We start from the raw sequence: 72089 nt of genomic DNA, 5'->3' as shown, positions 1-72089 counted from the left end.
TTTAATCCTTGCAAAAATGCAGTTGTATCAACTAGAGATTAACCCAGATGGCAGCCCTGAGGTTCAGAGATACTAAGAACCTGCCCCATTTTGTGCAATAGAGCAGACAAAATTAAATTGTCAGTCTCTGATGCCCATCCAATAAACTTCTTCACTCTGTTTCCCTACACTTCAGAAAGCTTCACACAGAACTCCAGAGGTCTTAACCAAAAGTACAGCTAAGATCATCTTTTAACTGATTTCAGTTTCCTAGCTAAGAATGGAAACTAACACCCTGACTTTACATTTCCTTTAGAGATTGAGAAGCGCTAAAGTACAAGAGTGAAACAGGCAGTAGACGTGGGCAAGAGAGAGATCTGTCCTAAATTATAACCTGCTGATCCTTCTATGATCTCCACCTTGATCTCAGCTATGGCTTCCTATAGTCGATGCAGCAAGAGTCACCCATTACTGTCTGCTGAGGTCTACTGGGAACCCCCAAAGGAAGACAACAATGAACATGGGGTCTTTGCCTAGAGTTACCTCCAGGTGAAGTGACCTCCAGGTAAGTGAAATGACAGGTTGGGTGGGCAGGAGAGAATACTGGCTAAGTGTCCTGTGTCTGGAGTCTGAATGCCTGGATTCAAACAGGAATTCACTTCCATTTTACCCCATGACCTAATGCAAGTTATATTTAAATGCTATGTTCCATTATTCATCTGTAAAATGATGATAATGTGCATTCCTCTTTCTTGGGGAGTCATTATGCAGATGAAATCAAACAAGCTACCTAGAACAATTAGCTGAGAGCCTGGCACTTACGAAGTCGTCGAGGAAGGTTCATGATATCATGCTTACTGTCTTCATCCTCACTCCATGATTTTGGAGTACTTAAGGGACTGTTTCTTGCTAACATCGGGGTAATGCCTATGCCAGCTAGAACCAGTGTGGGAGGAAAGCAGAATTCCGAATAAGTGTTCTTGGACCACACCCACCAGAACCAAGAACATAAACTTCATAGAGCTCGGAGCTGAAACTTTGCATATTCGTGCCCCACCAGCTGTCTATCCCAACTGTCCTGCTTGTCCTGGCAATGAGGAAACAATGCTCCCACAGTCCCTCCTCCATCCACTGTCTCCCATGGTACTCACTGGGCTGGGCTGCGATTCAGCTGGTGCATGACCAAGCAGGGTCAATCTGCTGCCCCTCTCCTATCTAGTGAGCAATAATGGCTGAGGGTCTGTCCTGAGGAACGGCAGAAAGACAGACTTAGGGTGTGGCTTCCTGTTGGAGATTATTACTCGAGGAGGAGGAGACACAGGTGTGAAGCCCACTACACATGAGCTGGCAACCTGAAGGGCTGGAGACACAGGCTGATCATTTACAGTTGTGTGGCTTTGAGAGCTTAAATGCACAGAGCTCATAATTAGCCAAATTGGTCCATGAACTCCATTCCCTGAAGACTTCCCAATCTTGGGGGAACAATGGGAGGAGAAAAGCCAGTGTCCCTGGTCCATCTTAATTACTTCTGAGCCCTACCCCCTCCTAGGGGTAAGTCCACTTGGCCTCCTCCATCCTGTAAAGATTAGATTTATTATTTCCAGTTAAAAATTCAATTGCAATTTTCATTTACTGAAATGGCATTAATGATGACACAATATCAGAAATATTGGTATTTTTACTCTTAACATTTCCCATGATATAACCTGAAAATATTTCCATATTTGAACACTTTTATGTCTGCAAGGAAAGCTTCATACTTTTCTCAATACAAGTCCTTCTCATTCCTTGTCTTTATTCTTTAGTAACTTTTTGTTGCTAATTTGAATGACTTCATTGGTTTCATTTATTGCTAACTGAATTATATTGGCATATTAGAAAACAATTAAATTCTATATTTCCATTATCTAGCACTCTTCTTTACTCTGAGTGTTTCTAGTTGTTTTTCTTCAGTAGAATTATATTATCTGAAATCATTCATCATTGCATTTTTTTCCCTTGTTTTGTTTCTGTCCAAATGCACAGGCTATCTCTTCTCAAAATATAATATTATAGTGATAGAATGGACTTGTGTCATTGCTCACTATGATGAAAATGATTCTAGGGTTCTACCATTAAACCTGATACTTGCTGTTGGTTAGTATACATATTGTGTTCTTTATATTCCTGTTCTAAAGATTTCTAATCTGGAATAGGTTATAACTTCCCAAATGCCATATTAACATCTCTAGAAATTTGTATGTTTTTTCCTTTGGTCTATTAAGATGATAACCACAACTTCCACTTATAGATGTTTTCATATGTGCCGAACACTGTCCCAAGCACTTTACATTTATTTAGTTTCCTCATCACAGTAACCCCATAAAGTATTAGATATTTACAATTAAATAATACAATTATTATCACAATAATATCAAGAAAGGGTCAGCAAAATTTTCCTGTAAAGAGTCAGACAGTAAATATGTTAGGCTTTGTAGGCCATATGGTGTTTGTTATAACTACTCAACTCTGTCATTATAGCACAAAAGTAGCCATAGACAACATATACACAAATGAGTGAGGCTGTGTTTCAATAAAACTTTATTTATGAAAATAGGTAGCACCTGGATTTGGTCCACAGATCACAGTTTGGAATAAACTCAGAAGTTAGGTGACGTGCTCAGGATCACAGCTTGAACTTGTCCAGGATCATAAAGATAGCAATATCAAGTTAGTTTTGAATTCCTGGAATTCTTATTTTAAATGGAAATATATAGAAGTTATGAAAATGGCTACCACTTTTGATGTGCACTTATATGACTGATAGAATTTATCACATATATCTAATGTTCATAAGGAACTTGGAAATATGAATTGCCAGATAAAATACAGGATGCCTAGGGACGGCTAGTGGCATAGCGGTTAAGTCTGCACACTTTGCTTAGGCAGCCTGGTGTATGCAGGTTCGGATCCCAGAAGCAGACAGCACCGCTCATCAAGCCACAGTGTAGCAGCATCCCAAATAAAATAGAGGGGGATTGGCACAGATGTTAGCTCAGCAACAATCTTCCTCAAGCAAAAAGAGGAAGATTGGCAACAGATGTTAACTCAGGGCCAATCTTCCTTACACACACACACACACACACAATACAGGATGCCCATTTAAAACTGAATTTCAGATAAACAATGAAGAATTATTTAGTATAAGTGTGTCCCAAATATACACATTGTTTGTCCGAAACTCCAATTTAACTAGGCATCTTTTTTGTTCCCCCTGCTAAATCTGGCAGCCCTACTTTGAAGATAAGTGCAAATAGCCCCAATTTTCTGTTAGGAATCTGAGGCTCAGAAAAGAGAAGAGATATTTGCACACTCATGTTCATTGCAGCATTTTCACATAAGCCAAGAGGTGGAAGCAACCTAAATATCCATCAACAGAGGAATGGATAAAGAAAATGTGGCGTATATACGCAATCAAGTATTATTCAACCATAAAAAAGAAGGAAATTTTGTCATATGCTACCAACATGGATAAACCTTGAGGATATTATGCTGAGTGAAATAAGCCAGTCACAAAAAGACAAATGCTGCATGATTCCACTTATATGAGGCATCTAAAGCAGTCAAACTCATAGAAACAGAAAGTAGAATGATGGTTGCCAGAGGCTGAGGGGAGGTGGAAATGGGAGTTGTTCATGCGTGTAGAGTTTCAGTCATGCAGGACGGGAGGGTTCTGGGGATTTGTGGCACACACAACAGTGTGCATATGATTGACATTAGTGTCCTGTATGCTTGGAAATTTCGAGGAGGGTGAATTTTATGTTATGTAATGGTTTTTTGCCACAATAAAAAAAATTAACAAGGGTAGAAAGACAACAAAAATGAGAGGTTTACTGCAGGAAGATATTCATCTTGAAATTGGAAGCAATTAATCCATAAAAATAAAATTTGCAATTAATTTTTAAAGCATAAATTTTGTATAAAGAAAATAGGCAATTTGTGAGTGTGTGGCACATGGTAAATGTTTAACAAATGTTAACTATTACAAATTACTATTCAAGTGTACTCTGAGTTAGAAAATGTAGCCAAAGAATTTCAGCATTTGCTGCTGTGCAACAGATAAAATACTATTTCTACAAATTACTCTTTTGCGTAATTACATGTGGTTTTTGGTGTGAATTCTGAAGCTGGGCAGATTTAGATACTTATTAGCTGTGTGACCTTGGGCAAGATCCAGTTTCTCTGCCGCGTTTTCCCCATCTATAAAATGTGGATCATGACAGCATCTATCTCAAAGTTTTTTTGTGAAGAGTAAATGCATTACAGCTATAAAGTGCTTCAAATAGTGCCTGACACAGACTAATAGCTCAATAAACTTTAGCTATTTCAATTGAAGCACACAATTAATATTTACACAATGCTAACAACGTGCCATAAGTTTTCACTCAGATACAGCAATCTTGGTCTCTCATACTTTATTGATTGCATTCTCGCATTCCATTGTAACCACACTCCTTCCATAATATAGGGAGTCCATACGATGTGGATGGTTTAAAAGACATCTGGTCCCTGCCTAAAAGATGCCAAGTGAGGCTTACACCAGAATGCTGTTCTCACCCCCAGCTGACCCTAGTAGTTCCCTGTCCAACCGCACCCCAGCCTGCCTGCCCTAACTGGTTCCTCAGAATTCTTTGGTCTCTGGAAGCAGTATAGTGTAGTCATAGAAAGCATGGGTTCTGGATTCAGGCATAGTCCAACTATATACTAACTATGTAACCCTGAGCAGTTTGAGCTCATTTATACTTCCATTTCACCATGCATGTTATGTTCATCGTATCTGCCTCATACGGTTTTTGTGATAAGTTATTATATAGAAGTTAATACTTAACATAGTAAATGACAGAGTAAAACTCACAAATGTTAAATATTATTTTCTTTTACCTCTTCTCCCCTCATAAAACCAAGTGAGCCCCTTCTCTTCAAAGCCCTCTCTGAAACAAATCTAGGCCTTCTAAACACTTCCACAGTCCAAAAACGTGGGACAGTGAAGGAAGTGTTTCTGATCCCACAGAAGGGATGTGGTCCCTCCCCAGCCACACCAGTAGCACTTCCTATACTCATCTCTCATAGTACTGAATGGCTTCGACTTAATTTATGGCCAGTGTTGATAATATATCTGCCATGGACTAAAAACAAAAACTTTCTTGTTCCTTGTCTATTTTTAACACCTATTTTTTATATATTAGCCTTAAAATATATTTTATAATTGAAGAAGGTAAGAGGAAAGCAACTAATTTAGAAGCTTCTCTCTGGATAATCTGGCTTCACAGAGGAAGTGCAGACATTAGAAGTTTTATCATATTTCACAAGACTTAACTAGTGTATATGATGAATTGCAAAACAGATCTGATCACAACATTGTGCCCTATGTATTCTAGTAGCAGAAAGTACAGGTAAATGTATTCATTCAACAAATGTTTGACTCATTATGAAGTGTCAGTCACTTAAAAGGAAGGAATCCAAAACAAGTCATAACTTTGACTTTTAGTTACTGAGAAGATCAGGGTGTCATTTATAAGGGTGGAAGAGGTTTGATAAAGTAGCTTGCTAGAGAGGAGTTCTATCTTATTAGAGTTCTATGTTATTTTTTTTTAAAGATAGACACCTGAGCTAACAGCTGTTACCAATCCTCTCCCTCTCCCCCTTCCCCCTCCCCCCCCCCCTTCTCCTTCTTCTTATTCTTGCCTCTGGTTGTGCTATGTTGGACCCTGCCTCAATGAGCAGTGCCATGACCGCACCCGGATCCGAACCCGAGAAACCCTGGGCCTCCAAAGTGGAGTGCGAACTTAACCACTCGGCCTCGGGGCTGACCCCAACGGCATGTTATCTTTAAGATGCCTATTAGACATCCAAATGTATGTTTGGAGTTCAGAGGAGAGGTCTGAACCAGAGATTTAAATGTGAGACTCGATAGCCTACATGTGTGTACAAATTAGCTATTACTACAATATGCTGCACAACAAATGACTACAAAAATCCCAGAGGCAAAACATCAAGTTTTTGTTGAGCTCACAAATCTATGGGTTGGCTGATCTGCACTGGGCTCAACTGGGCTATTAGGCTGCTCTTAGATGCTGTGGTAATGCCACAGGTGCTAAAGCTAGCAAGCCCAGCTGTACCAGCGTGTTTTAAGCCTCTAGTCACATTTTGCTAGCTAACTTTCCATTGGCCAAAACAAGTCACATGACAAAGGACATGACTACACAAAGAATGAAGAAATGGGGCCATTAATCTTCTACAATGTGGTAGTGAAAGCCACGTTACTTAGACCATGAGAGGAAACCACTAAAGGAGCAAGAGAAAGGATTAACGGAGGGGTCACATTTGAGCATTCAAAAATTGGAGGCTAACATATAGATCCTTTAATCACTAGACACCTAGTACTCTTGCTGTCCCCTGGGTGATGAAAATTAAGACATTCCATCAAATTATGGCTCAGCGTTTCCTTGGAAACACTCAGATAGCGAACCTCAGTAGAGATGGAAGCTGCCATGGAAAGGTAGATTAGCTGTACACCAGGCTTTCTCAACCTGAGCTCTACCGACATTTTGGGCCAGTTAGTTCTTGGTTATGGGGGCTATCCTGTGCATTGCAGCATTCCTAGTCTCTACCCACTAGATGCCAGCAGCCCCAGCCCCACCAGTTGTGACATCCAAAAATGTCTCCAGACATTGCCAAATGTCACCTGGAGAGTTAAACTGCCCCTGGTTGAAAACCACTGCTGTGCACACTGGCCTAATAAATTAGAGTCCTTTATCTTGTCCAGAGGCAGCCTACATGTATCACAAGCCTCTCACCTCTGCATTCAGTCTCTCAAATTGGATTCCAGGTATGGAATTACAGGAGCTTTGAGAACCTTCACAAAATATAGTCACAATTATGTGTGCCTGCGTTATGCATTATGGACCTTCTGGTCCATATGCCTCATCAGAGTCTCAAAGTATTAGCGACTCAGAACCACTGCTATCAAGTTTTACTCAATCTAATACATCCAAAGTTTTGAGGAACAGATAATTTATCTGAAGGTTTGGGCAGTGTCACAGGTGGCCTTTGGTTCTTAAAGTTTTGTATGCATAATTTCCACAAAATATTCCAATGTCACAACTCTTGGAGCACACCAGGGACATCCCGCCTCGAGCCGTTTGCCCCTGCTGCTTGCTCTACCTGTACCTGTATTCCACAATATCTACCTGGTTCCCTTTCTCACATCCATCAGGATTTAGTTCAAATCTCCATTTCTCAATTTCTGAATCACTCAATTTAAAATTGTAGCCTCTCAAGTCTTCTCTACTCCCCTCCCTAGTATACTTTTCCTTAAAGCTTTTGTTTTACCTATTGACTACTGCTTTCACTAGAATGTAAATTCCACGTGGGCAGTGATTTTTCTTTGATTTGTTCCCTCCTGTATCCTCAGCACTTAGTAGAGCACCTGGATGTAGAAGGCACTTCATTGGTGTTTTCCTTTCTGCTTGACACTCATATTTCTATCTAAGAATTGGTGTCTTTCTTCAATGACAGAAAATTCTTGGACATTACTCTTGAAATAATGTTTCTATGCCATCTCATCCTTATTTCTTCTGGGAAGCCATTAGACACGCTCTATTGCACCTCTTGATCTATCCTACAGGTCTCATAACTGCTCTATCATGCTTTATATCTTTGTATATCTGTCTTCAAATTAATAATTTCCTCTTCAATCTCATAACTCTGGAGTTTAAAAAGAAAAAAAAACTTTCATTTTTTTATTTCAATAACCATTTTTAATTTTCAAAGTTCCTAATGTATTCTGTTTATATCCTCCTATTCTTGCCTCTAGATTTTTTTGTTGTTTTTAAAATGAGTTGGAATCACAAATATGCTGCCTGTCCATAATGGAATCTAAGTAGAAATCAATAACAGAAAAACAGGACAATGTCCAAACATTCTAAATAATTCATGAGTCAAGAAGGAAGTCTGAAAGGAAATTTTTAAAATACATCGAATTAAGTGAAAATAAAATTGTAACATATCAAAATATGTGGGATGCAACCTAGCACTAAATGTTCTCATTAGAAAAGGAGATCTCAAATCAATATTCCAAGTTCCTGTCTTAAAAAAACTAGAAAAGGAAAAGCAAAAATCCCAAAGCTAGCAGAAAGAAGGAAATAACAAATATAAGAACAGAAATCTATAAAATTGAAAATAGGAAAATAGAGAAACTCAATGGAAGAGAAACCTGGCTCTTTGAAAAACTCAACAATAAATCAATTAATAAAGCCCTACCAAGACTGACAAAGATAAGAAGACAGAAAATACCAATATCAGGAATGAAACAAGTGGTAGATATCAGTACAGATCTTGCAGTCATTAAATGGTTAATAAGAGAATACCAGGAATAACATTACACTCATAAATTTGACTACTTAAAAAAAAGAATGGACCGGGGCCGGCCCCGTGGCCAAGTGGTTAAGTTCGAGCCCTCCACTGTGGCGGCCCAGGGTTTCGCTGGTTCGGATCCTGGGCACAGACATGGCACCGCTCGTCAGGCCACGTTGAGGTGGCGTCCCATATGCCACAACTAGAGAGGCCTGCGGCTAAGATATACAACTATATACCAGGGGGGATGTGGGGAGATAAAGCAGAAAAAAAAAAAAAAAGAATGGACCAATTACTCAAAAACCACAAACTACCAAAACTCAACAATGACGAAACAGATAATCTGAATAGTCCTGTAACCATTAAAGACATTGAATTAGTAATTTTAAAACTTCCCCAAAGGAAATCTCCAGCCCTAGATGGTTTCACTGAAAAATTTTACCAAATATATAAAAAAGAATTAGCACCGGTTTTACATAATCTCTTCCAGACAACAGGAGGGAACACTTTCCAACTCACTTTGCAAAGGCAGTATTACCCTAATTTCAAAACCAGCCAAAGACAGTACAAAAAAGAAAATTACAGACCAGTATCTCTCATGAACTTAGACACAAAAATCCTCAACAAAATATTAGTAAATTGAATCCAGTGATGTATAAAAGGAATTACACAACTGGAGATGTATTCCAGACATGCAAGGCTGGTTCATTATTTGAAAACCAATGTAATCCTCCACATGAACAGGCTATGATCTATCAATTGATGCAGAAAAAGCATCTGACAAAATCCCAAACTTAGTCATGACTTTTATAAATCTCAGCAAACTAGGAAGAGGGGAACTTAATTTGATGAAGAGCATTTCCAAAGAACCTACTGCTCACATCTTAGCAATAAAAAAGAACACAGCTACATGCAACAGTTTGGATGGATCTTAAGGATATTATGCTGAGTGGAAAAAAAAAATCTCTCAGAAGGTTACATACTGTATGATTCTACTTATATAACATTCTTGAAATAAAACTACAGAGATGGAGAACAGATAGTGATTTTCAGGGCTAATGATGGAGAGGTTTGAGGGTGAATACAAAGATGCAGCCTAAGAGAGTTCTCTTCTGGTGATGCAACAGTTCTGTATCTTGATTGTGGTAGCGATTCCATTAATCTACATGTGCTAAAACTGCAAAGAAAAACACACACATTTAAAATTGGTGAAATCTGAATAAGCTCTGTAGATTCCCAATGGGGGAAACTGGGTGGATACATGGGACTTTCTTGTACATATTTTTTCACAGCCTAGACTGAATCTATTATTTCATAATAAAGAGTTTAAACACAGCCTTCCCCCGGCAAAATGAAGGACCAGAAAGCTTAAATGACTTTTTTTTGGGGGGGGGGAGGGGGAAGATTAGCCCTGAGCTAACATCTGCTGTCAATCTTCCTCTTTTTGCTGAGGAAGACTGGCCCTGAGCTAACATCCATGCCCATCTTCCTCTACTTTATATGTGGAATGCCTACCACAGCACGGCTTGCCAAGCGGTGCCATGTCCACACCCAAGATCTGAACCGGTGAACCCCGGGCCACTGAAGCAGAATGTGCGAACTTAACCGCTGTGCCACCAGGCTGGCCCCTAAATGACTTTTCTAAGATCACAGAGGTAATGAGTTGAAAAGTGAAGACTAGAAATCGGGTCTCGATTCCCAATCCAGTTTTCTTTCCATTCTACCAAGGAAACCACATGACCTGAAGATAACAGGCACGTAAAAGGGGTTTTTCTGCACATATCTCAAAGGCATTGCTACTTATAATTAAGAGTAGAAAGTTCTGGGGCCGGCCCCATGACCAAGTGGTCAAGTTCGCATGCTCCGCTGCAGGCAGCCCGGTGTTTCGTTGGTTCGAATCCTGGGCATGGACATGGCACTGCTCATCAAGCCACGATGAGGTGGCATCCCACATGCCACAACTAGAAGGACCCACAACTAAAATATACAACTATGTACCGGGGGCTTTGGGAAGAAAAAGGAAAAAAAGTAAAAAAAAAAAAAAAAAGTAGAAAGTTCTGATTGGATGGGTTCATAAGCAGACTGGACATAGTAGAAGACAGGCACTGATACAAGTGTCTATCTCAAATAGCCAGAAAAAGAAGAGGACATTAAACCTAAATATAATAAAAGGGGATAAGACTAGAAATTAAAGAATGAGAAAGCAGAATAAAATAAATTGAAAGCTGGTTCTTCAAAAAAATTAATGTATCTAAATTCCTACCATGATGAAGAAAAAGAGAACACATAAATTACCAATATCAGGAACGAAAAAGTGGATATAATTACAGCTTTCAGACATTAATAAGAAATTAGAGGATATTATGAACAACTTTATGCCAACAAATTCCAAATTATGGAATGGACAGATACAATTTAGCAAAACTAACACAAGAACAACTAGAAAATTTGAAGACTTTTTTAAATCTATTTATATGTTTGGTATAATTCACCAGTGAAACTATGTTGCAAAAGCATTGTGTGAAGAAAACCCAAAGACAGATGCACTGGTGAATTATTCCAAACATATAAGGAATAGATAGTTCAAACTTTATATAGTCTTTCAGAACAATTTCCAACTCCTTTTATGAGGCAGCATAAACCTGACAGAAGACTTAGACGAGCATATTAAAATAAAAGAAATTACAAGACAAACCTCTCATTAACACAGACACAGAAATAACTTTATTATTTTTATTTTTTTAGTAAGATTCCTCCTAAGCTAATATCTGTTGCCAATCCTCTTTTTTTTCCTTAAGGAAGATTAGGCCTGAGCTAACATCCAGGCCAATCTTTCTCTACTTTTTGTATGTGGGATGCCTCCATAACAACACTGACAAGCAGACTAGGTCTGCACCTGGGAGCTGAAGCCACAAACCCAGGCCACTGAAGCAGAGCACATGGAACTTGAACCACTAGGCCATGGGGCCAGGCCCAGAAATAATCTTTCTAAAGTAGCATATTGAATCTACCAAATTAAAAAGCTAATAAGCTAATACATACTATGTCAGGTGTGGTTTATTCCAGGAATAGATATTGTTTCACCATTTAAAAATCAAGGAATATAGTAACTCACCATATTAACAGACTAAAGGATTTTTTTAAGAACCTGATACACGCAGAAAAGGCACTGCATAAAATTCAGTATCCATTCAGGATTTTAAAAAATCTTGGCAATCTGGGACTAAAATGGAATTCCTTTCATTTGATAAAGCTTATCTATAACAAACTTACAGCTATTATTATACTTAACGGTGAAATATGGAACACTTTCCCGTAAGACAGGAACAAGGCAAAAATGTTCATTTTCATCATTTCTATTCATCAATGTAAAGCAATGAGGCAAGAAAAATAAAAGATTAAGTTTAGAAATCAAGTAAGACTTTCTTTTATTGGTATTGACAGGATTGTATACACAGAAAATCCAAAATTATCTGTAAACTATTTGAATAAATAATTGGATTTAAAAACATCACTGGATAAAAGATCAATGCATAAAATCAATTGCAATTCTATGTGCTAGCCCAAAAAATTGAAAAAGTAAATATTTATAAAGCAAAATATACCACATATCTAGAAATAAACTAAACAAAGGTATTCAAGACCTCTACAATTAAAACTACAAAACACTGTTAAGAGAAATTAAAGATGACCTAGGTAAATGGACATATTACATTATGTTCATCAATTGAAAGACTCAATATTGTAAAGATGTTAAATTTTATTCAGGTTACTTTATGAAGTTAATTAAATTCCAAGCATAGTCCCAGAAGATTTATCTGTGAAAACTGATACGGAGATTTTAAAATTAATATAGAAACAAATGGGGAATGGAAAAGGCAAGACAATTTTGAAGAAGGAAACAGAAGGCTCTTGTTACCAGATTTCCAAAAACACTAGACAGCAACATAAACACTGAGAAGCCATCTTTAGCGATCCAAAGACATGTTAACAGATGACATCTAACCTTTCTGAAAGGACCTATAAAACTACTTAGTCCTGGCTGAGTTCCCAGACTTCACAGTTCCCTCCCAATGCTAAGCCCAGCATAAGCACAATGTGCTAGTTCACAGTACTACTACTTCTATTTCTAGATCTCCTCTGCACACTGCTGCCTCCTCCCCACCTCTCCATATACATGACAACTGTCAGAACTCTTATGATTCAGTTGGTGCAGACTCTACTGTGGTTTCCAGATGAGCATGGGAGCCAGTCCTAAACAAGTCAGCGGATTACATTCTTCTGGCCAGAGTGATTGGATAATGGTTGGCAAGTGAGCCAATCAAATTCAATTCTAACAATCATATTGGAATTGTTCAAAAAGGCAGTCACTCTCTTCTCCCTGAGACCTCAACCTGGAAAGAAAGCAGCCTGGATCTTCTGGGGCCACTATAAAGAGAGTTAGCCTGCCACCAAGAATAACTAATACAAGAACATGCACAACCAAGACATGGAGACAGAACTCATCCAGAAAACATCTTTTTAGCCAGAGGATCTAAACATGCTTGAAACTAGTCATACCTAAGAAGTTTTCAGAAATCAAACCAACAAATTCCCTTTATAGCTTACAAAAATGAAAAGATAAGCCAGAGATTGAGAAAAGTTATCTGCAGTATATGTATATATAATATACGTATTATAATTTATGTATATATAATATATAACACACAGTTTATACATACATATGTGTATGTAATTAGATATAGAGAAACACATACATACAATAAAAGACAAGTAACCAGAAGGAAACCCTTCAAATGAAAAAGGAACCAAAAATGGGTAAAATGCTTAACAGGTGCCCTCATTAAAGATATCCAAACAGCCAATAAGCACATAAAGAAGTATTCACCATTACATACCAGGCAAATGCAAATCAAACCCAAAAACATTACCCCATCCTCTGCCAAATTAAAAAGTGGTGGCCAGGTGTGTGGAACAATTAGGACTTTCACGTATTGCTTTTAGGATTATAGGTGGAACCAAACTTTCTGAAAAATCAGAATACCTACCAAAATAAATATAAGGTCTACCCTATGATTCAGTAATCTCATTCCTACATACAAAGCATACACCAAGAGTAATAAGTGTCTAAGTCTGTCAAAAGACACTAAAAGGCAAACTAAACTTAATGTTGAGAAAAGCCAAACACTTAACTGTACATATTGTATTTTAATATTTATATGAATATAGTGAACAACCAAACCTAATAAATTATTATAATAAATTATAATAAAAGCCAAAATTGTGGTTGCCTCTGTGGAACAATTATTGAGAAGGCAGATGAATGAAGTTTGCGGAGTTGTGGAAATGTTCTATGCTTATCAGGGTGTACGCATATGTGAAATTTCATCAAGCTGCACATTTACGATTAGCACACTGCATGCATATTAGTGTATGCATGCCTTAATAAAACAGTAAAAGGTGTTTAAAGGGAAGCGGTAAACTATATTTTTAGAAGTAAAGGGAAAACATAATGGAAGGAAAAAGTGTAGCTAGATGCACCTGAAGCAGGGCAAACCAAATAGCTTTCATCTTCTTGAATTAAAAAAGTAATAAAATCTTCCCTCTTTGAAGGTATCAAATATAAATCTTCCTGCACTGAAATGAGATGACACCCTGTCTGATGCTTACCTCAATTATACTTAATTTTCCTCATTCTCCACAGCTCTTCTCCCTGCCTTTTTGAGTTCAAAGTGGGCTTGTATAGATGCGTATTTCCCTATGAGCAAAGTGACATGATGGGATTGGACTACATAGATGACACCAGTACTTGCTCCAAACTGAGGCCAACTCTTGAGTCAGTTGATGTGCCAAAAGGACTGTAATATCAGCAAAATGACAATGCTAGAACTTGCCAGATAATCCAAGAAGTTGTGTATGCCCATGATGGACTAATTTAGAGATGTCAATGGAGCCGTTGCCTCTGAGGTAACTAAAGCCAAGCACTTATGTCCTGTTGTATTGATCAGTGGGGTCCAATAATGAGGAAAATGAGCTGGAAACTGGAGCCCACCAGGCCCCCTATGCATCTGTCTCCCTGTCTCATGGCCCCACTCAACAACTTCTTCCCTCTGCCTTCCAATTGTCTAATCTGGAACTGGATAAGGAAGTGATTCTGGGAAATGTAGTCCCAGCCATGCCCAAATTAACACAAGTTAAGCCAGCCCAACCAACTTCACTTCTAGCATTCTTGTCACAAGGTCTTTTTTTAAAACTCAAAGATTGGGTCCAATTCCCAGCCACAAGCAAGGACAAATAACAAAATACAAAAACAGCTTATCAGATGAGACTCTTCTTTCAAGACCTTTGCACTATTAACCTCTGCTGAAATTACTTATTAGACAGGAAAAGCTTTCAATAGTAAAAGCTGATAACCTCAAAAACTTTAAGTTCTCTTACTAATAAGAAGGGGAAAAAATACTGGGTAGGCAATTTTCAGTAACTGCCATACTAGATGAAAAAGTAATTACAAATACCAAAGTGTCACATCATAATCACCGGACACAATAAGAATCAATTAGAAGCTAAATTTAAAAAGGACCACTCTTGCCTACATATGAAAAAATATATTTCAAATGCCCCATGGGTCCAAAAGACTTTGTAATGGAAATAACATTTACATCTGAACCAAAATAAAGGCACTCTATAATAAAACATATGTGGCTGGAGCTGAAAAGGTATTAGAGGGAAATTTATCACCTTAAATATTCATATCAGAAAATAAAAACTGAAAATCAATGAGCCAGCAGTCCACTTTAAGGATGAGGCACTGGTCTTTGCTTCTAGTATGAATTTTCTTACACACAGTAAGAGATGTTCACGAAGGCATCACCACATGGTTTACATACACAGGGTTCCTCTCAGTTGTAAGTTCTCCAAAGTCTTCAAGAAGATGAACGACAATTTCCTACTCTCTTACATTCATAGGGTGTCTCCACAGTGTGAGATCTCACATGTTACCTAAGGTTTGAAAAAGTTTTGCAGACATTCCCATATTCCTTACATGTTTTCTCTAGAGTGAGTTTTCAGATGTCTTCGAAAGTAGGCAGGACAAACAAAGGCTTTCCCACATTCCTTACATTCATACGGTTTCTCTCCAGTGTGGCTTCTGACATGTCTTCGAAAGGATGAGGGACAACTGAAGGCTTTCCCACATTCCAGACATTCAAAGGGTTTCTCTCCGGTGTGCATTCTTGCATGTACAGTAAGGTATGAAGAATGGCGAAAGGCTTTCCCACATTCCTTACATTCATAGGGTTTCTCCCCAGTGTGTGTTCTCATATGGATCCTAAGGGCTGAAGGATAAATAAAGGCTTTCCCACATTTCTTACATTCATAAGGTTTCTCTCCAGTGTGAGTTCTTATATGTACTGTAAGGTGGGAGGAACTAATAAACGCTTTCCCACATTCCTTACATTCATAAGGCTTCTCTCCACTGTGAGTTCTCAAGTGTTCAGTGAGGGATGAGGAACGACTAAAGGCCTTCCCACATTCCTTACATTCATATTGTATCTTTCCAGTGTGATCTTTCACATGTGCTCTAAAGGATGAAGGACAACTAAATGCTTTTCCACATTCCTTACACTCATAGGGTTTCTCTCTACTTTGATTTTTCACATGCGTATTAAGGGAAGTAGGGAGATAAAAGGCTTTTCCACACTCCAGACATTCGTAGGGTTTCTCTCCAGTGTGTTTTCTCATATGGATACTTAATGAGGAGGGACAGTTGTAGGCTTTCCCACATTCCTTACATTTGTAGGGTTTCTCTCCTGTATGTGTTCGGACATGTACAGTGAGTTTTGAGGACTCGCTGAAGGCCTTCCCACACTCTTTACATTCATAAGGCTTCTCTCCAGTATGAATTCTTATATGTATTATAAGATGAGAAGAAGAACTAAAGGCCTTCCCACACTCCTTACATTCATATGGCTTATCTCCACTATGAATTCTTTTGTGTTTGGAGAGTGAGGAGGAACAACTAAAGGCCTTCCCACATTCCTTACATTCATAAGGCTTATCTCCACTATGAATTCTTTTGTGTTCTGTGAGGGACGAAGAACAGCTAAAGGTTTTCCCACATTCTTTACATTCATAATTTGTCTTTCCGGTGTGAATCTTCATATGTGCCCGATAGAATGAAGAACAACTGAAGGCTTTGGTACATTCTTTACATTCATAGGGTTTCTCTTCAGTGGGAGTTTTCACATGTTTCTTAAAACAAGCGAGAAAATGGAAAGCTTTCCCACATTCCTTACATTGATAGGGTTTGCTTCCAGTGTGAGACCTGATGTGATTCTTAAGGGATGAATGATCTGTGAAGGCCTTTTTACACTCATGGCATTCATAGGATTTTACTTCAGTTCTCTTGAGTATATTAAGATTTGGAATTTGGCTGAAGGTTTGTCCACACTGATTTTCTTCATTGCATTCATAAATGTTCTCGACCACATGACTTCTTTTAAAAATAAAAGGCACATTATTAGTAATATACTTTTACCAGTTTTAGTAACTATATATGTTTTCTGCCCTGTCAAGTTGTAAACTGAAAGTTCTCATAGAGGGCTCTACAAAAGCCAATATTATCACTGAGTTTTTGACTTAGATGATTTTTCTGATAATTGCTTACAACTGAATTAAGTGTCAAACATTGAAGATATTAGTCTCATTTGTGGGAAAAAATACCTTGTGAAAATTCTTTATGAAATCACAATTTCTGACCAAGTTTTAAATACGTTTTTTAAATTTCATGACATTTTATGATTCTCTCCTGAGACACTACTTTCTCTTGTATGAGTGGCACTCACCTCAAATGTCTCTCATGATTTTTGTTCAGATAATCAATACCATGGTATTCCCAGTTTTTGTGCAAAATGGATGACCAGGAATCATTCCTTTTGAATCTTACTGTTTTCTGTTCCTTGGATGTTTTTTCTCCATAAATATTTTGTGGAGTGACTGATTCATTAGTTTTAAGTTGGGTCTCAAAACCTAAAACAAAAAAGGAAATACACTTATAAACAAAGGATTTTTGGCAGTTTGGCTATTTAAGGACTTTGGTAATGAGCACAAGGGTCAAAATGGTAAGCAACTGATGAAGAAATAATTTCATGGTGATTGAGACTGATGGTAATATAAATAGGGTATTACCAGGAGAGCAAAACAGAAGGGAACTGGATAAAATGCACATGACTAAACACTAACTTACAAAGACGACATATGGAAGGTCTTTCTCAAGAAAAAGTGAAAGGAGTGATAAAAAGTCAAAATAGCAATCTAAAGTATCTGTGGAAGACTGGCCTCCTCAGACAAAACAAAGCTTTGTTCTGCTTTTATATGATTTTTCCAAATGTAATATTCCCCAACCAGGAGAGTTTCTCCCAAGGATTCTTGCCTTCCTGATGCTCCCCCTGGATAGGTCCTCTCTTCACTCTCTCCAGGTCCTCCTCTTGTTTCCAATGGGAGATCAAACAGGGTGTGTGCAGTGGATATCCTGTCAATGCAGAAAGGCATATCACGAGGGGAAAAAGCAAGAAACCACAAACATTTCCATGAGAGAGGGCCAAAACTTTGGTCTTCTGATCCTCTAAAGATGGGCAAATGTGAATCTAACTGCAACAAAATGTTGATTTATTTTTTTTTTAAGTGGAGGTAGATGTATAGGGAAGACACAGCCTCTCACGTCTAGAACTGATCTGACATTCCCATCTAAACCTCAATATATTAGAAGCAAGTCTGATACTTACAGTCAGGAAATTTTGTTCTTCTGTTGAACAAAAATAACCTCACAGAAAACCAATCTTAGACAAAGTTACTCTGAAACCATGATAAAATGAAACAAAACAAGGTAACTTTACAATTTAGTCTAAGGACAGAAAAAAAAAAATTACTGTGCCACCCACAAAAGACTGAATAATAGAATTTCCCCCACTTTCTGTCAACATCTAATCTAAAATGACCACCTGTGGATTGGGTTGAACAGTGTCCCTCAAAAATTCAGGTCCAAATAGATCAATGCAACAAAATAGGGGGTCCAGAATCAGACCCACATAAATACAGTCAACTGATCTTCGACAAAGGAGCAAAGGAAATACGTGGAAAAAAGACCATCCTTTCAACAAAGACTGGAACTAGACATCAACATGCAAAAAAATAAATCTAGACACAGACCTTACACTCTTCAGAAAAATTAACTCAAAATGGATCACAGACCTAAAAGTAAAACACAAAACGATGAAACTCCTAAAAGATAACACAGGAAAAAATCTAGATGACCTGGTGTTTGGTGATGACTTGTTAGATACAACACCAAAGGCACAATCCATGAAGAAAAGAATTGACAAGCTGGACTTCACTAAAATTAAAAGTTTTGGCTCTGCCAAAGATACTATCAAGAGAATGAAAAGAGGAGACACAGACTGGGAGAAAACATCTGCAAAAGACACATCTGATAAAGAATTGCTATCCAAAACATATAAAAAAACTCCTCAAACTCAATAATAAGAAAACAAACAACCTGTTTAAAAAATGGGCCAAAGACTCTGACAGATTCCTGATCAAAGAAGATATACAAATGGCAAATGAGCATATGAAAAGATGCTCCACATCACATATCATCAGGAAAATATAAATTAAAATGACAAGATACCACTACACACCTATGAGAACAGTGAAAATCCAGAATACAGACATCACCAAATGCCGGCAAGGACATGGAACAACAGGAACTCTCATTCATTGATGGGAGGAATGCAAAATGACACAGCCATTTTGGAAGACAGTTTGGCAGTTTCCTACAAAACTAATCTTACCATACAATCAGGCAATCACACTCCTTGGAATTTACCCAAAGGAGTTGAAAACATGTCCACACAAAAACCTGTACATCCTCGTTTATAGCAGCTTTCTTCATAATTGCCAAAATTTTGATGGAATCAAGATGCCCCTCAGTGAGTGAATGGATAAAGTGTGGTACATCCAGACAATGAAATATTATTCAGCACTAAAAAGAAATGAGCTATCAAGCCACGAAAAGACATGGAAGAAACTTACATGCATATTACCAAGCGAAAGAAGCCAATCTGAAAAGTCTATACACTATATAATTCCAACTACATGGCATTCTGGAAAAGGCAAAACTATGGAGACAGTAAAAAGATAAACGGTTGTCACCAGTTAGGAAGGAAGAAGGGACGAACTGGCAGGTCACAGAGGATTTCTAGGGCGGTGAAACTACTCTATATGATACCATAATGGTGGATACACATCATTACATATTTGACCAAACCAGAGAATGTACAACGCCAAGACAGAACCCTAATGTAAACTATGGACTCTGGGTGATGATGATGTTGTCAATTCAGGTTCACCAATTACGATAAATATACCACTCTGGTGGGGGATGTTGATAGGGTGGGAGGCTATGTATATATGCACACAGTGGATATAATCGGAAATCTCTGTACCTTCAACTCAATGTTGTTGTGAACCTAAAACTGCTCTAAAAAAATTAAGTGTACTAAAAAAAATTTAACATCCACCTAGAACCTCAAAATGTTGCTTTATTTGGAAATAAGATCTTTAAAGATACAATCAAGTTAAGATGAAGTTATACTGGATTATGGTGGGCCTTAAATCCAATCACTGGTGTCCTTATAAGGAGAGAGAAAGACTCAGAGACAGAAGAAAGGTGGCCATATGAAAATGGAGGCAGAGTTCAGAGTGGTACAGCTGCAAGCTAAAGAACACCAAGGATTGCTGGCAACACCAGAAGCTAGGAAGAGACAAGAACGGATTTTTTTTTTCCATTGGGCCTTCAGAAGGAGTAATGGCCCTAATGACACCTTGACTTGAGACTTCAAGCCTCCAGAAACATGAAAGAATAAGTTTCTGTTGTTTTTAGCCACCCAGTTCATGGTACTTTGTTATGGAAAGCCTAGGAAACTAAGACAGTCTGCTTCCACAGACCCACCCCCAAATTACCCAACCAAAGTACAAATCCTATAATATAGACTTTCTTACACCCTCTTACTGAGACACTCCACAGCTCCCCATGGCATGAGTGTTCCCCCTCAATGCACTGAGTAATAAACTCCACTTGTTAACTATAGCATGTTCCTGGTGGTCTTTGAATAAAGGGCATTGATGTCAGTAAAATTCTCAAAAGGTCCCAAACTACAAACCTCCCTGTGCCCCAAAGTGACCCACACTTTCAATATTTAACAAGCCTTGAGGCTTTCAACCACAAGAAAAAGGAAACGTGAGTTCAATACACAGATGTTTATTTTCATGGTGAAGCTCCTAGACTATAAACTCTTTGGGGTCAGTGATTACGTCTGTCTTATCTACCAATGTATTCCAATTCCACAGCCTAAATCCTAAAACAAAGTCAATTAATAAAACTGTTTTCTAAACAACTAAATGAAGGAATGTTGTCATTCTTACCTAGTGAGGCCAGGTTCTGCAAGTTTTCCAGCATCACATCTCTGTAGAGGTTCCTCTGAGCAAGATTCAGCAAATCCCACTCCTCCTGAGTGAAGTCCACAGCCACATCCTCAAAGACCACTGAGTCCTAAAACATCGCATATTTTCTTTTCAGAAAGGCTCCAACTCCCCCAATGTGTTCATGATGAGGCTGATAACATTGGGGAACTCAGGATAAATTCATAGGTAGTTCTGAAGATTTTATGGTCTTCCAACATCTTACCAAGGACTTAGTCATCAGATCTCTCTCTCTTTCTATGCACACATCCTTTCCTGACTGATCAAATCCTGTCTCACGGACTTAACACTTCTAAAACACTAAACTGATCTCTCCACAGTTTGATGGTGACTAATTCCAGTCTCCTAATGATCCAGAACAGTCCAGAGCATATAGCAGAAACGAGAACCACTCTAGAAATGAAATAATTTCCATGTTGACACCAGCCATCCTTGTTACAGAAACGATTTCACCTGCTTACTTCTCTCCCCTCATAGCAAGAACAGTGAAACACTGGATCAAATCTGGATAAGGTTTTAATGAATAAAAACACTGAGGGACAGGGAGCTTTTCTTTCTGTTTTTCCCCCCACAAACCTGAGGCCCAGGAGCCCGCAGAAGCACCACTTTCTACCTAGGCCCACAGTTGGCCATGTTTCCTTACACTCTTGGTCGGGTGTCTGCAAACTCCAGCACAGGGGCTAAAGCCAGCCCACCACCCAACTGTGTAAGTGAGGTTTTATTGGAACACAATAAAAGATTTGTTCCTATAATGTCTATGGCTGCTTTCACAGTAAAATGGCAGAGTTGAGTTACAATAGAAACTCTGCTCTCCAAATCCTAACATACTTACCACATGGCCCAATACAGAAACAGGCTGCTGATCCTGCTCTATGGAACTAGGAGATCGATGACCTGGCAGAATGGAAATACTCTTTTGGAGAATTATCAGCTCTTACTTACCATATTTTTCCGTGATTCAGCAGCTGTTCTTTCTTCCTCCATGGTCCCTTCATGAACAAAGGCAGGGTATTGAGAAGTTAGAGCTGGGGCGGAAAGAAGACATGAGAATCCACGTCTCCCCACAATTCCCACACTCATCAGCCTGGATAATGCAGCACATCCATTACGAGTGACCAATCCCCTCAAAAAACACACACAAACATGCACACGCATACTCACAAGACACACGAGCAAAGAAACTGATCTTGTAGGAAGGTGGAACAATCTTTTCTCCTCTAGAGCTGGAAAACAGTGTTCTGGTCCTTGCGGATCATTAAAAAAAGAGGTTAAAAGTCCCAGTTTATAAATTAACTGAAGTCTTAAAGTTTAGCTGACCATTTGCCCAGGATAAGGAAAAGCATAAAAAGTATCAGACAGTGCCTTCAACCGTAAGAATATAAATTCTGTCTCAAATCTAAGAAAGCACTGACTTATATGCCAGACTTCTGGCAGCTCTCCTCCCAATATTTCTTACTTCTGCTCCCCTTAGCAGGCTAACAGGCTTTAATGCTCATCTACTAACCATTGGACCCTCCCCTCCATGGGCTGCAGTCCCTGAAACCCGGTTTTTGAGAAAAGAGCCTCAACTGACTGAATTCCACATGCAGGAGGCATGCTCTAATTCTCATGTTAAACTTTGCCTGTACAGTACAGCAGCAGCAGAAAAAGAATACTTGAAGTTAGCAAATGTATCATCTCTGAGAGTGACAGCGCAGCACTGTAGCACACATTTCAAATAAGAAAAATGCAACAGTTTCTTCCACTGCAATGGATCAAGCAGTGTATTTTAAAGCGAATAAAAACTGTAACATTCTTTGCTATATTAATAACAACGTGTGCCATTTGAGCAACCATGAATGTTAGAACGACTTTGCAGAGTGATGTCCATACCTTTGCAAAGAGATTATTCATTTCCTAGAAACTCTGCAAATCAGATATCATTACAACCAGTTTATAGTTGAGAAATCTTAGAAAGAGTCAATGAACCACACACTCAATGTTATCCAATTAGAAAGCTGCTGAGATGTATGTAACTCAGGATGTCTTACATATACAGATGTGTGAATGCAGGTCTATCTGTCTTCAAAGCGTAAAAGCCCAGTGAGTATATTTCTGAACATAAACTTTAGAATTTAGTTGTTAATGAGGCCCGCATTCCCTAACATTACCACAGTCTGGCCTAAAACTCTGCTGGGCTCTTTAAAGAGTAGACAAATGAAGTGTTCTACTCGAATGTTTTATTTTGCAGCTCCTCTTGATTAAGCCCTATGTCTTGAGCAAGGATGCTTCCCTTAAGGCCCTTACCTCCGGCTCCTTCATTTCATATCTATTTAGGTAATATTTACCCTGATCGTACCACATGCAGTCACAGGGGTACACTGCTAAACAAAACAGAATAATTCTGAAGCATGTGGATGTTACATTGTTTTGAGGGAGGACAGTAAATAAACAAAATATATCAGGTAGTGGTATATGCCATACAGAAATGCAGCACATTTTAGGGACAAGGAGGCACACATAATTTATCTTTAGCGTCTCAGGACTAGTTGTGTGGTAGGGTAGAAGCAGAAAATTAAAAGAACTGTTTCAGATAATAATGGGAACCCACAGCTGGAGTGTATATACGTTTATATATTTATAAATATCATCAACTCCCAGAGAAGAAAAAATAGCATCAACGGGCTAACCACTGACCTAAAGGTTGGAAAAATAATAGCATAAAGGTTTACAAAAATGAAAATAAGACAAAATAATATTTAAAATATTTAAAAAACAGAATCAGAATAATTAACAATGTGTCCTTTGAAAACTAATGAAATTGACAAATACTAAGCAATTTTCTTTAAGAACAACAGAGCGAAGACAAAAAGAGCTATGAATGGGTCATAATTACAGATGTTACACGGAGCATATAACAAAAAAATTAAGACAAGTTATGAAAATGCACAATGGATGAATTTCTAGAGAGAAGTACAACTTTCCAGCAATGATCTAAAATAAATACAAATCTGATTACATCCAGTCATTAGAGAAAAAAGTCAGTAGTTTAAATCATGCCCACAAAAGAAACAGAAGTTACTAACTGTTTTACAGGTAAGTTCACTAAATAAGTAAGGATTCATAATTCTATGGGGGGAGGGAGGACTTTTTCCTGAGTGTTTCCAAGACCACAAAAGCCCAACTCAAAAAAAATATGAAAGCTCTCATTCATACACATAAGTGCAAAATATTAGTACAGTCGAGAAATGAAAAATGAGGATAGTAATCGCAAACTAATTTCATTTCCTCCTAGGAAGGGGGTTAAAAATGGAATCATAGATTAATATAATTCATCACATTAACAGAAAAAGAGCATATCCTCTTAGATACAAAATAGTGACTTATTCCTATCGATATCCATTGTGATGATAATTTAACCCACTAGGACTAAAAGGGAATTGACTTTAATTAGAAAAATATATATATTATCTACAAACACCTAGAGCAAACATCCTATTTAATGGTGAAACGGTAGAATAATTCTTTCTGGGATCAGGAACAAGGCAAGGATGCAAATTACATGCTGTTCTACATTGAACTGAAGTTCCTGGCAAGTGCAGGTACAAGGAATAAAAAAAGAAAACGCTGAAACTGGCAGATGATCACACTTTGTGTGAAATTCAAAAAAACTACAGATAAGTGATTAAAATTATAGCTGCATTCAGCAAGGAGGAGGGTCACAAAGATAGTAAATAATCAGTCCAGCTTTATGCACCTGAATATAACATAGCAAACCCTGCCCAACGGCAGGGTAAAAGTCACAGGTTAAATAATCTCTCCCGCACCAGGAGGGGCGAGGAGGGGACGGAGCTGAGGCAAATGTCACCCCGCGCTCGCCGAACACGCCGAAATTCACAGACAGCGCGGCCACAGCCAGGTTGAGCTCTCTCCCCGTGACCCGACTGGCAGGGAGGTTTTTCCCTTCCGGAAAGAGAGCAGAGGATGCTTTTGGAGGCCGACTAACATAAGCAGGAGGTTCCGCAACTCCAGCCCGCAGCGGACTCACCGACTGCTGGATCCAGCCCAGAGTCGCGGACTCGGAGAGTTCGGGACGAGCCGCAGCCGCGGACGGAGCGGGCCGGGGCTCTCTGAGGAAGCGCCGCGGCGGGGCGAGGCTCCGGCGTCGGCCGCCCTTTGACCGCCGAGCCCCAAGGCAGAGCTCTCCGCTTCCCGCGCACCCAACCTGGGCGGGCCCGGCCCAGCCGGGCAGGGAGCGCACGGAGGCGAAAATTCACCTCACACGCGAGCGAGGGAAGGAGGAGATATGGCCGCCGCTTCGCGCACGCGCAGAAGCGGCCCTGCTTCCGGTTTCTGCGCCGCGCACAGCGTAGGGGGCGGGGCCTCAGGAGCGGGGAAATAGGGATTAAGGAAGAAAGGGAGAAGGGGGGAAGCAGGGCGCTGGCTGCTTCCAGCAATGAATGGAGGAGAAATCCTAGTTGCCTCCCGCGGAGGCACACGGTGGGTCCCTAGAGCAAGAGTTGGGTTTGAACGGGGCAGAGACCATGCTAGAGGCGGGGCTTGGTTGACTAGGTGTGAGGGGCGGGGCTGGGGCGGGGCTGGGGCGAGACCGGGGATAGGGGCGTGGCTTAGGGTGGGGACCAGGTCGAGGGGCGGGACTTGATTGCAAATTCCCAGCGAGCTAAATTTGGCGAGGTCTGGGGGTGGGACTAAGGTGACTAAGACAAGGGGTCTCCCATCCAGGTTCTCAGGAGTCAGAGACAGGATGCTCATTAACTGCGTGTATACCTACCCTTCTACACGTTGCCTTACACAGGACACAATACTTCTAACTCGAAGCCTATAGCAGCCTATGAGATCTCCTTTCCATTCATTCAGTCCTTTCATTAGGCCTTTAGTTTTCCCTTTCATTGTTTTATTGATTACTGCTCATGTAGAGGAAGGTTGTTGATAATTGTTTATGTGGGTCATTTACCTGGAAACCTTGCTGACCCCTAATAGTTGTTAGCTCATTATTTTGGACTTTCAGTATAAATAAAATCTTTTGTGCATATTTTTTTCTTGTTCTAATAGTAACATTTCTTTTTTTCTTGTTTGTTCAGAGCTTTTCAAACTATGTTATAAAGTCAGAAGGAAATCAAGCATTCTTGATTGGTCAGTAATGATTATCAAGTTTCCTTGGTAAACTATTTGCTATAAGTTGTGGCCTTTATCAAGTTAATAAAGTCCCTTTTTAAGTCTGGTTATGAAGACACTTTACCAACTTTTAATCATTATCAAATGTTTTATGCATCTATTGATAACATAATTTTGCTCCTTTAACTTAGTTTATGATATCATATCTGTATAAAATATTTAACTTTTTATAACCCGATGAGTCTATACTTTTTAAAAAATGGTTTCTGAGTTTCCTAGCTTCCTTTTAAAAGTCTTCTGAAACCCTAGAATATAAAAATATTTTCCTGATTTTCTTCCAAATTTTAGTATTTGTAAACCTTTTCAATCTTTACGCCTCCAGGAATATCTTTTGATATGTAATGTAAGGTAGAGGTCTTTTGTGTTATTAAGTGACAGACAGGCTCTGTGTATTGGCGCCTAGGTTGTTTATTTCTTCACTACAGGTTTAGACCCACTAGCTCAAAAGCCCACTGGCGCCAAACTCAAATTGTGACACATCCAATTATTTTTAAAATAGCCCAAACAAGCATTTTTTAGCCAATTAAAGCCTGCCTGCTTTGCACACCCCATGAAATCTCACCCAGCATCTGCTGACATTGTTAAAATAGAGCCTTTGGTTATAAGATCCCAAGGTGCTAAGCCCGTTCAGAGCTCTCTGACCCAGGGACTCCCATCCACGCTACTGAGCAACGTCACCTAGACATGTAAGCCCCCTCCCAGATTCTCCTCTCCCTGCAGGGGTTCCCATGCCCTCCTCCCTTTCTACATGATGGCCCCTGTGCCATAAGCCTCTGGATGGCCTCATGCTATGAGGAACTTCCCCTCTCATGCAACCCTCTCCAAGTGCCACCCTGTCATAGAAAAAACAGAGGTGGACAGTAGTTAAAGTGGTAAAACAGATTTTATTCAGGACTATCGCAATAAGGAAAAAGAAAAGAAAATATAGAACCAAGTTTAATTCCAAATATAGCATGGGAAAATAAGAATTTATAGCCAAGGAGCAAAGTAGGGGTCAGTGGATAGAAAATTACTGAGGAAACATTGGGGGGAAGGGGGGCTCTGACTAAACCCTGACAGGATTCTTACTGAAGGCAGGCCAAGGTGATCAGATGTCCCCTGGAGGATGGTGAAGGATGAGGAACCTGATTAGATATCGAGAGTGATCAGATGTAGAGGATAGGGGATTCTGGCTAAGCTGACTTAGCAGCATTCTTGCTAAAACTGGACACTGCAGAGATGAACACAGAATTCCAAAAGTAGAGACCTAGTTGCAAAGGAGTTCAGGGGAGCCTGAGCAGAGTTTGGTGGAGGAGAGAATCTTGGTCAACCCAATAAAGCTTCTTGCTTCCCTCTCATGGTCCTATCTTCTTCCTACATTGGCCCCCAAATCCCTTAAACTCCTACATGTGGTGACAAGGATGGGATTTTGGTGATCAGGAAATAGATATGGGGACTACCCAGTCAACAGGACAATCAATTGGCAAAACTATACTGGACAATCTTAAGTGGGCGGGACTCAAAATTTAAAATGCCTTCGCATCAGTTTGGTATGGCGTTAGTCTGGGCTATTTCACTCTTTATGTTTTTCATGATCTCCCCCTATGTCTCATTAGCCTCAACAAGAGGTAATACCAGTGTTTGAGTGAATTCAGTCCATTGGAACTGACTTTTGGGGTCAGAGGCACTGAGCTGCCTAGAGAAGGAGGTCAGCCCACCTACCTGGGTCCCCCACTAGGCAGGTGCTGGATCTTGTAAGACTTATGGACCTAAAGAAGAAAAGGGGAAGGAGTGCACACCTCGGGACCAAGGGTGGGCTGCCCCTGACTGCATCACGTGCTGTAGCAAGAGGAGGTCTTCGTGGTTAAGCTGCTGATTTGGCGTACTCTGAAACAAGAGGATGTCCTCATCCTTTGGGACTGCTATGGAAGGTTGACAAGCCCATAAGGCAGAGATGACAGACCAAGGCTGGTCTCCTAAGGACAGTCAGGGGAGGGGCCTTTGTCCACAGCTAGCATGCTTCTTTTTAATGTAGTCTCACTCAGATCCACTGTCAAGGACAGCGTCATTCTAGCCCTTCCCCAGAGGGATATTGAGACCCCCAACTCCTGGGCTGAGCCAGCTAAAACATTACTTAAAGTAACTAAAGCCAAGGAAGTTTATATCCCTGCCCCTCCCAGGAGTCCAAAGGAGGTGGCTCCAAATCACAGGATGGGTGTTGGACCCTGCATAAGGCACTTTCTCACCAGGATGCTACCCAGAGAGGAAGTGGGAGCCTAAACTCCTGGAGGAGATGAGACATGACAGAGGGGAGGATCCTGGAAAAAAGGACTGGTGCCCACCAGAGACGGGGGCTAGAGAGGGACACACAAAAAACATGGTGTCACTAAAATAGGAACTGAGAGATTTTATCCTCCACTTTGCCAGTGACCATCCAAAAATAAAAGACAAAAAAGGAAAAAAAGAAGAAGGGCTGATTCTCTCTTGGAGAAGGAAGTATGCACCATCTCTGCAGCCCAGAGCTCAAGCCCTTCCTTAAGGAGCTAACCCAGGAAGCACCCCCCTCCACACCCCAGGAAGTGAATGACTTAGGAGGGGAATGAATTACAAGGGCAATTACCTGCGTAACTATTAAAATTGGCCCACTTTTGCTAAAAGATGCTTCTGTCCTTGTTGTTCCTCCCAGACAATCCATTTTCCCATTGTTGGAATGGGCCTCCTCAGTCAACCTCATGAAAAGCCTAAAGCTTTTGCTATTGGTGAGCGCCACCTGGTGGGGACCAGTCAACTTTCCCCTGTGGTCAATATGTGGGTGGTCAATATGCCACAGTACTAGCTAAGGAAAGACCCGAAGAATTACAGCCTATCCTAGCTCACTTAGCGAAAAAAGGGGACCTAATTCCTACTATCTCACCTTTAAGTTCCGTGGTATGGCCTGTGCTTAAAACCACTACACATAAATGGAGGCTGATTATAGAATATAGAGAGTTAAACAAGACTGTACCCTTTATTAGAGCATCCCTACCAAATATCATTGCCTTAAAGGACCACATGCAAAATAACATGGGTGAACAGTACAAAGTTATAGATTTGGCAAACATGTTCTATTCAGTGAAAGTTTCTCAGAAGAGAGAGACATCTTCACTTACCACCCACAAACTTTGCTCCACTAAACATTCTGTAAAACAAACTTGAACCTGCTCCCAATACCCAGGAAGTGGAACAATCACCTTGGACTAGATAAAACCATTTGGGCGATACCCCAGGGACAATCAGATCCCCAACTGCCAGCCACAAATGACCACCGACTTCAAACCTTACTTTGTGACCATTTCCTCTTCACCATTGCTGGGGAGCTAAATCTAGACTGCAGCTAAGCACTTTTAAATTCTGCAGTTCTATTCTTAAGAGAGCAAGGCAGGACCCCTTGTCTTATCAGAATCCAGGAGGCAATGAGAAACTGTCTCATGACAGCCTCCCAGGGGAGGCAAGTGGGAGATGGCCCCCTAGCAGCTCCTTACAGGCCTCCCATCCTCTCATGTTCTGGGAAGATCACAGGGTGTTCTGCCAACATAGGCAAGCCTTTTCCTGCGTGGTCCGTATGGATAGATGCAAAGTCTTGAGGCACCTGGAAGAGCCATTTCTCTGCAACTCTAGGTCCCAACCTTTCATGTATCTAGCTAAGAATTCTCTTTAGATACTTTTTGTGGTAGGCAGAATGGTTGTCCATGTCCTAACCCCCAGAACCTGTGAATATGTTACTTTATATGCCAAAAGGGACTTTGTAGGTGTGACTAAATTAACGCTCTTCACATGAGGAGATTACCCTGGATTATCCAGGTGGGTTTAATGTAATCAAGGGATGCTTATAAGTGAAAGAGAAACGCAGGAGGGTCAGAGTCAGAGAAAGAGATGTGAGGATGGAAGCAGAAGTCAGAGTGATGTGGGGCTATGAGCCAAGGAATGGAGGCAGCCTCTAGAAGCTGGAAACGAATTCTCCCCTACAGCTTCAAGGAGGAACACAGCCCTGTGGACACACTGAATTTGGCCCAGTGAGATCCATTTCAGACGCCTGACCTCCACAGCCTTAAGATAATAAATTTGTGTTCTTTTAAGCTGCTAAGTTTCTGATAACGAGTTACAGCAGCAATAGGAGACTAATACAGATCCCCTAATTAATTGTACTGATAGGAGCTCGTACCAAATTGGTTCTGTTCCTTTTTAGGGATCATCAGGAAAGAGTGACCATGACTCCCAGTAGGGCAATGAGGGGTTCATGGAGGATATACGACAGCCAGGCTTCCATCCAGAGCCAAGCCAAATAAGTATGTCATTAAGCCAGGTGCACTGAGCTAGGCAGCTGAACATAACCTGCTTCAACTGGTCAGCAGGAAGTCCAGGGTAATAGGATTGTTCATTACCACTCATGCTAGAGTGTTTAGAACAACGTCATCATCCATGGGAAATGTACAAAATAGGCCAATAATAATAGGATGAAGCGAAAGGGAATCATATCAGTGTCCAGAAAGTTAATTTTGTTCTGTTATTTCAAGTTCAATCTCAAAGGAGCCCGCTCCTCCCTGAAGTCTCTTTGAAGTGTCTAAATGTGTGCATTGAGAAATAAATGAAAAGCAATAGAATATATTGGAGTATATGAGGAAGCCATCTGGTTTAAAACTAACTCAGCCTGACCTTGTTTTTCCAGAAAGGACTGATGTGGCGTGTTGAGCATGCATTGTACAACTGCTTTAAACATTTACAATGTCCCAAGCCAAGAATGATGCCCTTAAAGATAGGGATGTTGCTTCCCCAATATCAGCATTTCTTTAAAGATAAGCATTTCTTCCCAGAAACTAAGGATTAATTACTGACCTGCTTTAACTCATCTCATGACCACTGACCTGCTGTGCTAGCTCAGCATCTCATGACATTAGTAAAAGAACTATTCCTGTCATATGTAACGTATATTGTTTGTTCCAAGATAGTGTATGACCACTCTGTACACCTCACTTTCGAGAGCTTCCTTCCTTGGTGGAAACGTTCTCCCAGATTATAATCCTCAATATTAGCTCATAATAAACTCACCTCAATTTCAATTTATAGATTGATTACGGATTATTTGTGTCAACCGCATCCACTTCAGACGTGACCTTGGGGCACAGAGAAAAAAACCAATGGATTGAGATCTTGTTGGAATTTTACTGTGTTGATTACAAATGCGACATCCTCATTTTGCTGCAACTAAACTCACACCTTCCCATCTCCAGAGACCCTGGAGACCAAAGCATGACCCAATTTCATAAAAATGTTTGTTTCCCCACAGAGTTTCTCTTTGGGATGCTGAAAAAGTTTTGGAGATGGATAGTGAAGGTAGTTACACAACATTGTGAATGTACTTAATGCCACTGAGTTGTACACTTAAAAGTGGTTAAAATGGTCAATTTTATGTTATATATATATATATATATGTATATTTTAAGATTGGCATCTGAGCTAGCATCTGTTGCCAATCTTTTTCTTTCTTTCTTTCTTCTTCTTCTCCCCAAAGCTTCCCAGTATGTAGTTGTATATTCTAGTTGCAGGTCCTTCTAGTTGTGCTATGTGGGACACCACCTCAGCATGGCCTGATGAGTGGTGCTAAGTCCATGCCCAGGATCCAAACCAGTGAAACCCTGGGCTGCTGAAGCAGAGCACGTGAACTGAACTACTGGGCCATGGGGCGGGCCCCTATGTACATTTTTTAAAAAGCTTGTTGTGCTTCACTGTTTTGTCTCATTGTTGGCTTTTGTCCCTGACCAGTGTGTCAGCTACCTACACTCTTTCTAATCTCCCAGGAGGAGCAAAGGAAGTCACTGGGGAAAGTGGACAAAGGATTTACCCCAGGCCACTGTGCAGGGGAGCCCAGAGACTGAGAGACAGAGGCCCTATCCTTCCCAGTGATCACATTTCAAAGGAATGGCTCGCAGGCCCTTGAGAGAAACACTTCCGAGTCGCAAGAGGTACATATTCACGGTTGGAAGCCCCTTTTAGTAAATGCTCTAAGAATGAGAGGTCAGGGGCCTATCATTAGGTGTTGGCTAAAACAAACAGTAAATTTTCCTGGCAGTGTTGAGCTTTCTCAGACAGGCATTTTAATGTGGGGCTGAGGTCATCCTAGGGACACAGCCTGATGCTGCCGGAAGCCGTGCTCGAGTTTGGTCAAGTTTTTTGGTGCAGGAGTTTGGAGGACGTTGCTATGTACCAAGATTTCTGCAGTCCTTTCTACCTTCTACCTACTTCCACTACCCATTTCATATTTCCTTTGACCTAAGCTGATCATGTTCTTTGCTTTGTAGGGTGAGCCAAACCTTCATTCCTGAAGGATCTGAGCCATTATAAGTCCTACTTGAATTGGGTTGTTGAGGTTTCCATTGACTTTACTCACAGGACAAGGGAGTACTAAGAGATACCCTAGGAGATCGCCTACATTCCAGATGTAGCCCTCCCTACTCCCACTATGTAGTAGCAACCCAATTTCCCCTTGGTAGTCAGGATCAATCACCCCAACTAGTACAGTAACTGCCCCTCTTTTCCTTATTGATTCTGAGCATCATGATCCCAAAGTAGACAGGTAGTTGTCTCAACTTCCAGTTCAGTAGAATCATTATTGTGTCCCCTGGTGGAAGCATTCCCCTCTTTGGAGCTTTGACCTCTAGATCAACACAACCTGTCATGGGGATGGAAGCAAAATTTTGTTAGCAGATCATGAGGGGTAATAGTGAGTGGAGCCATTCCTGTTTCCAGCCCTTGATCCCTAGACCCATGAATACTGGCTATGGGAGAAAGAACATCATATACTGGATGCTGTGTTAAATCATATACCACATTCTAGAGGACATTGCCCCAGCCCGTCAAGCTATTGCTGCCTCATTGGTGCCACAACTGAATCTTCAAAGGGCCATTCTAGAATAGTTACATGAATCTCTAAATATGTTAAAATTCTGTGAGCATGGGCCCACTGCCACACTTTATTTGCTATGAAATGAGTTCCTTGGTAATGTGTAGAATGCCATAGGGGTGCACAGGTATCCTGTAAGTCCGCAGATGGTAGTTTTGGCAGAAGCAGTGCAGACACAGAAGACAAATTCATATCCAGAGTGTGGAAATTAATAAAAGGAACCTTAACTAAATTGGAGTCAGGAAGTCCTGTCAGGGGAGCTCTCAAGCCCTATTACACATCATCAATTACACCAAATGGGAAAAGACCGAGGCTTGCATCCTAGACAGGAGAAAAACTGCTTTACTCCTAAAGGAAGATTTCTCTCCCCACCTGGCAACAGCCCAGCCAATGAGAAATGCTGCAGCTCAGCCAATGAGAAGCCGTTGCCACTCTGAACTGCTACTTTCCCCCAATGGACTTTGATTTGGAAAGTCCCTACTCATCCCTCCCTGCTCCCCCTTCTTCTCCACAAAGGCAGCTCCCCTCCTTTGTTTTCTGGATTTGTCTGTGGGTTTGCCATAGAATGCACTTCCCAAACTGCAATTCTTTTAGTTATCCCTGAATAAACTCATTTTGAGATAAAGTAGCAGGCAAATTTGCTTTCTAAATTGACAAGAGTAAGTGTCTACTCTACTAAGAAACAATCACTTACCTTCCCATGATGGATGTGGTCCAATGTAATCAACCTGCCACCTAGCTGATTCCCTTCCTCACAAAGGAGTGAGGCTTTTTAACCACTTTTAAGTGTACAACTCAGTGGCTCACACATCAGTGGCTCAGTAATGGTCTTTCTGTTGGCATATTGGGCACCTAGCAGGGGCTTTAATAGGGGCTTTAGCACCTTTTAAAATAGCCACTTAGAGCTGAGCCCAAGATGAGTGGTAGTGTCCATCTTGCTGAGCCCATGCATAACTTCCATCCCTGCCATCATGGCCACTTTCTTCAGGAGCCCATTGGGTCGACAAGAGCAGGTGGTGAAGGAGGCTGACTGATATCCACAGAACCAGTTATCTTATGGCCACCCTGCAGACACAGGATGGACCCACACACACCCAAAATTTGCTTTGGATGTCAAGACTGATGATGCCACAAACATATACCAAGAGGGTATGAAAAGGTTTATTACTTTGCTTATCTCACAAATGACCCTTGGATCAGCAAGCTGAAGTAACACTATGAGTAAATGGCCATCAAACCTTAGTTTTGGAAAACACCAGGGACACACTTCCCACCATTAATTTCTCTCAGTGTTCCATGAACCTTCCTTAGAGCAATAAAAAGGTCTCAATGGTCTGACTTACCAATCAAATATATTGACATTCTCCCTCTCTCCCTCTCTGTGATGAGAAAACAGCTATTTTGAATTGCTGCCTAAGTATTTTACAGTATGACAAGCCTGCTCACACCCAAAGTCTGGACATTTAGATAAGGACCTGAGCTTAGGATTCCCACCATGCTTTTCCCAGGGCACCTGTTAAAACAGCCACTTAGACTTGAGCCTGAGAAAAGTTAGTGACCTCTGCCCCAACTACCTTACAGGTGCTTGCCACCGTGCTCTCTATCTCCTGCTCACTCGTGACTTGCAACAGACACAAGGCACTAGCTTCCCCTGGCTCATTGTGCCCCCTTGTTTCTGGGATTTATAAGTAATAAATCTTGTGACTTTACTTCCTTTGTGTGGGTGGGTTGAAACTGTGCCTTCAATCAAAATGACCCCAGGGTTTTCACTTCCCCAAAGGAGGAGCTTGGATGCTGAAAGAGCTACCTGCCAACCCCACGTGGGTGGCTTGTACCTCTCCATTCACCAGGTCATAATCTTCACATTCTTAATTTAACACTCCAGCTACATGGCGGGGGGTGGGGGGGAAGAACATACTCTCTCGGTCCCTTTTCTTTCCCCACCTTGCCTGTCTCTTTGGGAACCCTTAACTTCTCAACATGTCTTTCTCGTCAGTCCTTCCACTCCCACTAAACTATTTGGATAGGACTTTGGACTCAATGGGGAGCCACTATTAGGTGCACACCTGAAGAATTTTTATTATCTCCCAGACTCTGATGTCCTAATATACTAATTTATGGTGGCTTCCCTTGAGGATCCTCCACTCTTGTGTCCCCAACTCAATTCCTCCTTATAATCACTTCAGTTTTCTGATTTACTTTCCTTGGTACCTGATGTCTCATCTATAGAGGCAGCCTCATCTACAGATATGGGAAAAAGAAAGATTATAGAACCCATATGAATCAATATAAAGCCCACAACGCCTCTGCAAATTGTGCCAGTATCAAAATTCAAAGCTCTAGCAGCACTATAACCTATTGTTGCAAATTTCATAGCCAAGAGCTTCCTCATTCCTTGCACCAGGTTCTGTAACACTCCCACCTCCTTAAAAATGTAATGGGAGTGGGTATTGTTTTGTAAAAACATAAGGGCTATAAATTATATTGTGTGTCCATGCCTGCTGTGGTCCCCAACCCAAATACTATTCTGGCTTCTTTCCATCTAAAATCAACATCCTTCACAGTACTATGTCTCTGTTAAGCCTTCTGTAGTATTCCTTTACATCCTGACTCCCAGTATCTTTTCACTTTGACGTGGCAAAACAATACACCGGGACGATGATGACACAAGGCTTCATTAAAGGTCCCTCATACTTCTTTCAGGTTCTCAGCCATAATCTCCAAGACTTACACCCTCCCTATTCTTCTACCTTGATTGGAGATGTAGATGACTTGTTTTTATGTTCACCTGATCTAAGCTCTTCCCAAGAGGACTCTCTTTATCTCTGGAAAACTTTGGCTATGTAAACACATAAAGTTTCTGAGGATAAATTACAATTCGATCAGACCCAGCAGGTTCTGTTACCAAACCAGGGTCGTTTTGCCTGTCGCATGATAAAGCCAATCACTGAGACAATGAGTTTATAGCATAGAAAGGGTTTATTCATAAGGCAGCCAAGTGAGGAGACAGGAGAGCAAATCCCAAATCCACCTCCCCAAAACTGGGGACTAGCAATATTTATGGGGGAGAAGGGCAAGGTGGTCTAAAGTGTGGGAACAGATGACTGGAGGCAAGGAGGAGTGAAGTAATTAATGATCTGTGCAAGCATAGTCAAACTTCATGTCTCTTCATAGGACACATCTTCAAAAAACAGCAGTGTTGGCATGATCTGAGGGTGGAGTTTTTGGCTCCTGGACAGGAGGTTACCTATCAGTCATCTGTACAGGCCAAGTTGATGAGTTGGGGGGTCTCAACCAGAGTGAACCAGACAGGGGTCCACTCTTATTTCCTGAAAAACAACTGAAGCATACATTACCATGGTGACCCAGGCACCAGGGAAGTGTTATCTATAGGAACCTATTGGGAATCAGATAATATGTTGCCTAAGCAGCACAGCTAACAATGGGTGGGTGAATAACTAAAAGCTACCGTTAGTAATTGCCAAAAAATACTTTAGTTACTAGTTACCTAATCATTAATGGCTAACTGTCTCTATCTAGTCCATGGCATATCCCTGGGAAGCAAGTCCCTCACACCAGAGAGAATTACAGCCATTCAGAATTCCCTCCCCTTTTACAAAAAGACAACTTAGAGGAGTCCTAAGACTTACTGTATATAGTCTGTGCATTGCCAACTTAATTATCTGCCTCCTTGCATGATATGACTAATGACACTCCTGAGTCTCTGCCTTAAGAGGTCACTGCAGAGTTAGCCTTTGACCAACTCAAGGCTAATATGGAGAACTCTCCAACTCTAAGTTTCCCAAATTATGATAAATTGTTAAGCTGTTTTCTTTTTCTGTTTGTACATGAAAGGGATGGTCAAGTTCTTGGACTTTTAACTCTGAAACATAACGGAAATCAGAGACCCACTGGGCATTACAGTCACTCTGAAACCCAGCAGCTAAAGAATCTCCCCCTTGCTCCAGGACAGCAGCCTCAGCCACATAGTTAGCAGAAGCCATCTCAGATTTAAACTTAGGGTCACCTCTTCACTTCCAGTGTAGTGTCAGAGGCCCCAGACTGAGATGCTGTAGCCTTTGATCCCCGCCATCTTAACTGCAATTTGCAGCTCCCTTCCCAGGCAAGGGGAATCACAGAGAGGAGGCTGAACTACATTGAAAAACTGAATCACGTACAGTGAATTTATGTTTCCATATGAAAAGGTCAAGTGCAACTATGCAGTAAGTGTATTCACTATCTCGGGGGCGGGGGGGGGGAGCGCAGCAACCGTTGTGCAATGAAGAGTTGAATGCATTTGTGCATTCAAATATGCACAAAATTTGAAAGCAATTGCTATTCGTGCAAGACGTGTAAGAGGCACAGGCTAGGGAGGAAAATAAACCACCGCGCCGGCCCTCGGCCACAGCCCGGCCTCCGGGTCTGGACCCAGCACCCCACTACGTTTCTCCCCTGCTCTAGGATGCAAGAAGCGTCTGCAGGATTTCTGAGGTCCCGCCCTTTAGGCTGTTTCTGGAGGCCGACGGTGCGCGTGCGCGAGGCGGCGGCCATCTTAGCTGCGCGCTCCCGCCCGCGAAGGGGGTGAAATTGTCGCATCTGGGAGCGTGGAGCCAGACAGACCCAAAGGGGAGGCGCGGGGTCAAAGTGCGCCGGCCTGGGCGCGGACGCGGCAGCCACCCTTCCTCCGAAAGCACCAGCTCGCTCAGCCCGGTGGAGCCGAGGCAGCAGCCCCGGGAGGAGGAGGCCTGTAACCCCGCCGGCCTCCCCTTTTCGGAGGCCTCCAGAGCAACCTGCGGGTCCTTTCTCGCGAAAGACAAGCATCTCCGTCGTTCGCGTCACAGTGACCCGGGCCCAGCGCCCCCTTGTCCCCGCCAGCCCGCAGTTCTCTCGGGTCCCGGGGAGCACTAGGCGGAGTTGCTCCGGCTGTGGGTGTCGGTTATGGGAGTCTGGTAAGTTTATATTCCAGTGGAAAGAGAAAGCTTTGCAGGTACTAGGGAGCGCTCTGTATTTAAGTGCACCAGTGAATGAATTCATATAAATATAAAATTTACCCCGTCAGAGCCCTGTAAATCCCCAAAGCTTCAAGATACAGGCGTCTCTAGGAAGAAAGACGATGCAGGCTCATGTCTGTTAGCCACAGACGTGGGTAATTGAATTTACCGTGAGTAAGATGAGTTTTGACGCATGGATTTTTCTCCCAGGTATTCGTTTTGAAATTCTTATCTAAAGAAAATCTGTAGCGGCAATCAAACGAACATCCATGACCCCTTCATCTAGATTCACTAATTGTTAAGATTTTGTCTCTTTTGTCTCTTGTTGTAAGGATGTTGTTATGATGAATTACTTAATGGTAAATTGCAGACATTCACTTCACCCATTCATCTTAAACATGCACCTCCTAAGGATGAGGACAGTCTCCCACTAAAACAAAACAGAATTCCATTGTCCCACCCAAGAAAATCTAACTTCTCCAGTTTTCCAGTAATGTCTATTATAGTTGTCTTTATAGTTGGTTTTTTGGGGGCTAGAATCTAAAGATTTGCATGCAATACATTTCGTCTTTAATTTCTTTAGTCTGATTCGCCTAAAACATTCGCCTGCAGTTTTGAAATTTAATTTTGGTTCCTGAAGATTCCAGGAGAGTTATATTGTAAAATATTGGCGTTCTGATATGATGTTGTTTTCCCAGGATTTTGTTGACTTAATTTGTCTGTCTCTTGTATTTCTTGTAAAATGGACATTGAGTCTAGAGCAGTACTGTCTAAATGCAAATATAATGCAAGGTACAGATGTAACAAAAGTTTTTTAGCACCCAATTTAGAAAAATTACAAATGTACACGTGAAATTATTTTGAATAATATATCTTATTTAACCCAACATATCCAGTTATCTATAGAACATTATTAGTGAAATTAATGACTAATGTGGTCAATATAAAAATTACTAATGGGAAATTTTGCATTTCTTTTGTACGAATTCATTGGGATTGAGTGTGTATTTTACAGTTACGACACATCTCAGTGAGGGTGCTAAATTTTCATTGGAAATGCTTGATCTGTATTTAGATTTCATAAAATTTACTGTTGACAAGGTAGGTTTACAAACCCAGATTGTTCCAAACATACTCAAAAGGATTTTAGAAACTGAATCAATTTTATTTCTAAACTTAAGTTAATTAAAAGTGTCAACGAAAATAATCCATAACCAATCTATAAATGAAAATTTGGGAGAGTTTATTCTGAGCTAAAATCTGAGGACCATGGCCCAAGGCCTTTCTTCCCGAAGGAAGAAAGGGCACCAAAGAAGTGAGGTGTACAGAGTGGTTATATACCCCCAAACAGGATGTTTCACATATGATTGAAAGGTCCCTCCCACAATAGTCACAAGATTGCCCTGTTGGCACAGCGCTTGATGGACTCAGCAGGTAGTGAGTCTGCTATCTCAGAGGGCATAGCAGGAGGCAAGCCTATTGTCTTGGGCTGGGTGGTCACAGGTGAGCGCAGCAATCAGTTCCTAGCCTAAGGAAAGATGCTTAATCCTTAAGGAAATGCCAATGTTGGGAGGGGGAGGGAAGTTGCACCTTTATCTCAAGGGCCTTTGTTCTTGCCAGAGGGAATCTCTAAAGCAGATATACAATGCGTGCTCCATGGCCTCGGTCAGGCCCTTTTGGAAAGATAAGGTCAGGCCGAATTAGGTTTACACCAAATGGCTTCCTCATATACTCCAATATATCCTATTACTTGCCATTTTTATTTGTCAAAAGTAAGTAAAATTAGGAATTCAGTTTCTCAGTTGCACTGGCCACATTTCCTGTTCACAGTAGCAACATAGAGCTTGTCCAGATTTAGACTTCAAAATTTCCTAGGTGATGTGTACTTCATATTGTATGCCATCATTATGTGTCAGGAGGCAGATAAATGAAAGTTGTCCCATATTTATTAGTGATGCTAAGCATTTGGTCAAGGTGCCTTTTCTTTCATAGTCACGTTTTTCTTTTCGATGATCTGTGAGTGATACTTTAACAACAATAATCTGTTCTGCAACAGCCTTTCAACAGTGGTTTTAGCATCACTTGTTGATCTTCACCTTAACCTATTTTTACATTGGGGGGTTACAAAATGGTAGTTTTTCTAATTCTAATGTTTTTTTCCTGAGGAAGATTTGCCCTGAACTAACATCCACTGCCAGTCTTCCTCTTTTTTTTGGTATGTGAGCCACTGCCACAGCATGGCCACTGACAGATGAGTCGTGTAGGTCCGTACCAAGGAACCAAACCTGGGTCACCAAAGCAGAGTGTGCCTAACTTAACCAGTAGTCCACTGGGGTTGGCCCCTATTCTGTGTAAGTTTTCTAATTCCTTCTCCATTATTGAGCTAGCAGTCTTCTGTGAGGAGGAGCTTTCCTTCCCCACCTCCCCTGGCCTTTATACGTTTTTCTTTTTGGAGTATCACAACTTATACTTTCCTGTTACAGACCTGGAATCAATGATTTCTCCAAAAAGCCTATTTCCTTTTAGACACCAAGGTCTATGTGATACATGGGCTCAGTGCTACTGTACTAGGGTATAATTGTCTAAGCCTTTCGGTAGGTATCTAAAATATATATTTTCTTACATTATAAGTCCATATTCATATTCCCAGTACTAGTTTAATATTATATGCTTTTTTTCTTTCTCTTATTTTATAGTTGTATCTCTTTTCTCTTGTAATAAAAACTTGGTTCCTAATAGCATTAATATATTTTTTTATTCTACAGTCTGTGTACAGTAGTTTAAAAAATTATAAAATCAATATTACTACCAACTGTAGACTTGTTCAGTAAAGTATTGAGTTTCTTTGCATTTCTTTTTGTCCTTACAGGTTTATATTAAGGATATAAAGTGCAGAATACTGTGCTCAAATATTTGTATGAACTCTTAAGTCTTTTCTCTGCAAAGTTATGGGTTATGCTATCAATTTGATACACTGTTACATTCATTTCTGTTTACATTTAACATTAAGGTTTGCTTCCTTTTTGAATAAACTTGTTATTTAAGTTTTTAAAACTTTTTCATGGTTCAAAGGCAAAACCATATAAAAAGGTAATTCAGAAGTCTCACATAACCACTAGTAGCTAGCCGTTTTCATCTATTAGTTTGTAGTGTAACCGTTCAGTGTTTCTCAGAAATAATTGTCACCAAGCCCTAAGGGACCAATGACCCGCAAGTGGGAGCCACTTGTGGCAACAGAATGGGACCAGGTTCAGAATAGCAGAGCAGAAACGTTATTCATTGATCAGTGAATGGAGGAGGCAAAGCCCGTGCTCTTAAGCACCTTCTGGAAGGGAAGGTGAGCAGGGTTCTTATGGCATGTGAAGGGGGAGGGGGTCTCTGCATCATCACTCTGGGTGGGGGCATGAGGCATCCTCAGATCGTCTCTTCTTGCACAGGGCAGCTTTTGCACACGGCACCCCATCACCATCTTGGACCTTTCTGGTTTGGACTGGTTCTGCTATCTGGCCTCCTGGCATTGTTCTACCTTGGTTCCCAAAGCTGTGCTTTGTTTTTGATATGGAAATGTTTTAGGGACTTCCCTGGGTGACATAACCACCGTGTGTGTGTGTGTGTGTGTGTGTGTGTGTGTGTGTGTGTGTGTGTATTCAGGTTATCTTCACATGAAGGTACTTTTTTTCCCCATTTAACACTATATACTGGAAATTAATCTATACCCGGTTGTAGTGATCTTCCTTACCCTTTTTTCTGGCTACAGAGCCCTTCATTAGTGCATATATGATAGTTTATTCACCCTGTCTCCTATGAATAGAATTTGTGTTGCTTCCAATTATCCTAGCCAAAGCAGCCTGACAAAACTAGGAACAAAACTGTAGTCCAAGAAAATCAGATTTTTTTACTCATTGCAATGAGGGAGACTGCACAGCAGAGGAACAGTGGGTGTCTCAGCCGAATAAAGCAAAGTGGATACTTAGTGGATTCTGAGGAAGGGTGGTGTTTAAATTGGAATGAAGCAATGTTTTGATAGTCTCAAAGCAAAGCAGGACTGTATAAAGGGATTGACATCAAGTCTGCACTCCAAACAACCCAGGATCCTATTTCTCTGGAAATGATAAAATTAAGATAGATGTGGAATGTTGTGTCCAGAAACCCTTTATTTGAAGCTCAGCACCTGGGTTTTAAATCTAGACTCCTCTTTCTCAGTGTCGAAATAATGACATAGATCCTCCAGGTGAAATTGGGATGTTTCAGTCTTTCTGATATAATTTCAAGCAGTGAATTTCTGATAGTCTCTGATTTTAGAGAACAAAGTTTCTTAGTGAATAAGAAAGCAGTAGTAACTCTGTCATGTATTCTTTTATGAGTTCGTCAGTCAGGTGCTGCCACAAGAGGAGACAGGAGAGGCTCAGGAAGAAACAAAGGTACTCACAGGTCCTAGAGACAAGAGGCAAGGCATACTATGCAGGTTCATATAGAAAAATACCAGGGTGGTCAGGATGCAGAAGAAGCAGCAGCTAGGAAAAGGTTTAGGCCACTGCCTTAATGGGAATTTCCACGGGAAAGGTAAGGCAGAGAAAACAGCCAGGATTGGCTAGTTTGAATAATTTTGGCAGGCTTTGGACTATAGGCGTGGTCTCTAGTTGCCTACTCTTTGGCCCTGGGATGATTAAGGCAGAGGAATATTGCCTCCTACGGTGTATGGCTCCTATGGTGTGTGGGTCAGATAGAGATAGTATGGCCCTGGAGTGATTGGTTTGCATATCAAAGTTGTGCTCCTGGGGCCAGCCTGGTGGCACAGTGGTTAAGTCGCACGTTCCGCTTTGGCAGCCCAGGGTTCGTCGGTTCAGATCCCGGGTGCAGACGTGGCACCACTCACCAGGCCATGCTGAGGAGGCATCCCACGTATAAAATAGAGGAAGGTGGGCACGGATGTTAGCTCAAGGCCAGTCTTCCTCAGTAAAAAAAAGGAGAATTGGCAGCAGACGTTAGCTCAGGGCTAATCTTCCTCAAAAAAAAACCAAAAAGGTTTCTTTTTCAGATGTCGAAAACTTGTACTCTATAGAAAAAAAGATGTGTACGTGTACAATACAATCAGTATGCTGATATTTTGATATGATAGTAACTTTGGGGTGATGATAGTGGAGACTCTTAGAGACTAGGGCCTAAGTTTTCCTAAACAACACAGAGAGCATTTTACCATGATAGTAGAAAGGAGGAACACAAGTAGAAGCACAAGGAGTCCTTGTAGGCCAGCCCCTAATTAAGTTTCCCATTTATATGGCATTAATCAAGAAAATAAATCTAAAATTTTTTGTGGTCCCTAACAATATCTTGGTGGAGTTGTAACATGTTTTAGAAATTTGCTCAGATCAGGGTGGCACGTCTGGCAGTTTTGTTGGAGGGTATGAACTGGTAAGTTTGTAAAGTATATGTGAAGATTAGTGGTATTGTGTGTAACCAAGAGGGAGGAGTGATTATCGTCTCAAGGCAGGAGGTCATGATGAAAAGTTGGAGGGGTCAGTAGGAGAAGGCATCAGGGAATGGGTGGTCCTCTCCCCAGGACGTCGAGGGGTTGACTAATATCAGGCAAGTGCTTCCTGGGGAAAGTAATAATCTCCACTAATTTTTTCTTCTTTTTTTAAATTAAAACTTTGTTTTTAAAGCAGTTTTAGGTTCACAGCAAAATTCAGGGGAAAGTACAAAAAGTTCCCATATAATACCTGCTCTCCTCACCTCCCCCATCCTCTCCCATTATCAACATCCCCCACCGGAGTGGTATGCTTGTTACAACTAATAAACCAACATTGACATATCATAAACACCTAAAGTCTACAGATGACATTATGGTTCACTCTTTGGTGTACATTCTATAGATTTGGACAAATGTATAATGACATGTATCCAGTCCATCATTATGGCATCATACAGAGTATCTTCACTGTGCTAAAAATCCTCTGTGCTCTGCCTATTCTCCCGCCAACCCCCCAACTCTTGACAACCACTGATATTTTTACTGTTTCCATACTTTTGCCTTTTCCAGAATGTCATATACTTGAAATCATACAGTCTATTAATTTTTGGAATGATATAGATACTAGTAACCTCTACTAGATTGCCCTGTAGGCATGGGAGTGTAGGTGCGTATGTTTTGGCAGAGAGCAAGGAATATACCTTGATCATGGGCTAAGCAGACAGGGAATTTAGAATCATAATAGAATCCCCAATATCGAAGGAAGAAAATAAAAACTGTCCTACATTCAATTTGTGCTTTAGAAAAAGCACTCCATGGGGTTGCGAGGGCAGAAGTTTTAGTGTCAGGTTGAAGCCATCCCCAGTGGAGAGATCTTGGGCTAGAGTGATGTCATCTGAGGTGATGTCATCTCCAGCAATGAGCTCCTGGGCCAGGGTGATGTTGCTGAGGTGTGGAACTAGAATATCCTTTTCTAGTGGATACCCACTCCAGTTGATGTGGATCTCAGCGTTTGCCATGTTTACTTTTATTTACTTATGTATTTTTTAAAGATTTTATTTTTCCTTTTTCTCCCCAAGGCCAACCGGTACAGAGTTGTATATTTTTAGTTGTGGGTCCTTCTAGTTGTGGCATGTGGGATGCCGCCTCAGCATGGCTTAGATGAGTGGTGCCGTGTCTGCACCCAGGATCCGAACCGACGAAACCCTGGGCTGCCCAAGCGGAACGTGCGAACTTAACCACTCTGCCACAGGCCCAGCCCCGCATTTGCCATGTTTAGTTGAAACAATGGCTTATTTGGAGAGTTTGAGCCTCTGGATTATAAACCAGTGAAAGCAACGAGACCAATAATAAGTCCACTGTTGCCAGAATAGTGTGCAGCTGTACTTGACAGGGTTTTTGTTTTTTGATGGAAGCTTATGTTCAAATGGGTCCCTTATAAGATAAACAGTTGCCTGGTCTTTGGGACAATCAATGGTTAGTAGGTCCCAGGAGAGTATGCCCCTTCGATCTGGCTTCCAGCCCTTATGGGATGGGGCAAGATTAAAAACTTATAGATAGAGTTTAAGGCCTGGGGCAAAATAGAGAACTTTAAGGGTTTATTTGTTGGACTGGAATCTGAACAGGATTTGTTCAGGAGACCATTATGTGTCTCAGTTAATCCGGTTATCTGTACCTATAGGGGATGTGAAAGTTATATTGAATGCCTTTTGCAAGAACCCAGCGTTGTATATTCTAAGCAGTGAAATGTGTCTTGGTTACTACCAGTAAATGTCTGTAACACCAAAGGGAATAAGGAATATCCAGGCAAATCCTTGTATTGTGGTTGTAGTTATATGTAGAGATGTGTGATTTTGATTTATATTTTTAGGTAATGGTCCAATAGTTTATGATAACTATTGTACTGCCTGAAGTTTGGCCAAGAGTGTTGTTTTTTGGGGTCCCATCCTTTATTAGAAACATCATGGCTAAAGGATGGAAAACAGCAACATTCTATGAGGCTCTATCACATATGATGGTTAGTAGTGCCATCAGCATAGAATGCCATGAATTCTCATTGCTTTTCACTCAGTTGGTCCCAAGTGGCTTCCTAGGTAGTCAAGGGTCTGCAGGAGGGGTGACATCCTCCAGCACCATGGCATCTGGCAAGAGACTGAGGACATGTGAGGCCACTCCTCCTCCTGCACGTGGGATATATCAGAGGGCCCAGGTTTGGTTCCATCCTGTGTTAAGGAACAAAAACAAGCCAAATTAATCTATAGTGTTAGAAGTCAGAATGGTGCTTCCATTTGAGAGAGGAGCGGAGTAATGACTTAGATGAGGCATAATGAGTGCTTCAGGGGTATAGAAATTCGTGATAATACACTATACATTTGTAATTCTATACTTGTTTGAATGTGTACTTCAATAAAATATTTAAAAAATGAACTCAGCTATAATTTCCAAATGTTTGAAAGAGATCAGGAAAATGAACATAAAGCATAAGTAAGGGAGGAATAAAAATAAAGGCAAAATTCAGTGGAAAAAAGTAGAACTGATGAATAGTACTAAGATGTGAATTTTTTAGAAAAATTATGAAATAGATAAACTTTGGCAAAGTCTGTTTGAGCACTCCACCCGCTCCATACATCTTATACTCTCTGATAGGATCTACGGGAGAGTGTCAGATCTCTTATTTGAGTGTTTCTAAGCTGATCCCCTGCTGGAATAGACCAGCATTTGCAATGTATTCTGAGTTTGTTTTGTGAACCATGGTACTATTCTAGTGCTTTGAATCAAAAGTTGAGTATCACTTTTTAGACAAGGCAGATGTCAGTTTTCAAGAGTTTTCTGAAATGGCAATTTTCCTAGCCTGTCATTGTCTTGCCCGGAACTAGTCTTGAGTTTGTAAAGAAACATGTTTGGGTATATGTGTGTGTGGTGGGGGAGGTAGGGGATAATATTCCTTATCCATTCATCTACTTTTTTCCATAGCACTTACCACCAACTAATATAATACAAATTTATGTGTTTATCATCTGCTTAGCCCTTTGGCATGTGAGACACCTAAGGCATGGGGCATTTTCTGTATAGTTCACTGCTCTCTGCTCAGTGCCTAGTGTATTATGTAGCAAAGAGAAGGCCCTTCATAAATATATGCATAATGAATGAAGGCATAAGCCTGTGAAAGGACTTGAAGAAAGGCAACTTGGGCTATGTGGCTTTACATTGATGATCTCCTCCTGCACGGAGATTCATTTGACACACTTATTAACGACACTTAAGTCTGACATCTTGTAGTCCTTTTTGGGTTGTGCTGTCACCATATGCCTCATTTACAAGTTTTACTTTCAAATTAAAATCAATAGGCACTCCCATTAGTGTCCTCAGAGACTCCTTCACTGTAAAGACTTTGGAAACCTCTTCTAAAGCCGCCTGGACTCTCTGGACCACCTTTGATGGCCATTAGTTACTAGGGCTTCTGATGCTGGCATCTGTCAGAGATACCTGAATTTGATAAACCGTTTGTGTTGGGGGTCCTCAAGACCACCCTCATACTCAGCAATTCACTAGAGGGACTCACAGGATTCGTTGCTGTTAAACCCATGGTTATGGTTTATTACCACAAAAGGCTGCAGGTTAGAATCAGCAAAGGGAAAAGACACAGGAGACTAATTCCAGAACAAACCAGGCACAAGCTTCCAGGTGTCCTCTCCTAGTGCAGTCACAGGGCATTGCTTAATCCTCCTAGTAACAATGTGTAACATCACATGTAAAATGTTGCCAACCAAGGAAGCCCATCATGCATTAGTCTGGTCGGTGGGCTGCTGTAACAAAAATATCACGGATTGGGTGGCTTACAAACGACGGAAATTTCTCACAGTTCTGGAGGCTGTGAACACCAAGATCAAGGCATCAGCAGATTTGGTGTCTGGTGAGGACTCACGTTCTGATTAGTAGATGATGGTCTTCTTTCTGCATCCTCACATGGCAGAAGGGACAAGGGAGCTATCTGGGGTCTCTTTTATAAGGGTACTAATCCCTTTTGCATAAGGGACCTAATCGACTCTCAAAGGCTTCACCTCCAAATACCATCACTTTGGGGATTAGGTTTCAGTATATGAATGAGGTAGGGGCACAAACATTCAGTCTGTAGCACCTGAGCTTTGGCATCCAGGTTTTTTATTGGAGGTCAGTTACGTGGCCGTGTAGCACCTGCATGACTGACTTCAGCCCCCCAGGGTTTGAACTTACGTTGCCCAAAGTCTGAGGCATATAAAAACAGGTGGTCACTATCAATCACCTTGTTAGCTTAAACTGTGCAAACTAGTATAGTATGGTCCAGGTCCTGGGGCATACAAAAACTCTTATCCGGCAGGATATTCCATGGGCTCGGAGGTCATTTTCCACAAGACAAGCCAAAGGTGCGTCCTGAAGACAGGACTTTCTCAGGAAAGTGCCGAGTTTGAGCAACCCAGATATGCTGTGTTAATCATTTCCTGCACACCATTTCGAGATCATCTTCCAGTCATGTTGGAGAATAATAGTAACCTCAGAAGTTCAGGCTTTTGAGACAGAGTAACCCGCATTCAAACCCAGACTCACTCCTGCTTAATTGGTCATCTTGGGCCAGTTACTACTCCTGTCTGAACATAGATTGCCTCAACTGTTGAATGACATTAATAATAACTATTTTGATAATGAGCTACTACTGTTTCTGACATATAATGAGTACTCAGTAAATGACAGTTGTTATTGTTTATATTCATGTGGTTTAGCACTCTACAGTTTCTGTTGGCTTTCACATATATAACCTCATCTTCCACAGAGGCTGATAAATGATGCTTGATGGCAGATGAGTATTACCTGTTGCTTAAAGAGTGACGGTAGGAGGCAAGACTCCCAGTTACTACCTGATCAAGAGGAATTGAGATTGACCTATCCATTAAATTCAGACACTGTCTTGAAGAGACTTTGGGAACAAGAAATATTTGGGCAGATTTCACTCTCTGACTCAATGGATGCCAGACATTGATCTTTCCCCTTGTGGTAAGTCCTTGTTGATGCTCCTTTCAGAGACCCTGTGTTAACTAGCCCATGAACGGCCTGTCTTCTGATCAGGGCCTGAGCAGTCCTGCTTCTCAGCTGTCTAGGAGGGGCCTTAAGCAGATAGACTATCCTGTTGTCCAAGTCCTGGTATTTGGAAAGGAGGAGTAAGTATGTATATTTTTTTGGGAGAAGTTTTGCTTAATCATATGATGAGTTTTATCATTGTTGGCAAACAACAACTCTATCTTTCTGGACTTTGAATTTTTTTATCTGTAAAATGGGATTATTAAACTCCTCCTCCTGTTTATCAAAGTCCAGAACCCCTTTTCTTTCGTAACTTCAGATGAGAGAGGCTGCTCGGGCGTTTTATGGCAGGTGTGTGTGTGTGTCCATTTAGAATTAGTGTGGAATGGCTTTCAGGCTTGTGAGTGTGGAAACTGGGCAGCCTGGGTTCTCAGGTTTTATTTCTTCTCCACAAGGTCGTCTTTCCCAAGACTTTTTCTGTCTTCATAAGGAGAAGTCAGAAGGGGAAAAGACTGTGGCTGGATCTCTGACAAATTAGACTCAGGTAAGTAGAAAATATGTTCTTTTATTAAAGTGCATGCTTCTTCCTACCAGGTAGACAGGGTTCCTTCTAGTGGAACGGAGCTTCTTAATGTAAATAGGGCCTGCTTAGGGCCTGAGTCTCCAGTTAAATTTCCTCAGGACCTCTCACGTGGTTGACAGGTTACATAGGGAAATGGTACTGTTGTCCCAGTACAGTTGGCCCTTTGTATCTGCAGGTTCCACATCCGCAGATTCAACCAACCATGGATCAAAAATATTAAAAAAAAAAAAAAGGAAACCTCCAAAAGGTTCCAAAAAGCAAAACTTGAATTTGCTGCATGCTGAGTACTATGCAGAAGCCATGCAAATGAAGTGATGTGAAGGCATACCCTGCTGTAGCCTGCTGGCATTTCACAGATCCTCAGTCTCTTCAGCACTCCTTGTTTGAGCATGCTTCACCTTGAGTCTGGCTCATTTGCTACTTGTGTTGTATGCACCCTTTGTTTCTGTGAAAAAAATGGCTCCTAAAAAGCAATTAAGTGGTAAAAGCAATCCCTCGAAGGCTAAGAGGGAGTGTTAAGTGCTCTCTCTCTATGAGAAAATAAAAATCTTAGATCTTTTGAAAAGTGTCATGGCGCTTGTTGAAGGGCTGTGAGGTCAGGAAGAAGAAACTGAGCATTTGCACAATCAAGCAGAAGGAGCTTGAATTCATGGAAGTGCTAGTGCTGCCCCTACAGTGGCAAAAATGGTCTCTCTGGTTCACGGTAAAGCACTTGCAAACACTGAGAAAGCATCGTGTGTGGCTAGAGGACATGTCACAGAAGCATATCCCTGTTGATGGCAAAACTATGAGTGGAAAAGCACTTACCCTCTATGAGCACTACTGTGAGGGGGTTGAGGAGAGCCAGAGCAAGGAGTTTAAGGCTAGCTATGTAACGTGCTACAGCCTCAGGAATACTTTTTTCTCATCATTATTACCTAAAAACATGGTATAACGACTATTTACATATTGTATACATTGTGCTGGGTATTATAAGTAATCTAGAGATGATTTAAAGTATACAGGAGGATGTGTGTAGGTTATATGCAAATACCACGCCATTTTATGCCATTTTATATAAGGAGCTTGAGCATCTGTGGATTTTGATATCCTCGGGGAGGGAAGTGGGGGGGGGGGGTCCTGGCACCAGTCTCCCTCGGATTCCGAGGGAGGACACTATTTATTAACTCAATCCGATTCTCATCCATGTTGATCGTGTGTTGTCATTTTGCTATGATAGACAGTGAGAGAGTAGACATGCAATTCTCAGAATTTGTGCTGTCACTGGAGGAATGATTCATTCATTTACCAGCATTTATTATATCTGTAATCTGCTCAGCACTGTGTTAAATCCTATCAGTAGAGAAAAGTCAGACTAGAAGAGGTCACAGTCTGGTTGTGAGGAGGTAGATACATTCATTCAGTCGGGTGAAAGAGGTGCTCTTAAAGCTATGTAACTGGATGAAATCACCAGTGAGTATGTCCAGGTAGAGAGGAGAAGGTCAAGCCCTCGGGGAGGTGGTGGGAGAACGTGGAACCCTGTCTAGGCATTGGATCTCCCTTCTTCTTTCTCCAGTGAATATTGGTGGAGATGGCAATTGCCTGATGCCAAGATGTCTGTGATGGTTTAGGACCCAGTGAGAGAACGTGTCTGTGGAAGTCAGCCAGGAGGAGTGGACTTTGCCGGAACAAACTCAGAGAAACCTGTACAGAGATGTGATGCTGGAGAACTACAAGAATCTGGTTGCAATACGTAAGGCTGATAGCATTTCTTCATTTAGTTTTTTCAGGAACAAATATTTTTAAAGTGAATGTATCTTAGGCTCTGTGCTTATTAATCGCAATGCAGTAGTAAACAGAGCAGACATTGTTTCTGCTCTCAGGGACCTTACCATCAAGTATTTTCCTCATGAAAATGAAGATCTGTTCATTGCACTGGCTTTACTTTCTCTATGGGTAAAAGGCTTAGGACTTCAAAAATGTTTATACAAGCTTGAGCCGGGATTTCAGGGGAAAGATCAGCAACCCTTTTGGTGCCCAATGAGAGACAGAATGTGTGTTTGCACTTTAGTTTATTTGAAAGTTTTCTGGTTTATTAGAGTTGGCATGAGCATTTTGTTGTTTCTCAAATTATACCAACACTATTTGATATCCCTGAAGAGCAGAATTTTGGCCCCTTGGTTTATGGAAGTATTTGCCATCCTTGCATTTTCTTCTTACATCAGTCGTCTTTCTCTGAGAGCAGACCTGGTCTGATCTTTCAGGTGGAACAAAGAGGAGAGCTGAGGACACTGGGAAGAGTTCTGCAAAGCGAGGGAGAAGGCAGGTGTGGTTCTTTATGTGAAACAACTCTAATCCATGAAAGGTGCAGACCATTTGGAAATGTTAAATAGGAAGCTTTGAAGATCTTTTTTTTTTTTTCTAAGAATACTGAGCCCACTTGGTTTCTAAGGTTCCTTTCGTACCTCAAACTTCCCTTTTTCTTTAACTTTTCATCCACCTTCTTAAACTTCCTTTTGGCCTGGGGACAGTAAGATCTGTCCCATTTCTTCTTCAAATTTATCATTTGCATTTAGCTCTTTATCCATTTCTTTCAACTTTGTTTTCCTGGTTATACTGCTTTCTGTTCACTGTTAGTCTCAATGTTTATAGAATCATTTCTTAGTAAATCACCTAACTGTGACCACAGTACCTTATCACTGCCAAACTCTTAATACAACCAAACTTCTCAATCTCTGTTTTCATTTATTTCTTTTTTTCAATATATTTTAAGTTAATGTTTGAAAGTAAATACACATTGGCCTTCATTTTTAAAACCTTCCTTCCATCATTTATTTCTCCAAGAACTTATTTTTTTTTAATCTTATTTCAGATTGGGACACATGTCTTAATACCAAATGGTCAGCACCTCAGCAGAATATTTTGCAGGGGAAACATCCAGTGTGGTGGAAATGGTAAGATTCACAAGGTGTAATTCCTTGCCTTCCACACTAGTAGAAGATTGGAAATTCCATAAATTAGAAAAGCAGCACAATAATCATGAAAGACGTTTGAGGCTAGTGTTATTCACCCAAAAAGAAGCTGTTTCTTATAGAGTCTTGGAGAGTGAACTTGGCAAATACTTTAAATACCCTTCACAATATATTTCATCAGTGTTCACTCAGCTAAATATTCCCATATATATAATTCAGATGAAGTTTTTGATAAATAATTCTGTCTCGATCACTTACCAGCTAAACTCTGTAAGAATCCTTGTGAAATAAAGAATACAACAGAACTTTCTACAGAATTGTCACTTCATACTGCTTGAAAGCACGCAGGTCTGGTACCGTGCATTGCAGTGAAAATGGAAGAAAAAACAAAAATACTTCAGTCATACTGATTTGTTTCCTGTATAGTCTAACACAATTCAAGGCAGAGGGGAGAATCTCTGAACATAGTAAACCTAGGAAACTTTTCTCAATAATCTCTTCAACAGGAGAGAAAACACAATGGAGAGGAATCGTTTAACTTTTCCCATTGTGAAGAAGCCTTGAGTGAACGCTCATACCATAAAACTCACAGGAGTACTTACATCAGAAAGAAAACTTGTGAGTGTAATAGTGTGGCAAAGCCTTCACAAAGAACTCTGCCCTTAAACTACTTAAGAAAACCCATAGTGGAGAGGAACCTCCTAAGTGTAATCAATGTGAAACAGCCTGCAGCCAAAATCTACATCTTCTGGTTCACAAGAAAACTTATACTCAAGAGAAATCCTGTAAATGCGCTGACTGTGGAAAAGGCTTACCTTCTTCCTCACATCTTAGAGAATGTATGAGAATTCATGATGGAGATAAAACATATGCTCTTAAGAAATATGGGAAAGTTTATTCTCCTTCTATAAGCCTTTTTGTGCACATGCGAACTCACAATGTAGAAAAACCCTTTGAATGTAAGAATTTAAGAAAACCTTCACTGGGTCTTCACATCTTACTCAACATTTAAGAACTCACAGTGGACTGGTGCCTGTGGAATGTAAGAAATTTAAGAAAGCCTTCTTTATTCCCCAGATCTTGCTAAACATATAAAATTTCATACTGGAGAGAAACACTATGTTTGTAAGAAGTGTGACAAAGAGTTTACTTGTGTCTCAAAACTTAATATTCACATGCAAGTTCACACTGGAGAAAAATCATATGAGCGTAATAAATGTGAGAAAGCATTCATTGATTCTTCAGGTCTTATAAAACACAGAAGAACTCACACTGGAAAAAAGCCTTATAAATGTAAGGAATGTGGAAAAGCCTTTGCTAGTTTCTCACACCTTACTGTATATATGAGAATGCACAATGGTGAGAAGCCTTATCAATGTAAGGAATGTGAGAAAGCCTTTAGTAATTCATCTTGCTTTAATATCACCTGCAAACTCACCCTGAGTAAAACCCTGTAATTGTAAGAAGTGTGGGAAAGCCTTTATTAGATCCTCATTTCTTATTCAACATTTAAGAATTCACAGTGTAGAAAGTCCGTTTGAATGTAAGGAATGTGGGAAAGCATTTAGATATCCTTTCCACCTTAGTCAACGTAAAACAACACATACTGGAAAGAAGCCATATAAATGTAAAACGTGGGAAAGTCTTTACCATTTCCTCACACCTTACAGTACACATAAGAACTCACACTGGTGAACCACCTTTTGAATTTAAGGAATGTGGGAAAGCCTTTACTTGATCCACATATCTTATTCGACATTTAAGAACTCACAGTGGGGATAAGCCATGTATATGAGGAATGTGGGACAACCTTTAGTAATTCCTCATGCATTACCAAATGTATAAGAATTCACACTTGAGAGAAGCTTATGCTTGTAAAGAATGTGGGAAAGCCTTCAACACTTTCTCACACTTATTGAACATGTACTAATTTATACTGGAGGTAACCTTACTCTAAGGAGGTTGGAAGCCTTTAGCTCTGCCTTATACCTTAATATTCAGCTGTGATTTCACAAGTGTGAAAAATCTTACGAATGTAAAAAGTGTAGGAATTTTTATCCTCCTCTATGGGAAAGTATGAAAGCACACATTATGAGAGATCCCATGAGTGAAATGGATAAAGGAAAGCCTTTGATTGTTCTTTGTCATTAGGAAACATGATTCACACTGGAGAGAAACTGTAAATTAGAAATATACGGAATGTGGGGGCCAGCCCTGTGGCTGAGTGGTTAAGCTCGCGGACTCCACTTTAGTGGTGCAGGGTTTCGCTGGTTCAGATCCTGGGAGTGGACCTCACACTGATCATCAAGCCATGTTGAGGTGGTGTCCCACATAGCAGGACTAGAAGGACCTACAACTAGAATATACAACTATGTACTGGGGGCCTCTGGAGAGAAGAAGAAGGGAAAAGCAGAAGATTGGCAACAGATGTTAGCTCAGGTGCCAATCTTTAAAAAAAAAACAAAGAAAGAAATACAGGGAATGTGGAAAAGGCTATCTTAATTTACTGTACATGTAAAAAGTCACACTGGAGAAATTTTGTTTGAATAAAAAAATCAGAATGCTTTTAGTAAATATGTTTTTATAAAAATAAAAATCCTAAAAGGGTTTTTTTCCTTAATGAAAAAATTTGGTTATCAAAAGGGTTTTAAGGTGCCAGCCCCATGGCCTAGTGGTTAAGTTCGGCACACTCTGCTTCAGTGGCCTGGGTTCGGTTCCTGGGCACGGACCTACACCACTTGTTGGTGGCCATGCTGTGTCAGCAACCCATATACAAAACAGAGGAAGATTGGCACAGATGTTAGCTCAGGGCAAATCTTCCTCAGCAAAAAAAAAAAGGTTTTTAAATAAAACCTAAGTGTAAGGAATTTGGGAAACTTTTGGAGTACAAATTTTCCCTTACTGCCTACAAGAAAATTGATACTGGATAAGAAAACAAAGTAAATTTTTATTTAAATATTTGCCTTTGTGTGTGTGTGTTTTTTAAGGTAGACCCATAGTTTTAAAGATTAACGATGTTGAGCATCTTTACATGTGCTTCTCATTCATGTATTTTCAGTGAACTGTCTGTTCAAATAGCTTTTTTCTTGTTGTTAGAGTCTTTGGTTTGAGTTATTATTGAGGTTGGTTTTCTTAATGAACAGGTTTATTGAAATATAATTGCCATACAATAAACTGCACATACTTTAAGTGTACGATTTAAGTTTTGGTGCACACACACATATCCTTGAAACCATCATCAATCATTTCCCCATATACTAGCAAGGAAAAAATGGAATTTGAAATTAAAAACACAATACCATTTACATTAGCACACCAAAATATATGCAAGATCTATATGAGGAAAACTACAGAACTCTGATGAACAAAATCAAGCACTAAATAAATGGAGAGATATTCCATGTTTATGGATAGAAAGACTCAATATTGTCAAGATGTCACTTCTTCCCAACTTCATCCATAAATTCAATCAAAATCCAAGCAACTTATTTTATGGATATTGACAAACTAACTCTTAACATTTATATGGAAAAGCAAAAGATCCAGAATAGCCAACACAGTATTGAAGGAAAAGAACAAAGTTGGAGGACTGACACTGCCTGACTTCAAGGCTTACTGTAAAGCTACATCAATCAAGACAGTGTGATATTGGTAAAAGAGTAGACAAATTGATCAGTGGAACAGAATAGAGAGCTCAGAAATAGACCCGTGTAAATATAGTCAACTGATCTTTGACAAAGGAGCAAAGGCAATGGAATGGAGTAAAGAATTCTTTTCAGCAGAGGTGCTGGAACAACTGGACATCCACATGCGAAAGAATGAATCTGGACACAGACCTTACACTCTTCACAAAAATTAACTCAAAATGCATTGTCAACCTAAGTGTAAAACACACAACTATGAAACTCCTAGAAGATAACATAGGAGAAAATCTAGATGACCTTGGGTGTGGTAATACCTTTTTAAATATAACACTGAAGGCATGATACTAAAATAAACTGGACTTTATTAAAATTAACTTCTGCTCTGCAAAAGACGTTGTCAAGAGAGTGAGAAGACAAACTACAGAAGATACTTGCAAAAAACACATCTGGTTAAAAGGCTGTTATCCAAAATAGACAAAGAACTCTTAAAACTCAATAAGATGATAAACAGCCTGAATAAGAAATGTGCCAAAGACTTTAACAGACACTTCACCAAAGAAGATATACAGATGGCAAATGAGCATATGAAAAGATGTTCCACATCATATGTCATCAAGGAAATGCAAGTGAAAACAACAATAAAGAGCTGGCCTGGTGGCATAGTGGTTAAGTTCCAGCGCTTTCTTTCGGTGCCCCAGGGTTTGCCAGTTCAGATCCTGGGCATGGACCTACACCGTGCTCATCAAACCATGCTGTCGTGGCATCCCACATAGAACTAAAAGGACTTACAACTGGGATATACAACTATGTACTGGGGTTTTGAGGAGAAAAAAAAAAGGAAGATTGGCAGCAGATGTTAGCTCAGGGCCAATCTTCCTCACACACACAAAAAAAGTGAATAGTTAAGACAGGTAGGTAGTCCTAGGCTGGGCCCTTACGGGTGAACACTCATCCATGGTTCTGTGGCTGTGATCCTGGAATGGATAATTTTTATCTCCTTCCATTTCTTTCCCCTCTCTTGGAAGTTACACAGCAAATTGTATCCATCTGATTGAATGTGCATATCATATACACTCTTGTTAGACCTCAGATAGCTCAGCATGACGCTAGTTAAGCACATGATTTTATTATTAAGCCACTTACTCTGCAGATCCCAAGATGAACCTGAAAACTCACCCATCAGCGGCCCCAGAGACCTATTACATCAGGGTGAAATCATATCAGAATAAGACTGACCTTTTTTCCTCAATCATTTTGCCTCTTAGTAATCATTATTTTTCAAATTAAGAGCCATCACAACTCAGGGAAAAGTAGAGAGAAGGACTGTTTATTTTTCCCCACTGTTTTGGCACCTGTAACAGTACAGTTGGTTTAATTTCAGGTTATCACAGTCATATATGTTGGTTTTCATGAATCTCAAGAAAATGAAAGATTTATTGCTCTCATCAGAAATAAGAGGAACAAAACTTTCATTCATGTGTCAATTGCAAAAAAATCTTAATATTTGATAAGGAAAGATACATATTTTTTTGAAAATATACATGAGTGTGTAATGAAGCTGGAGGTTTTGATTTTAAATCCCCAGATATCCCAGATTTAGTCTGGGAATTTGTATTCAAATATGTCTCTGCTCTTAACCCATATGTGGTGCAATTTTGCCAGTTTTTGATCCAGATATAAGTGGTGAGAGGGACCTTTGTTTTTTAAAAGAAAATTCCAAAGTAGTTATTTGTAAAAACCTGAAAATGTGGCCCATATCCTAACTTGGTTAGAAGGAGCCACGTTTGTCTTTTTCCGTGTCTCAAAATAAAGGCCTTCAATTTGTCACCAGTAAGTTAGATGTTTCCCCTACGTTTTTGATATATTTTCAGATTAAAGATCTTCTCTTCCAATCCTTATTTTCCTCACTTACTAAAATTATTTTTTATAATAGCTTTATGGAGTTAAAATTCACATATGGGTCACCCATTTAAAGTGTACAATTAAGTGGATTTTAATATATTCTCCGAGTTGTATAATCATCACCACAACCTAATTTTAGAACATTTTCATAACCCCGAAAAGAAACCCGGTACCCATTAGCTGTCACTGCTCATTCCTCCCTACCTCCCAGACCTAGGCAACCACTAATCTATTTTTTGTCTTTATAGATTTATCCATTGCGAACATTTCATATAAATGGAATCATACAATATGCGGTCTTCTGTGACTGGTCTCTTTCATTCAGCATATGATTTTCAAGGTTCATCTACATTGTAGTATGTGTCAATATTTAATTCCTTTTTATGGCCAAATAATACTCCCTTGTATGGATACATCACATTTTATTTATCCACTCATTTGATGGACATTTGGGTTATTTCCACTTTTCGGCTATTATAAATAATGCTGCTGTGAACATTCATGTACAAGTTTTGTGTGTATCTATGTTTTCATTTCTCTTGGGTATATACCTAGGAGTGGAATGGCTGGTTTATATGGTAACTCTATATTTGACATTTTGATGAACTGCCAGACTGCTCCAAGGTAGCTGCACCATTGCACATTTCCACCAGGAAAATATGAGTTCTGAGTTCTCTACATCCTCACCAATACTTGTTAGTCTTTTTGATTATAACCATCAGAAAGGGTGTGAAGTGCTATGTCATTGTGGTTTTGATTTATGTTTTCCTGGTGGCTAATGATGAGCATCTTTTCATGTGTTTAATGGCCATTTATATTTCCTTTAGAAAAATATCCATTCAGATCTTTTGCCCATTTTTTGTTTTTGTTTTTGTTTTCTTTCTCCTCAAAGCCCCCCAGTACATAGTTGTATATTCTTCGTTGTGGGTCCTTCTAGTTGTGGCATGTGGGACGCCGCCTCAGCGTGGTTTGATGAGCAGTGCCATGTCCGTGCCCAGGATTCGAACCAACGAAACACTGGGCCACCTGCAGCGGAGCGCGTGAACCCAACCACTCGGCCACGGGGCCAGCCCCTCTTTTGCCCATTTTTTGAGTTGTCTTTTTTTTTATAGAGTTGCTAAGGCTGTTAAGTCATGATGCGATGTTGGCTTTTATCAAACACTTTTACTGTATCATTGAGATGATTATACTGTTTTCTCCTTTGATCTATCAATGAAACAAATTATATTAATGGATTTTCTAATAAACCCCTTTTGCATTCCTGGGATAAATCCAACTTGGTTCTGATGTGTTATCTTTCTCGTTTATTGATGTATTTGGTTTAGAATTATTTTCCTTGGAATATTTGTATCTATGTTTATAAATGATATTTACCTATCATTTTGTTTTCTTATAATGGCTTGTCGTGTTTGATATCAATATTGTCAGTCTCAAAGAACATTCCTCTTCGCTTTATACTCTTAAACAAAGATAAGTCAAACTGTTACATGAAATTGTTTTAAAAGTGGCCATGTCTGTCTCCCCGCATCCCTCCCCCGCGGTACTGTAATAGACTAATCAAAATGCAAACATGGCGTTTTGGATCATGCCCAATTCTGGAGTTCTTACATGCAGGCTAAATTAAATAAAACCTTCCAAATATCTAACTCTTGCCTTATAGATTTGATAAGTCATTACCCCTACTAATGGTTAGTAATATGGAGACATGTGACCAAATATGTTGAAGTATAGTTTAAGTTACCAGAATCTTCGTATGTCTAATCCCTAAAGACTTTGAGTCAGATTGGACTGTTCTCTTCTTTGAAAGGCAGCACTGACCTATAAAACCTCTGGGCCTGGTGTTTTCTTTGTGGGAGTAATTTAAATACCTAGTTCTTTATTCTGCTACTGCTTTTGTTTTCGGGTGTTCTTTTTAAGGAATCTGTCCAGGCAGTGAGTTATCAGGGCTGGGGAGACCTGGAGCCTCACTGAAGGGATCAGCAACAGCCCAGATTATTTCATTTTTTTAATACATTTTTTATTGTGGTAAAATGTATATAATATAAAATTTGCCTTTAAAACCTTCTTTTTTTTAAAACGTTTTTTGGTGAGGAAGATTGTCCCTGAGCTAACATCTGTTGCCAACCTTCCTCTTTTTGCTTGAGGAAGGTTGTCCCTGAGCTAACATCTGTGCCAGTCTTCCTCCACTTTGTATGTGGGATGCCACCACAACATGGCCTGCAGAGTGGTGTGTAGGTCCGAGCCCAGGATCTAAACCTGTGAATCCTAGCCCTCTGAAACAGAGTGCGCAAATTCAACCACTATGCCGCCAGGCCAGCCCCCATAACCATTTTTAAACGTAAAATTCAGTGGCATTAATTAAATTCACAATATCATGCAACCATCACCTTCCAGTTCATATTTGCAATTATTTAATACTATTCAGTTATTTCTATCAAGTCATTTTTGGTAAATTTTATTTCTCTAGTATCCTATTGTGTGTGAGTTTTGAGCTTGATTGGCATAAAGTTGTTCATAATGTTTAGTTATGAACATAATTAAACACATAATGTTTAATCATATGTTAAACTCTGCAGCATCTGTAATTGTGTTCTCTTTTGCTTTTTCATTTTCTTTATAGGCCTCCCTTTTTTTCTTGAATAATCTTGCTTTTTTCCTATTTTATTTGTTTTCAGAGAGCCAATTTTTTTACTTGATTGGTCCTCTCTGTTATTTGTTTTCTAGTTCATATTCATACCATATTCTTTTTTTCCCTCAACTTTTCTTCATGTATTTTGAGAATTTTTTCTCCATCCTCTTAGTTGGAAACTTAGATTAATTTTTAACTTCATTTCTTTTCTAATGTAAGCATTTAAAGCTTACTTTTTTTCCTAAGACCCACTTTAGCTACAACCTACAAGTTTTGGTACCTAGAACTAATCATAAGTGTGATTTTTTCCTAAACTCCAAATATATGACTTTTTTCTATTAGAACGAACCATATGAAGCTGCTAACATTCAACCATTTTTTTAACTTGCTAAAATGCTAGTTTCATGTGATTCAACATAATACTTTTCTTCTGTTATTACTATATAAGTTAATTACATTTTTCTCAGAGAAAATACTTGTATACAAATTCTTTGAAAGGTTTAAGACTACCTTTGTAGAATAACAGTAGGGCTAGTTTTTGCAAACATTCCACATGTGATTGAAAAGAATATGTGTATTCTCCCTTTCTTGAGCATAGTATCTGTAAGTGTTTTAGATTAAGCTTGTTCATTTTATTATTCAAATCTTCATGCCCTCTTTTTTTCTTCTGATCTGTTCATTACTGAGAGAAGTGTGTTAAAATCTCTTTCACTTGTCTATTTCCACTTTAATTCTGTTAGCGTCTGTTATAAAATTTATGAGACTACGTTACTCATATAACCAACTTCAGAATCTTTATAAGTTCCTGGTTAATTGAATCTTGTACCCTGATGTAGTCACCTTTTGCAGTGCCTTTTGTCTTAAAATGTATGAAGTGAAGTTAGCCAAACAAACTGTTTTGGTTAATATAGCCTGGCAGGTGCGTTGTTTTCATATTTGAGATTCGGACTTTCAGTGTTATTTTGATGTTTAGTGCATCTTATGAAGGAGCTTCGAGCTGGAGTTTGTCTTCATCTACCGTGGCAGTCTCTGGTTTTCAACTGTAGAGCTTAGGCCACTTACTTGTACATTTATTGTGATTATTGAAATAGACATTCTCTACCATTTCACATGTGCTTTTTATTTTACTACTTTTTTTGGTTTCTTTTCCCTCCTTATTTTTCTTACCTTTGGAATAATTGAGGGGGTTTTTTTCTCATTCTATTTTTTCTTCTAGATTGTGAGTTAAACCTTCTATGTCCATTTCTTCAGCTGTTACCCTAGCTATGTTATCATGCATACTTGGTCTAAAGCTAATCAATATCTTTATTCTCTACTGGAAGAATACAAGGAACATAAAACTGTAATTACCTCCCTCCCAATTTGTGTATTTTTATTATTCAGTATTAGAATTCTAGCTTGCTTTTCCATCTCACAAATTAGATATTATTATTACTATTTTATATAATCAAGGCTCATTAGTTTTACCCATTTTATTTTTGTTCACTCTACTTTCTTAACATTTCAGGTGTTCAAATTCCTATTTCCTGGAATCCTAGAATTTACTTTAGGGATGATCCTTTGATGGGTAAGCTCTCTCATATCTTTATTTTAAAATGTCTTTATTTTACCCTCCCTCTTTTAAACTTCTAAGCTTTTCATCTGAAAATTTTCCAGCATACACAAAACTAGAGAAGAGTATAGTGAATCCTCATGTCGTTGACACTCAGCTTTGACAATTATCAATATTTTACCAATCTTGGATCACCTAGGCCTGAGCTGTGTAATCCACTAGCCACGTGTGGTATTTAAATTGCTTAAATAACACTAGCCTCACTTCAAGTGCCCAATAGCCAAATGTGACTGGTGGCTACCATATTACATAATAGTGTTGGACAGTGCTTGTAACCTATCTACCTGCTCTTCCTTATTTCTGGAGGGTTTTTTTTTTTTTTTTTACAGCAAATTCCAGACATGTGCTTTCATCGGTAAATACTTAAGTATACATCTTGAGCTGATACACAACCATCACAGCATTTTACCCCCTGGCAAACTCCGAAGTTCCCTGATCGTCTCCAGAATATCTTTTTACAGTTGGTTTGTTCAAATCAGGATCCTATCGGGGTCCCCACATTGCTTTTTGAATATATCTCTCTTAAGTTTCTGTTTTCTCTCCTTCTCCTCCTTTTGTCTTTTTTTTGTTTTTTACCCATTGACTTATTGGACATATCAAGTCATTTGTCCTTAAAATGTCCTACATTATGGATTTGGCTGTTTCTTTGTGTTGTTTAACTGCTTTATCTCTCTATCTCCTATTAAAAGTAGTTAGTCTAGAAGCTTGAATAGATTGAGGTTTGATTTTTTTAAATTCTCCCTTAAACCTAAAGGAGATATTTTAACTGGATTTAGAATTCTAGGTTGATAGTTACTTTCTTCTCAGTACACTGAGCATATTGTCCTGCTTTCTTCTGACATTCATTGTTGTTCTTAAGAAGTGAGCCATCAGTTTGTTTTTCCTTTTTAGGTGACCTCTTTTTCCCCTGGCTGCTTTTAAGATCGTGTATGGAAAATTTCTTTGTTTTCTTTAAAACTTTGAATTATGGATTTTCAAATATGCTCAGGAGAAGAGGGTACTATGATGAAGCCTCGGTGTACCCATCATCCAACTTCAATGATTACCAGTATTTTTGCCTTCTTAATATGTCTCTTCTTCCCCAGCTTACTATTGTAGTTAAGTTTTGTTTTCCTAGAGCATTTTAAAACAAATACCAGACATCATATCATTTCACCCATAATTTGAGAGGTATCTCTAAAACAAAAGGGTATTATGAGGATACAACCAGCTTAACCCAGTTAGGGGCTAAAAAAGGAAGGGAAAACTCTTACAGATCCCTTAAAAAGAATAAACTTTTAACCCAAGTTTTTAGCATTTTCACAATACCGTTCTCACACCCCCCAAATTAATCATAGTTCTTGGTATTGTCAGTGGTCTTTGGCTAAACATGTTGGGACACACCTGTAGTTAAACAGATCGGGTTTATTCTGCTGGCAAGAAGGCAGAACACGTAACATGGTGAACTGTGGGATGTCTCGGTAAGAGAGTGTTAGACTTAAAGGATTTGGGCTTGTGTTAGGAGCTTTTGGGGGAGGGTTCCAAATTAGATGTTGTCAGGAAGTGAGGGTAATTCTATGAGTGCATATCTTAGTAAAGCTACCTAGAAGGAGGAAACACTAGGCCGGAGTAAAGCTGTCATTGATAAAGAAGCAGCAATTGCTCATATTAGCCAGAAGAGAGGGATGTTTGGTCACTTTTGAGGCCCAGATGATGTTTATGATTTGTCTGTGTTCAGACGTCATTACAGAGCGGCCTTGTCTTTGTTGATAACTCATGGTCCCAGAGTGGCCTTGTCTGCTGTTGCTGTTCTGTGAAATTGTTTATGTTCAGCAGGAGAACACCCAGACCTAGCTGATGGTTCCCAGGCAGCTCCTAGATGTCGGGGGCTGCTTTTCTCTTTACCAATATCATCTAATACCCAGTCTGTGTTCAGTTCACCCCAAATACCTCAAAATGTGTTTTTACCCTTGGTGTTGTTCGAATCAATATCCAGGGTCCACACATTCAGTGGATTGTTATGTCTCTTAAGTCTCTTAGTCAGTAACGTTCTCCTTCCACTTTCTCCTCCAAATTGGGTTTGGCTGATTGTAACCTCATGATGTCATTTAACATATCCCTCAGTCTCTCCTCTTCCTCTTCTCAAATAAACTGCTAATTAGTTGAAAAGATTTGTCAGGGTTTTTTTTTTTTTTGGCAAAATTATAGTTGGTGCTGTTTCTTGTTACATCATATCAGAACTCACGTGCTGTCCAGATGCCTCTTTTGTGATAAGAGTAATCAGTTGGTTCTGATGTCAGCTTGACCCTTCCTTTATAAAGTTCTCCAGCTTACTTATAGAGTCTTAAGTTATCCCCTAACTAATAAGATTCCTTCTTAATTACAAAAGGAGAAAAGGGTAACTTAATGGAAAAACCTGTTGCATGCCACCTTAACCAGGTGATCAAAGTTATCACCAGTAATGAGACAAACTGGTGAAATATGCCTCCTTAAATTATGCCCTGAGAAGGACCTGCATCGATTAATGTAATGCTTCATCCGAAAATGAACTTTCTGAATCTAATCATAAGAAAACATCAGACAAACCAAAACCAAGCTACAGACTGAAACATTCGTCCTGCACTCTTCATATCTTGAAAGATAAAGGAAGGCTGAGGGACTGGTCCAGATGAAAAGAGATTAAAGAAAGATGGTTTGAGGGCATGCTCTGGATGGGAAATTTCAAAAGTGATTGCTATTGTGGACACCTGGATTTGGCCACCCCAAGATATGTCGCTTTGGCATGAGGACTATTTGAGGCTGGTTTCTTTGCAGACAGGAAAGCAACTAAAAAGTAGAACTAAATCTCTATCTGTAAAGGTGCTTCCCTCTCTGTACCAGGAGAAAAAAAGGAGATGACGTTCTTTCTAGAAACTCTTAATCAGTGCCAAAGGCAAGGACTTAAATCTGCATTTTATTGTGCTTGTCTTTTAACCTCCTGTAACTGACTTCCCTCCCCCTCTCATTTCTTTAAGGATTAAGCATCTTTCCTTAGGCTAGGAATTGATTGCTGCTCTCACCTGTGACCACCCAGCTCAAGACAATAGACTTGCCTCCTGCTATGCCCACCGAGATAGCAGACCCACTATCTGCTGTGTCCATCAAGCACTGTGCTGACAGGGCAATCTTGTGACTATTGTGGGAGGGACATTTCAATCATATGTGAAATATCCTGTTTGGGGGTATATAACCACTCTGTGCACCCCACTTCTTCGGTGCCCTTTCTTCCTTCAGGAAGAAAAGACCCGGGCCATGGTCCTCATAAAGCTTTGTTTAATTTTCTCTTGCTATTCTGTCTCATGTGAATTTAATTTGTTCTCCTGCCAGATGAACCCACATTGGATAGAGGAAATGTCTTCCTCCCCTACACTATAAAGGACATGATTGGGCCAGTTGGTGAAATTCTGCATGTGGACTGTGTGTTAGGTAATAATATTAAATCCATGTTAAATGTTCCTGGTTTTGATTGTTGTGGTTGTGATAGAAAATGTCCAACTTCCTATGACACTGAAATATGTAGGAGGAAAGAGTCATGATATCTGCAGTTTCCTCTCAAACGAATTTCTGTCAGTATCATTCTTGCTAAAGCTCACACATGCACGCACACACATCCACAGCCCCCTACGAAGAGAGGAGAGAGAAAGCAAATGTGACAGAACTTTAACGGTTGGAGAAGAGTCTATGTGAAGAGTATATGGAAGTTCATCATATTTACACTATTCTTACTTATTTGAGTTTGAAATTTTTTCAAGGTTAAAAGTTGGAAAGAAACATCTCCACTCTTTACCTAATATTTTAGTAGCCATTGATTGTCATTGCCTAGATCGTTAATTCACTAGTGGTTGTACAATGGTGACTTTCTAATTCTAGCATTGTCTTCATAATAAATGGAGCTTCTAATAAGGCTTCTATGATTCTTCAGTAGGATAAAGGATAAGCTTTCCTTTATCATAACTATTTGGTAATCATAAAATATTGTTGATAAAGGAGAGGAGGGGATACATGCTTGATTCTTTCTTATTATGAATTTCGAAATAATGAATTAATATCCTGCCCACCTCCAACAGTGACCATTGAAGGATTTTTTAGGTACCATTATGGACTCATGATTTTTTTTTACATTTGCTATATTTCAGTTGACTCTAGTCATTATTCTTTATTAAGTTGTTCCACCTGAAGCCAGACTTAAAAGGAGCCATTTTAAGTTGTCTCCCATATCTTTTTGATGCAACCCAATTAGTCTTTGAAAGGCTCCTTGCTTTCCGAGTATAGGATGTTCCAGGCTCATCTTGAACGTTTCTTGGTCTACTCTATACTCAGCTATTTCCCAGATGAGTCCTGGTTTCTTTCACAGGTAAATGGCACTTAGAGGCATTTTGGCACTAGAAGCCTCATTGCTCTTTAAGTTGTTAAGGACTCCAGGCATTTTTGGTGGTTCAGTCTAGGAAAAAGGTTACAAAGAAAAGATAAGTACATACTATATTCCCAATTCCTAATTGTTCTTGGGTAGGGAGATAAAATCTTAAGAGTGAACTGTACCGTGTGTTTGCACATGCGTGTATGTGGTTACTCTGAAGCTCGTATGCAGAAGCTTCCAAGCCTCTGAGTGTATCTGTCAGTCCTAGGCTCTCACAGCTTCTTTCTTCTGCTCTAGCTCTGCTTGCTCAGGACCCTGCCTGGCCAGGAGAGAGACACACCAGAGGAACTATGGCTGCAGGATTGCTGAGAACCTGGTCACAGGTATGGGAGAAATTATTCTGTTTCCAAAAATACATCACTGTTCCCAAAGAACACATCTCTCTCTTTTTTTTTCTGCTGAGGAAGATTCGCCCTGAGCTAACATCTCTTCCAAATCTGCCTCTTTTTTTGCTTGAGGAAGATTAGGCCTGAGCTAATATCTGTGCCAATCTGTCTTTATTTTGTATGTGGGTCACCAACTCAGCATGGCTGAGAAGTAGTTTAGGTCCACGCCCTGGATCTGAACCTGCAAACCCGGGCCACTGAAGCGGAGCACACTGAACTTAACCACTATGCCATGGGGCTGGCCCTCCAAAGGACATATCCCTTGCCTGTGACCCACAGCGTCACAGCCCAACTAGGCCAGCCTCAGGCTTCCCTAGTTCTCTGGTTTTCTTAGAATGGGAGAGAGAATGCCTTAGGAAAGCCTTCTATTCCTACAGTATTTGTTAATTTTTTTCATATAATTTTTTTCATATATTCTTCCACGGTAAGCGTTGGTTCCATATTCTGCTCGGTGCTATGAAGAAAAGAAAGATTTTTCACTAGGAAAACCATTTCATCCATTTTCCAAGTATTTTTCTTATCCTGCAATGTGCTCAATCTGTATTGGATCTTGAATAAGACTGGAAGAGTCCTCACAACCTACTTGTGGAAATATCAGGCCAACTGTGTGTTAGAAAAGCTGCTAAAACCACAGGCCTGAATGAGATGGTCCAGGGAGTGAGAGCAAAAGAAGAGAGTTCCAAGAACTGAACCTTGCGTCAGATAATGAGAGACCTCTGAGGCATGTCTGAGCTTCCTAGGCATTGGTCTCCCTCCCCAGTCCTGTCGGCCTCACCCACCGTCCTCCCAGGTCAGCATTAGAGCTGGTCCTTGGCTGAGCCAGAATGTGTGTGTGATGTTTTAGGACTCGGTGACCTTTGAGGAAGTGGCAGTGGACTTCTCCCAGGAGGAGTGGGCATTGCTGGATCCTGCTCAGAAAATCCTGTACAGAGATGTAATGTTGGAGAACTTTAGGAACCTGGCTTCAGTGGGTAAGGTTGGGCTCATTCCTTTATTTATACATTTGTGCATGCACTAAACAGTTTTTCATCACATGTAGTGTTCCAGGATCTCTGTAAAGAATGGCAGTATGTGGTAAACCCAAAATGGATGGTCCCTGCCTTTGTGGGGCAGTCTCATGGCTTCCCATGAAAATGTGCTGATTTCATTTTCTCTTTCATTAAAAGATTTAGGTAATTTGCAGCATGTCTGTGATCTTGGGCATGGATTTCAAGGGTCAGTTCCATGCGGGATGTGGAGTGTGGGGGTTTGTTCTGAGGCCCTTGTGAAAGAGCTCTGATCTGATTGCTTTGCTGCTCCTAAAGTTGTACTTGCCTGTCTTCAGAATCCTTTAAGATGAAAGTATTAGACTCAGTTTTGTGGAAGGATTTCTAGTCTCCTACAGTCATGTGTCTTTCCCATGAGCAGGGTATCATCTCTGCAAACACAATCTGATCACTGAAGTGGAGCAGGAAGAACTGAGGCCAGAGGAGAGAGGAATTCTCCAAGGTGCCTGTACAGGTGAGCCCTCGGCAGAAAGGGGTCACTGTGTGGAGCAGCCATAGCCAGTGAGGGGAAGTACATTTGGGACTGTCAATCAGTGAAGGAAAAGAATTCTGAGGCCACTACCTGAGCTTTCCTTCTTTTACCATCTCCCCATTCATTCATACTTTCATTTGGTCTCAGAGAAAAAAACCGTGTTAATTCCTCTTTCAAATTCACATTTCCTTGAATACTTTTCGTTTACTTCTCCCTACTTTGCTTTCCAGATAATACCCTCTCTTATTGTCTCAAGCCTCCAGAATCCTTTCTATGTAAAATACCTCCCATTTCCATTTTTTTGTTCCTGTCATTGGCATCTCTTCCCAGAGCGTAGTGCCTAAAATAATTTCTCTGGTCACTGGTTGGATCTTTCACATTTTCTTCCTATATTTAGTGTTATTATTTGAAAACAGATCCATAGGATGCCTGCCTCCTTTTTTCTTTCGTCTACTTTTTCTCCCAATAGTTATAAAAATTCTCCCTATTCAGTTTCAGACTGGGATACTCAACTGAGATCCGAAGATGCAATTCCTATGCAGAATGTTCCTGGGGAAAAAACTTCCAGTGGCAGAAAAATGGTAAGATTCACTAGGAATGATTGCTAATTTTTTACAGTAGGAGAGGTCTGTGAATTTCTATGAGTTAAAATGGCAGCAGCACTGAAACAAGGGGAGACAGTTGAGGCAAGTAGACTTCATTCACCAGAAAGCTGTCTCAGGAATGACTTTAGGAGTCTCGTAAAATTGAAGGAATCTCCAAACCTACCTCAACACTTGCTGCCTCACAGAGAATATCAAAAAGTAAACATTCACTTAAATGTGATTCCATTATTAAATATTATTAAATATTTAATACATAACTCATTCATTCTTCACTCATTAGAAAGGATGCCCTTTGATGGGAATGAATATGACAGAGCCTCGGGAAGAGCATTCGGCTTATTCAACTTGAAAGAACTAGTAGGGCAAAAATCGTACACTCTCTCTAAAAATGGTAAAAATGTCAGTCATAATAATATGCTTTCTCTATATGGTAGAATCCACATGGAAAAGAATCCCCATAAGTGTAACGAAAGTAAGAAAGCCTTTAGTCACCACTTATTCCTTATTCAACAGGCACCAACTCATTCTGGCCGGAAACCCTTAGAATTTGATCGTTGTGGAAAATTCTTCAGAAGGAACTGTCACCTTATTTGTGCAAGATATTGCAAGGGAGAGAAATGCTACAAATGTAAAGAATATGGGAAAGACTTCAGCCATCCCTCAACCCGTAGAAGTCATGTGAATACTCACACTGGAGAAAAAACTCTTGTATTTAATGATTGTGGAAAAGCTTTCAATCAAGAGTCATCCCTTAGGAAATGCTTAAGAGCTCTCACAAAAGAGAAATCTTATGAGTGTTATCAATGTCTTATATCCTTCAGCTTACACTCTTCCTCTTCAGTACATGACCAAATACCTACAGGAGAGAAACTCTGTGAATGCAGTGTCTATGGGAAAAGATCTTCTCTCAGTGTCCACCAAAAACTATATACTGTGGAGGAAAGCTTAAAATTTAATGAACATGAGAAAGTTTTCACTGGCCCCTTGTCCCTTCAGAAATATGTGAAACCTCACCCTGGAGAGAAACCTTACGAATGTAGTGACTGTGGGAAGGCCTTCATTTTTCAGTCTTCCCTTAAGAAACACGTTAGATCACACACTGGAGAGAAACCTTACGCATGTTATCATTGTGGAAAATCCTTCAGCCAGAGCTCTCATCTTAATGTGCACAAAAGAACTCACACTGGAGAGAAACCCTATGACTGTAAGGAATGTGGCAAGGCTTTCACTGTTCCTTCCTCCCTTCAGAAACATATGAGAACCCACACTGGAGAGAAACCCTACGAATGCAGTGACTGTGGGAAAGCCTTCATTGATCAGTCATCCCTTAAGAAACATACACGGTCTCACACTGGAGAGAAACCTTATGAGTGCAATCAGTGTGGAAAATCCTTCAGCACAGGCTCTTATCTCATTGTACACAAGAGAACTCACACTGGAGAGAAAACCTATGAGTGTAAAGAATGTGGGAAGGCCTTTAGGAATTCCTCTTGCCTAAGGGTCCATGTGAGAACTCACACAGGTGAGAAGCCCTATAAATGTACTCAGTGTGGAAAAGCATTCAGCACCAGCACTAACCTTATAATGCACAAGCGAATACATACTGGGCAGAAACTCTATGAATGAAATGACCGTGGAGTAGCCTTAAGTGGTCCTTCACACCTCACTTCTCATTTTAGAACTCACACTGGAGAGAAACCTACATTGTGATCAATGTAGAAAGCCTTTAGGTACATCTCTTGATTCACCTTATACCAGGACCAACCTTATAAATGTTATAGTTCTGTGATTATCTTTATCAGTGAGTGTTTCATCCTTAAAGTGTGACAGCGTATTAACTGATGAGTGTTAAAGGTCACGTAGCACTCTAAATTCTCCTTGATCTACATCACAAAAGTTTTGATGTATAATGTTTTCATTGTAATTTAGTATTAAACATTGTCCGATCCTCATCAAGATGTCTTGGACTTATAGGTTATTTAGAAGTTTATTTTTTAATGTGCAGACTGTATCATATTTTAGTTATCTTTTTGTCCTAGATTTCTAACTTCATTGAATTATGCACAGAATGCACGATCTTCATGATAGAGATTCTAAACAATATAGATTCAAACAGAAAATTGTTGGAGACTTGCTGTGTGGCCTAATGTGTGAGACACTACACATTGCCATCCCAATGTCCAGTTTTCCCTTCCTTCCTTAAAGTAACAAAACTACAATTTTGTTCACATTGGCAGGGTGGACAATTTTGTAAGGACTCAGCTCCAGCTTTCCTTGCAGCTCTGACTGCCCATAAGCCCATCGTTCTGTCCAATGAGCAATAGGCAAAGGTCACTGCTTGTTGGTTCTAAAGAAGCCCATGGAAATGGGAGCATCTCATTTGGCATTTTCTCTTTACCCTTTGCCTTGTCTCTTCTTTCCTAGAAAATAGACCAAGAGGATGACAGTCATAGGCTACTGATTATACGAGAGGGACATACAATATTATTTGGCTGTGCCAGCCTTGGGTTGCTTATTTCTGGACTTCGTGGAACATGAGAAAAATAAACTCCTACCTGGTTTAAACTACTCTTGTGGGAAGATTCTGTTACAGTGGATGTCAGTCTCAACTGATACATCTCATATGTGGTCAGGTTTTATGAATCCTTCAACTATGGTTGGAAGCAATGTATATTCTGTAATTGTTGGGTATAATAGATTCTCTCTTCTTGTGTTTTTTAGATCTGTATCATTACAGACCTTACCTCGTCATCTGTCCTTTATTGAGACAGTTGTGTCAAAATGCCCCACTATGACTGTGGATAGTCAGATTATTTTTTAAATTCTTCTCTCTTGTTTCATTTCAAGGCAATATAACTGGATGCATACAAGTGTAGTCATTTTATATGTTTCTGTTAAATTGTCATTACATTCTTATATAGTGCCTACCCTTTTTCCCTAATAATGAATGTTCATTAATTCATTTGATATAAATGTGAGCTATTGACCTAATTGATAGTATTTTCTCCCTACCAATCTGTAAAGACAATCAGAAACATCTTCCCTTGGCACTATGTAAATTATGATGTTCCTTGCCACACCAAGAGGGATATCCTCGGTGTGACATCCCCTGTGGGAGACAGACAGATCAGGAAGTCCCCAGCAAAGACACCAGCAGCCCTTGCTTCTCTCTGTTGTTCCTTGCTTTGCTTCTGTCACGACTTGCTCACCAACCTAGTGGGATAAGAGGGATATGCTCAATGGAGACTGGTGGCTCAGTGTTTAATGAAAAAGGAAAAGGGGTGGGACAATTTGTTCTTGCTCCTGCTAA

At 40.1% G+C, this 72089-nt stretch overlaps 2 protein-coding genes and 1 long non-coding RNA gene across 12 annotated transcripts; 1 reads left to right on the top strand and 2 right to left on the bottom strand.

The window, feature by feature from the left end:
* Window positions 1–11776: 11776 nt before the first annotated feature.
* On the bottom strand, window positions 11777–25225 carry ZNF699 (zinc finger protein 699). Of its 4 annotated transcripts, none has more exons than XM_008542952.2 (6): window positions 24938–25225; window positions 21853–21899; window positions 20854–20980; window positions 17804–17902; window positions 17217–17400; window positions 11777–16867 (listed from the first exon to the last, which is right to left on the bottom strand). In XM_008542952.2, the coding sequence occupies exons 2-6, from the start codon at window positions 21892–21894 to the stop codon at window positions 15412–15414; spliced, it is 1908 nt and encodes a 635-aa protein (XP_008541174.1). In that variant the 5' UTR covers window positions 21895–21899; window positions 24938–25225; the 3' UTR covers window positions 11777–15411. The 4 variants fall into 4 exon arrangements, with proteins under 4 accessions (XP_008541174.1, XP_070479825.1, XP_008541170.1 ...); XM_070623724.1 differs by having other exon boundaries at window positions 11777–16864; window positions 24938–25219; XM_008542948.2 differs by lacking the exon at window positions 24938–25225 and having other exon boundaries at window positions 21853–22216.
* A 12291-nt stretch (window positions 25226–37516) lies between these two features.
* On the top strand, window positions 37517–71347 carry ZNF177 (zinc finger protein 177). Of its 7 annotated transcripts, XM_070625599.1 has the most exons (14): window positions 37517–37950; window positions 48270–48490; window positions 48970–49058; window positions 50653–50829; window positions 51341–51402; window positions 51949–52030; window positions 61731–61790; window positions 65181–65279; window positions 66508–66593; window positions 67501–67627; window positions 68064–68156; window positions 68667–68755; window positions 69293–70301; window positions 71204–71347. In XM_070625599.1, the coding sequence occupies exons 4-14, from the start codon at window positions 50796–50798 to the stop codon at window positions 71221–71223; spliced, it is 1761 nt and encodes a 586-aa protein (XP_070481700.1). In that variant the 5' UTR covers window positions 37517–37950; window positions 48270–48490; window positions 48970–49058; window positions 50653–50795; the 3' UTR covers window positions 71224–71347. The 7 variants fall into 7 exon arrangements, with proteins under 7 accessions (XP_070481700.1, XP_070481701.1, XP_070481699.1 ...); XM_070625600.1 differs by lacking the exon at window positions 61731–61790; XM_070625598.1 differs by lacking the exon at window positions 71204–71347 and having other exon boundaries at window positions 69293–70545.
* Window positions 51132–52404, bottom strand: LOC139084155 (uncharacterized). Its single transcript, XR_011541507.1, has 2 exons — window positions 52307–52404; window positions 51132–51379 (listed from the first exon to the last, which is right to left on the bottom strand). It is a non-coding gene; the product is annotated as an uncharacterized lncRNA (long non-coding RNA).
* Window positions 71348–72089: the final 742 nt, after the last annotated feature.

Source organism: Equus przewalskii, chromosome 6, assembly GCF_037783145.1.
Source record: "Equus przewalskii isolate Varuska chromosome 6, EquPr2, whole genome shotgun sequence".
NCBI classification, from domain to species: domain Eukaryota; kingdom Metazoa; phylum Chordata; class Mammalia; order Perissodactyla; family Equidae; genus Equus; species Equus przewalskii.
This window is presented reverse-complemented; position numbering and strand designations above follow the sequence as displayed.

Excerpts from the sequence above, each read along its gene's own strand:
- ZNF177 (XM_070625598.1), top strand. The coding sequence starts at position 50,796 with ATGCTGGAGAACTACAAGAATCTGGTTGCAATAC. Across the intron at positions 51,403-51,948 it reads CAAAGCGAGGGAGAAGGCAG|ATTGGGACACATGTCTTAAT; the intron begins GTGTGGTTCTTT and ends ATCTTATTTCAG. Across the intron at positions 68,157-68,666 it reads TCTCCAAGGTGCCTGTACAG|TTTCAGACTGGGATACTCAA; the intron begins GTGAGCCCTCGG and ends CTCCCTATTCAG.
- ZNF699 (XM_008542948.2), bottom strand. The coding sequence starts at position 22,065 with ATGCGTGTGCATGTTTGTGTGTGTTTTTTGAGGGGATTGGTCACTCGT. Across the intron at positions 17,903-20,853 it reads GCAGAACCTGGCCTCACTAG|GATATCCACTGCACACACCC; the intron begins GTAAGAATGACA and ends CTGCATTGACAG. Across the intron at positions 16,868-17,216 it reads AATCATGAGAGACATTTGAG|AAGTCATGTGGTCGAGAACA; the intron begins GTGAGTGCCACT and ends TATTTTTAAAAG.